The sequence below is a fragment of the Pseudochaenichthys georgianus genome, chromosome 1, assembly GCF_902827115.2.
Source record: "Pseudochaenichthys georgianus chromosome 1, fPseGeo1.2, whole genome shotgun sequence".
In the NCBI taxonomy this organism is placed as follows: Eukaryota; Metazoa; Chordata; class Actinopteri; order Perciformes; family Channichthyidae; genus Pseudochaenichthys; species Pseudochaenichthys georgianus.
The window spans coordinates 39064980-39136612 of record NC_047503.1 but is presented as its reverse complement, the minus strand read 5'-3'; the positions used below and the strand labels follow the sequence as shown (position 1 = coordinate 39136612).

The following is a 71633-nucleotide window of genomic DNA, read 5'->3' as shown; positions in this document are numbered from 1 at the left end:
GTGAAAATAAAGCCACCAAGCCCTTACAATATTCTGAGAAAAATGTGATAACCCCTGTGTGTGTGGCCTCATCTCTCTCCATCAGGCTTCATCTCGGGGAATGGTCCTCTGAGGAGGGAGGTTGATGTTGAAAAAAAGAGCCTCCATGAGGACAGTACCAGCCCTGATAACTAAGTGATAACGATTATAGTTAAAGAACAATTTCACTCACTTTATTCACAATGTTTCTGTTCTCAGAATATCAAAGGTACACATAGAAACTGATTCATTATCAGCCCTATTTACATTGGTCATTTCATTTTCAGAAGCAGAATAATCCACAGCGGGACAATACATTGCTACAGTAAAGGGGACAGCGCAGATAAAAAGGCAATGCAAAACGTATTTTTACACATAAATAAGAGGCAGGCACATGGTAATGAAATCAAATGACTTTACTTCCATGGTAGAAATAGCAGCATTATGTATACATATGTGTAGGCGAGGTAGCAGCCAGTAACAACAATAAACTACACAAAGTGTATTGCACATAATGTTATGATTTGGATAAAGTAGGAGTTATCTGCACAGCCCTGGTAAAGGTCAAATAGTTCTGCTTTGGGAGGATCATGTTGATGAGACACACATTGTGGCAGATGTGTATGTACTTTTTAACTGCATTTGAGGGTAATTGCAAAAAATATATATATTATTATGAGCTAAATGTAGCTGTGTGATGTAGCCACAAAAATAAGGCTTTAAAGGTTTTTATATTGATACCAGTATCTTTAAATCACCTTTGTTGTTGTTCAATTCATTTATATGTTCCCATTCCATGGCAAAACATGTAAGTATATAACTTAAACTGTATGAGATTTCAATAACACACATTAAACCAACTTGTTTTATACCACTAAGCATACAGTAAACACTCCATGTCCTTATTTGCTTAAAGGAACCTTTACTTTGACCTTACACCTTTTTCTTAGTTGCATTATGATTTCCAGGAGACAAAAGGAATAATTTGTTACAAATGTCCTCTTCATTTTCTTTGTGTCACTCAATGCACAATGATAATAAAGGAGAAATGATTTTAAAATGTCAAAGCAATTCCAAAGCGTGACAGTCGTGATTGTCAATGATTACCACATTGTTCTGTGCATAAACAAGTCTACAAGAGTGAGGGAAAAACAACCTGCTCACAGGATTAACTGTTCTGTTGTCCAGGGAAGATTGATGAGGGAGAATTGTAGTTACACTCTACTGTACTGCAGTATAAAATGTAGGTACTTGTACTTTACTTGAGTATGTTTACATTGTACTAATTTATACTTTTACTCCACTACATGTTGTACAGACGTTTATTTTTCAATTTTAGTAGTTTAGTGCAGATTTTGATTATTCATACAAAATATAAATCAACAAATACATTATTATATATAATTATAGGTTAAGCAACCCAGTAGTGTATAAAGGACAACATTACAGTGATGAACTAGGTGGGTGAATAAATAATCAATATTTATAACACCTACATATAATGGCGCTTTTCCACTGCAGGGCCTCGCTCGGCTTAGTAGGTATGGCTAGGCCTCGTTAGGCCTTGTTGGGCCAGGCTCACTTTATGCTGCGTTTCCATTATAGTTTAGTAGCTGGGGAAGTAACTATAGTAACGCAGTGTAGGCGGAGCCGTGACGTCATCTTCAATGCGAACCACAAAACCAACATCAGCCGTTAGCTGTCAGCACTCAGAGCTCACAGCTCCTCATATCTGTTCAGAAACTAGACAAAAGTTAAACAAGTACAAACCACAGACTGTCTGTGTCATGGCGAATACAGTCGCTGCTTTATTTATGTCTGTATAGGCCGTTGTTGTGAGTGTGGACGGTCGGAGCATATACTGCGTTAGCTTAGCCGATCTCCATTCAGAAAACACGCATTTTAAAAGGATTTTTCGCCTGCCGTCTGTCTGCAGACTTGTCAAAGCATTAATTCATGGTTTTTACTAACCGGTATCAGTATGTTGTTACTTCGGCATCATTTTGAAACGTGTATTACAATTAAATCACGGTCAAATATGTTGTTGTAGTTGTAGCCCCCTTGCCAGCGATTCTCTCTCTAGTTTAGCATACTCAGCCCGACTCAGCCTGGTTGTTGGCCCGGAAAGAACCTCGATATTATGGGGCCAGAAAAACTGTGAAATAGTACCCGCTAGCCGGAACTACGCCAAGTGGAAACGCAACCAAAAACAGGCCAGGCACGGCACGCTTAAACCGCGCTCCGCACTGTAGTGGAAATGCGCCAAAAGGGGCTAAAACGGGCCTTCCTGCATGAGTACTTTTACTTTAGTACTTAAAATATATTTAGATTCTAATACTCTTTTACTTATGTTCAATTTTGACTGCAGGACATTTACTCGTAACAGAGTATTTTTAGACTGCAGTATTTCTACTTTTACAATCGGAGTAATTCTTCCACCTCTGGTTATGAGGCAGAACTGAACACATTAACTTCAGTGTAGCTTTATTCCCGGTCATTAATTTTCCACAGTGGTTTAGCCCGGGAAAGGTTTTACAGTGTGAGCAAACAGTGGACCAGAGAGAAAGGCTTTCATGACGAATGGCGCCAGGCTAAGGGCCAGCTGCACAGCATGCAAAACACCACAATGGGACAACATTTGGTGTGCAAATCCACCAGTCCATTCAAATGGTGTGGCAGAGAAAAAGTTGTTACACAAACAAATCAATCAACCTGAGGGGAGGGGGAGAAATCAGAATGAAAAAATGAAAGAAGTTGCTCACATGGGCTCAAACATGGCACCTTTCAAAGTGTAATTTAACGATTAATTCAAACAACTTTGAGAGCATTAGAGAGCGTGGGGATTTCCCTGCTTGGTGTTAAGGAGGAGACTTCACAGAGGTGGTGGAACCTGTCCACTTCTGGATCTTTTCTCCTGCTTTAATCCCAGAGAGTCACACCCATCACGTTGCCATTGTGCAGCTCAAACCTCTCCATGCTTGACAGAGTCTGGGTCCTTGACTTGATCATTCTGCAAGCTCAGCTCAAATCACACTCAGGTATATGTACATGCACACTGTATATGTGTGCAGTCTTGCCACATGCCACACACATGCAATTTGAATTGTTGGCTTTTAGTATGTTGTGCATTTGTTTAATTGTTTACCTGCGGATTTTGGGCCACGACCGGGATCCAGGTGTTAAACAGGCTCTCTTTGTGTCTGACTGAGGAAGTTAAGACAAGTGTATTAGTTTCTGACAGTATCCAGAATAACTTGTCTATCAACAGTTAATCCAACTCGACAACACTCTGACATTTACAGATTAATGTGTGGGTTTCTTCCAAGTTTAAAGAAGACTCAATCCTGATTCAGAGATGCTAACAGAAGAAACTGTGCCATCTTCTCTGCACATCTTCGTGATATGCTGCCTCCTCCAGCTCTGGACCTTGTCTTTTTGTAGTTCTTTGTATCCTATTGTTGCCTTTAAAGGATAATTCAACGTGGGTGTCGTCTTTGTAGTTCAGCCCATAGCTTTTGGTATGCTAAATTGTACTAGAAATGTTACTTGTCAAATGTGGTAAAAGAGAAAGGTCCCTGCATTCTATTGCGGAGTGGCAAAACATGTGAGCATTCAGATGATCAGACATTAAATGAATTAGCCAGATTACAGAATATAAACTTCATTTGGAGGTAAAACCTAAAGTCAGCACACCAAACATTACACTTATAATGCCTCAATGCACAGGAACCCTGTGCGTGCACAACTACATTGAGTTTGTTTACAGTGGTTTACATTTGAAGAGCTTCACCTGTAAACTTTAGATGTTTATAAGAAATATTTTCCCCATTCATCTTCAGTTTTCTCCTCCAAATAAATGTGGATTAATTAGGGGTGTGATAGAAACCCTTCTGATCGTCTGACTCCTTTTCTTTTAGCAATGTTTCAGATGTCCTCAAATAAATTGGTGATTAAAATGTCATAATCACACAATGGTTGCCATATCTATAAAATGCATACAGAATAGATATCACTCTCTCATATATAACACGTTGATATTTAGGTGAATTGGCGAATATTGTCTGCCTCGATGTGTTTGCCGCTGAAACCATCTAAAATGAATGGGATTTGCTTATGGTTGGACAGATGGATTACTGACCAGGCGTTTATTTAATCTCTGTCAATACAACGTTTCCCACAGACACACCACTGTACTGCACCTTTCTATGACCTCCCTTCTTCTTTCCTACGTATTCTATTCATGAATTATCATTCTGTTTATTATGTCAGTTAATATAAACCCCCTGACAGCATAGATGGGGAACAGAGCATGACACCACCTGTGAAAGCTAAACAAAGCAAAAGGAAAGTATCTGCTTTGGCCCGACTTCCCCCTGCACCTGCACAGAGAAATCCAGGTGAGTAGGTTTCTGAGGAGGGAGATTATCAGCATTGTTCGACATAATTTCCTCTCCTCCCTCTCCCTGGCTTACTCACTCGCTCATAATGATTCCTCTGCAGTTGACCCACCTTTGACCTGAGTTCGGCTACCTCTGCCAAGCACAAACCCAGGGCACCTCAATACACAACCACAAAGACCATTTTACATGTACCTTGCCAAACACAGGGACAATACATCAACATCACGTAGGGTATCAATGTCAAACTGTTTGTAAAACAATGCCTCAGGGTGTCGTGTTAAATTTAGAATTGGGAGGGGTTACATTGCAATAACAATCTATTCCAGGTTTAATTACAGCAATTATACTGGTAGCAGGCCTTTATAAGATTCTGTCCACAAAGGGGAAGATATGTTGTGTTTGAGTGCCTGCACACAAGATGTGGCTTGCTGTGGCTTTCCCCCTTAAGTACAGATAATCCACATGTGTCAGTGATTGAGGAGGTACAAATCCCACTGTAACAGACACACAGGTGGCACTGCAAAGAAACAGCATACCAGTCTAGATTTCTCTTCCTCTCTCTCTGGCCAACTATCATGCAAGGATGAGTCAGAAGAGAAACCTCCCTCTGTACAACCTAGATACAGGAATGCGTGAGACCTTACACCTATAACACTGCCAACTCATCAGGATACTAAAAAGTGTCCTGCTCTGCACCACATCCTGTTTGAGTGATAATGACCATGTCTCTCCCTAAACTCGTGCTGCAGTCATTGCCAGCGCATGTGTCTTATCTTTCTTTCGAATGGAAACAAGCTTCAATTATCCTGCTGTAAATTATAACCACTAGACAATTCAACGCCGAACAAAACATTTATAACTAATGACCTATAATGAGTAATAAACATCCAGCAAAGGCATTAGAAATATTTGTACCTTCCAAGAACCGAGGCAGGATCTTATCATGCGCTGCCAACCACAACACATAATTAAGTACATAACAAATTAAATTCTCGAATACAACAAGGAGCACACGATGTGTGCGGTTTTGATAATTGTCTCTTTATCGTGGGAAATATCAGATATCTTTTATTTCAACAAGCCTCAAAAATTGAAATAAAACAACATTCTTTAGTTGAACTGATCTCAACTCGTATGCAGCTGGTGATAACAAGTCATAAACAGTCCTCGCTTGGCTGCAAAAGTGAACAAGAACGCTCACAGTGACATGAACGGAGGAAGCTGTGGCTCAGTGGTTAGTGTGCTGGATTTCAAATCAGAGGATAGCAAGTTCGAGTTCCACTGCATGTCGTTGTGTCCCTGAGACACTTCACCCCAAATTGCTCCTGTGGGGATTGTCCACAGTATTGAGTATGTAAGTCGCTTTGGATAAAAGCGTCTAACAAGTGAGATGTAATGTATCAAAGTCAAAGCCTGTGGGCCAAATCAGGATAATTTTGTATTACTATTAGATCTGGCCCGTCGGTATATTGCACGTACACCTTCAGGATCTCCTCAGCCCAGAGCCTGACCCCAAACATTGATGAACTTGCACCCAAGATGAGTATCTGGCTTGAACTAGCATCACAGAGCAGCAAACATGGATGTTTCCTCTTGCACTTTCTTTCTTGCAACAACAGGGCATGTTTGGTTTGTTCTTTGAGGGAAATAGTTTTTTTTGACGCTGCTGTTGGCCTGTGGAAAAATGTAATCATAAGAAATGACTCCGGAAAAGCTGCAGATAGAGCCATAAGAAATGAATGCAACTGATTATTTAATGTGTAATGTTGTTTTTATAGGCAATAATGTAAGCTTTGTTAGTTCCAGGTTTAATATGTGCAATAAGTTCATTTCAATACGTTTTGCAATAAACATTGAACCAGTCCGGCCCTCGACCAGTACCCATTTTTATATTTTGGCCCACTGTGTATTTGAGTTTGACACCCCTGCCCTAGAGAATAGATCATAACTACTAATGAAAGCCTGTTTGTGTCATCAGGTCAACATTTCAGAGAGTATTACCAAAAACCTGCAAAATTAATCACATATCCATGATCTATCTCAAATTTAGTACTTTTCAAGTGCTAATAAGCAAATGTTAGCATGTGAACATGATAAACTAATATGGTGAACATGGTAAACACTATACCTGCTAAACTTTAGCATTGTAAGCACGTTAGCATGCTGATATTAGCATGTTGCTCAAAGCAGAGCTCTCGCTCAATGCAGTCTCACAGAGGTGTTCATGTTTATGTTTTCTAATCATGTATTTCTATGTTACCTTTGCCAAGGAGTTGATCTTTTCGGTTTTGGCTGTTGCATGTTTGATTCTGTGTCTCGAAGTGCCCTTCTGGTTTTGCATCTTGTGTTTACATCTGTGCTTGTTGTCTGGGAGAATAAAGTTATGTTGAAGAAGTGTCAACAACGAGACACTTTGAAAACAGTGTACTTTACAGTTTCTTTTTTTAAGGAGCTATTTTATATTACTTACAACTACATACAGTTAATGATTCATTTGTTTAAATATCAATCCTATCACATTCAACAAAATCAAAAGGTACAACATCGTACAAAAACGAACATGCATTTCCATAGCCAAGTCCCTTTCCGCAAGTGCTCCATCTGCCAAGCTTAAAGAGACATGTCAAGAGTTTGACAGCTGAGAAAACACGACACTGTGCTCAAAGATTTCAGTGGAAGCTGTTTGAATACCTGTATCCTAGGAATCAGAGGATTTAAGCCGCGGTGAAAGCCTGTCAGCAGACACACACAAAAGCCTTTGTGTGCGTCACTGATAAATTGCCCGCGAAAGAAGCAGCGATTATGATAAAAAAATGAGATGGAAACTTAAAAATGAAATGTCCATTATTGCTGCAATAATCCAGATACAGATTTGGAAGGAAAAAAATGAAATGTAGGCCATATAATGAATCAAGTTAAAGGTGGGGTAGGTAAGTTTCAGAAACCGGCTCGAGTGCACTACAATTTGAAAGTACACAGCCGAAAAGAATGTTACATGTTAACCCCGTTCGCAGGTGTTTGTGTGCTTGGTAGCTTAGCTTGTTACTTATTAGCCAGCTGAGGACGTAACCCTTTATGCATACATATACATTTTAGTTTATGATTCAGCCTTGGGTAAGACTTTTATAGTCTATGGCTATGACGCCCATAATGCTAACCGGGAGCAAATGTTAATAGGGGACCCAATTATCCCAGTGGTGGCCCAGAGCTAACGGAGCCGCAGGGGGCTAGCTCCAGCCGGCGTCCCGGAGCTAGCCCACTGCGGCTCCGTTAGGTCCGGGCGGTGGAGTCCGTCTTTTCTCAACGTGTGAATGACAAGCATTAAGAATAACAAAATATAGCTAATTCTCTTGCAGATTGTCTCATTTGATTATGAATGTAACGTTTATATAGGGGAACTACACTGTTAGCAGTAACTTGGTATGCATGTATTTCCAGGGTTGCCAACTCTCACGCATCTGGCATGTGACACACGCTTTCACTCTCAATCTCACACTCTCACGCTGCCCAAACTATTCTCACGCCAAAAACAAGATGAACGGCGATCGTTTTTGGTTGGTTATTTACCATTTTGAGTTGACAGCTGCTCAAGCTGTCGATCCGCTCCCTCCCCGCCCCCACCACTCTTAACAACGTTAACAGACAGCAGAGCAGTGGGAGCCGGTTGGTCAAGCAGGTGTGTTGCGCAGATCTAAGATCCAGTAGAAATGATAAAAAAGTAAAAGTCTGCTGCTTATTGTTCTACTAGGCCAAAATAGAGTCAAAGAGAATATGAGAGTGAGAGTGTGTTAATTAATATATTTGGCAGTTTGGAGTAAGTCTGTAGATTTGTTTGTGTGTGTGTTTCATGTAGCCTATAGAGAACCGCAGTGACGCGTCGTAAAACCCGGAAGTAAGTTAGCATTTTTAGCACTTCCGGTTCCTTCGTCAAAAAAGCAATGCATTTTCTCCATAGGGTTTTGGAAAATAGCTCGAAATAAGGTCTGTGGTTGACACAAATTTAAGAGATAAATCACGTTTTGTTCTACGACAGTAGATACATCAGCAGTGACCCCACTGGTGATTTTTGAAGAGTTTACGTGTCTGCAAAACGATGGTTGTTACCGAGTGGCTGAATAGGACTACAGAAATTGTCGAGGCCGTTGTACGTCATTACGCCTACACACGTAAACACTCCCGCTAAGTTTGTTTTCCCCTGTGGTCTGCTTGAACGCAAGTACCTGCCTATCTTTAGTATCACTATCTGTATATCTATATCTGACCATTAGAATCTGTATTTTTGAAATTGTCGTTTATAACACCGTAATTTTACAAATTATAGAATAATTAATTACCAGTGTTTTCCAATTTTACTCGGCAGTTCGTTTCGTTAGCTAACGTCAGCTAAAGCTAGCGCTACTAGTTAGCTACGCAATGGTTTGTTGCTTTGCTCCGGGTTGCAGCCACAGGTCTTCGCATGAAAGGTGCTCGTTCTATCGTTTCCCGGCCAATGTTTTCCAAAGGAGAGTCTGGATTCATGCCATGAGGTAAGCTGACGTTACATTTTTGTCCATGTCACGGTGAAATGTAAATGATGGGTAGTGACTGTATCGCTGTTTTAGAGATGGCGCTTCTGAAAAGACCGCAACATAAGTAAAGATAATGAATACATCCTATTAAAACCTGTGTGGCTTATATGATAAGTCTAATTAGTACAAGCAGCATAACGTTTCACCATGGAACTAAAGATTGTAGTCAGGGAAATCAGTTTGACATATTGAACTAATAGCAAATCACCTCTGGCTGGCAGAGAACTCTCTGCTCCATAGCTTCTGTTGGACGTAAAATCACATGTACATTTTACATTTATATTCAATTTAATATTCCATCCCTAACATACTTTTGTATATATAATAACTTATATTTTGTTTTTCTTGTTATGCTGCTGCAACACAAATATTTCCCAAATTGGGATCAATACAGTAATATCTTATCTTAATTAATTAAGAAATATAACTATTATAATTAGTGTAGCAGCTGACAACTATTTTCAATATGGATTCATCTACCATTTATTTCTTTAGTTCAATTTTCATCTATAAAAATGTCAAAATAGTGAAAATGTTCACGAGACAAAGTGCAAGGTTATATCTTTAGATGTTTTGTTTTAGCCTATGTACTGTATGTCTTAATGCTCTTATATGTGACGGTGTGACTTCCATGAAACTAATATGTTATATCTTCCCAACAGACGAGCTGACAGGAAACACTCTAACAACCACAACATTGCAAAGGTGAGTAAATGTAAATTAAAAACGATTCACAATTTCTTAATTTCTTCTTCTTTCTTGCAGTGAGGTGAAGCTGATCTTGCACTTGGTGCCAGTAAGGATGCTCCTCACGCAGGCTGAATGTTTCTCCCTCCTTACTGACACAGAAGCCCTTGATTTGCAATGCTTCACTAATTGTCATTTCCCTGGCTCCGTAGGGACACTTTACCTCCAGCACAGTGGGAGACCCTACCAGACCATCTGGAGATGCCCCCAACACTCCTGATTGGGAGAGCCACAAACCTGACTCATGGACCTGCATCTGGGTTTCAGTGGTGAATGCCCTGACGCCCTCACATTCATTCATAGTCCCCCACTGTACAGACAAAACACCATCAAGGGCCTGTTGTTGCCCTAGCACCCTGGCACTAAGGGAAGCAGTCACACGCTTTGACCTCAGGACAGCTCCAAAGTTGCTGGCAGTCAACCTTCCTTTCCTGAACAAATGCCAGTTTGGGTTGGTTCGCTGACCAGTGTAGCCACCTGAATTGCGCTCTGTTGCTCCTCAGACAATGCCATGCTTGCCACAATTGCCTCAGGTCCCTGATGCCCAACAGATTTGAGAATTTCAGGAATAGTAAGTGTTTCCAAGCTGTAGTGTTCCTCTTCTGGCTCGGGGGAGAGAAGCCAAGACATTCCTGAGAACCTGCCCCCGAGTCTGTCCCTCAGCCAGTCACGATCTTCGGAGGTGGGCTCTCTTGTCAGCGGGTTGAATGAGTTATTGGTTGGAGGAAATAGCTCCTCCACTGAATGCGTACGTTTAGCTGCCTTTGGCTTCTTCCACTGACAGGGGGTGTCAGTGCAGCTGAAATTGTGGATGGCAAAGATGGCTAATGCAGCCATTCTCCACATGGGCATTCACATTTTGTGGAGAGAATTCCCTCTTCTCCTGTAGATACCTGTGGTGGTGGGATTGTTTTATTATTTAAAATATATTTACATTTGTAATGCCTTCCCAATTATCCCTTTAATTGTTTATAGCCTACTGTATGTTTATTTCATGGATATTTCTGTGTTTTCTGGTGTGTAATATTTGTAATCTTGGGGCCTCTTCTCTTTAACATCTTCATGCTACCACTGGCTCAGATAATGAAGAACAACAAAATAAGTTACCATAGCAGTGTTGTAGTCAAGTCACCAATTCACGAGTCCAAGTCACCCTCGAGTCACCACTCTTCGAGTCCGAGTCCAAGTCCGAGTCACCAAGGGAGAGTCGTAGTCGAGTCCGAGTCCAGGTCCGAGTCACCCAAGGAGTGTCCAAGTCGAGTCCGAGTCCGAGTCCGAGTCATCATTACCTGTGTTCGAGTCCGAGTCCAATTCCGAGTCACTTAAAAAGAGTCCAAGTCAAGTCCGAGTCACAAGTCTTCATGTATTAATCTTCGTGGATATATGTTTTGAAATGTAGCTGCTCCTCTACATTGCTGTTATCCTGTCTATTGAACTGCTGTGAAGCGAGTTTGGCTACAATTCTTGTAATAGGTGCTATACAAATATAAAGCTTATTTCTAATATTAATATTATTATTATATATAAATAAACTATATTTAAAATGAGTTACCTTTTAGAGAAGTGATTATATTTGTATGCCAATATTTTCCTATGGTAAAGTTTTCGTTTTGCACTTTTATTTTGATAGTAATAAGATTGGGACTCTTATTTTGAAGGAACTTTTACGGGTTAAATCAGTTTACCATAAAGATTTAGCCCCAGAAAGCACATGGCTACTTAGCATGCAAAATGATGTCATTATGCATGTTAAGTAGCCATGTGCTTTCGTGTTATGGCTGAATCTTTATTTATTGATTAGATCACGTTACTCTGATGATAGTGTTCAAGACAGCCTATATGTCTGAACTCGATCCTTCGAGTAATGTGTTACGGAGCCTTCTCTTCAATATTGTTTCCACATAACGAGCATTTTGCGCTGCTCTTTTCCAATGTGGAAGCAGAATGTGTGAAAGCATACAGCACGATGCGGGGTGTGTCTGTAGACATCTCTAGACTGGAACAGCGGGGCCCAGTACGTGAACTCGCCATACAGGATAGAGGACATCAGACTCCAGAGAAAATGTGCTCGAGTCCGAGTCCAAGTCGGAGCGTCAATGTACGAGTCGAGTCCGAGTCATCGTGGGGGGGGGGAATTCACGAGTCCGAGTCCGAGTCCAAGTCATCCTGTGCGAGAATTCACGAGTCCAAGTCCGAGTCGCGTCAATCAGTGCGCGAGTCCGAGTCAAGTCACGAGTACCGAAAATCGGCACTCAAGTTCGACTCGAGTCCGAGTCCAGGACTCGAGTACTCCATCTCTGTACCATAGCTATGCAGATGACACACACATTTACGTAACAATTTCACCAGGAGACTATGCTCCAATTCAAACACTGAGTAAGTGCATTGAACAAATCAATGACTGGATGTGTCAGAACTTTCTCCAATTAAACAAAGATAAAACTGAGGTTATGGTTTTTGGAGCCAAGGCAGAACGTATAAAAGTTAGCGCTGAGCTTCAGTCTGCAATGTTCAAAACAACAGATAAAGCCAGAAATCTAGGTGTAGTCATGGACTCTGACCTGAGTTTCAACAGTCACATTAAAACAGTTACTAAATAAGCTTACTATCACCTAAAGAACATATCTAGGATTAAAAGACTAATGTCACAGCAGGATCTGGAAAAACTTGTCCATGCTTTTATCTTCAGTAGACTGGACTACTGCAATGGTGTCTTCACAGGTCTCACTAAAACATCTATTAAAAAGCTGCAGCTGATTCAGAACGCTGCTGCTCCAGTCCTCACTAACACTAAGAAAGTGGATCACATCACTCCTGTTCTGAAGTCTTTACACTGGCTTCCTGTGTGTCAAATAATAGATTTCAAAATACTGCTGCTGGTTTATAAAGCACTGAATGGTTTAGGCCCAAAATACATTTCTGACCTCCTGCTAAATTATGAACCATCCAGATCTCTCAGGTCTTCAGGGACTGGTCAGCTTTCTGTCCCCAGAGTCAGAACTAAACATGGTAAAGCAGCGTTCAGTTATTATGCTCCAAATATCTGGAACAAACTCCCAGAAACCTGCAGGTCCGCTGCAACTCTTACTACTTTTAAATCCAGGCTGAAGACTTTTCTTTTTGCCGCTGCTTTTAATTGAACTATTCATATCTTAAACTGCACTGTAACTTTTATCCATGTATTTTTTCTTTTAATGTTTATTTTATTAGCTTTTCTTCTTAATGACTGGTTTTAAATGCCATTTCTTAATGTCTTTCATTTTTTGTAAAGCACTTTGAATTGCCATGTGTTGAAAAGTGCTATATAAATAAACTTGCCTTGCCTTATAAAGATTTCATGTGACACGTAAAATGGATTTGTTGATGGGAATTAATGTGAATAAATTAACTCTAGGTTAACGGTACTCTTGCTATAACTACTCACCGACACTCTATAAACCTTGCCCCTCATGCTAGCCCTGACAACACCGGTAAGCACACCTTCATCTAGGCTGCACTGTTTTACGTGTCCTGACTTGTAGTGGTTCTCTCCTCTATCTCCAATCTTCTTGTCATCTTTGTAAAACGATATCAGACTGGTAATTGACACAGCCATGACTTCTAGTTAAATTCAGTGTGGCTAAAAAGGAAAGCTTAGTTAAAATATGCAAGCACGCGGAAGTCAAAGTCAGCTTTATTGTAAAAAAATTCTACATGTGTTATACATCCAGAAATATCGTTTCCCACAGTGTGACATGTATACATAAAACAAAACAAAAAGGGCCTAGATAAACGTGGTATACATAAAACAAAACAAAAAGGACCTAGATAAACGGGGTATACAGTTTAAAATGTTAATATATTTAAAGTGTTCAAAGTGCAGTTTCAGTGCAAGTCAGTTGAAACGATCTTAAGTTGGCGTGACGTTGAAGTTGTGCGACCCTGCTGCTGTACTGGCTTGTAGTTCGTTTATAGCATAACGTTAGCATTTCGCTTTTGGCGACTAGATTTATGATTCAAAAATTATAAAAGTAGGGGAGACATGTGGATATTATCCGGCTGAACAAAACGTGATCTCTCTCTTAAATGTGTGTCAACCACAGACCTTATTTCGAGCTATTTTCCAAAATCCTATGGAGAAATTGCATTGCGTTTTTGACGAAGGAACCGGAAGAAGTTTACATCCGGGTTTTAGGACGCGTCACTGCGGTTCTCTATAGGCTAGGCCTCTCACGATAATTAATTTTGTTCATTTTCCCGGAAATTATTGCGATAAATGATAATATTGTCGGCACCGTTGTATGTGTCACCACTGACATAATGATAATATATAATAATAATTCAAGTACATCCTTTCAAACTGCTAGTCACATCCTCATGTAAATGGCAATGTATCAAGTTCATTTTTATTTATTGTAGGCTACGATAAGTCAATTAATTGCTTATCGCACAGGCACACAATAAAACAGTGGAAACAAACATGTGTTTGGCTTTCATTAGTGAATGAAACTGTGTACCCTTTATAGTCTGTGTCCAATATTGTGTATTTGTATATATTGTATATATATCCTATATCTATGCTAAGGTCCCGCTGCTGACACTATAGCAGTCATTTAGTGTGCATATGTGTAATTAAACCCATGATATCAACATCTCACTTCAGCCAGGTGCCCAAAGTTGGCAACCCTGGTATTTCATGTTAGCTTAGCTTCTTAGCCTGAGCTAGCTCTGTTTACTTCCAATTCGGAGGCAGCAGGTCCCGCCTCGGCACCGCCTCTTTGCCCTTATTTGGAGCAGGCGGGATTAGACTCTGACGTCACAGTCGAGCCGTTAGTGGCCGACTCCGCCTACTAAGGGCTTCACGGCAACTCTGCAGAATCCTATGGGTGACGTCACGGACACTACGTCCATTTATATATACAGTCTATATGAGCCTAGCATACAGACTGGAAAAAGCAGCTTGGATCAGTCAAAGTGTTACAAATTCCACTGACCAGCATCTCTAAATTAGATTTTACATATATATTTAAAAACAATTATTTTGTGTATATAATCAACAGGTTGTAGTTTTAAACTAAGCTAAACTAGCATACAATTGCTGTAGCTTTTTATTTTAATCATGTGATGAGAGTAGGGTCAATCTTCTCATTTCACAAAGAAAGCAAATTAGCATATTTCATTAATTAAAAACTGAAGTCCTTCTAAAAGCATTTGTAATGGAGTATAAAATAACCTGTTTTAAATTCAATTCCTTTGTAGACTGAATTGTGTGCCAATACTTGCCCACAAACAGAAGGTGCTGCAACAATTTAAGAGAGCAAAAGCTTTACTTCATGGGAAACACTTTGCCAAAGCCACAAGAGCTGTGTTTGGTAACAACACATCTCCTCCAACTCTTCCCACCTCCACCCTCCTGACTGCCTCGCTCTCAGACAGCAGACACGCAGAGAAATGAATCTGTGTTAATGAAGTAGAACAAAATAAGGAGGATAGTGCTCGATCTTATCTCGAATCCTGTTGTGCAACTGTGGTTCTTTTCAGGTGCAGGCACGGGTAAAATGTCCTGTGCAGCCGCCTCGGTCCTTTGCAGGCTGAGACTTCTATGAGGTGTTGACACATGGATCCTAATAGAGGCCAACTGACAAAGATGCACTGATACTTGCAACCAGGCGTGACTATAATTGTGAGTTCTGTTACAGTTGTTATAGTTGTCTCTATCAGCCAAGGGTGAGTCCTTCTGTGTGTGAGTCATACAAAGAAAACCTGATCCACAACTAAATATGAAGAGGGAGGTAAACGTGGATATTTTGATTATCTAATACATTAATAGATCCGATCTCTTAATCTATAATTAAAGTTTATTTAAGTTTACATTTTATTCTAGTTTTATGGTCTTGGTGAAGATATGTTTTGATTTGACAATAGCTATTTGGATTGTCATTTGTTGGATAGCGTATAACTCTGAGGTAGCAGTTCAAATTTATATAACATGTTTTTTTGTCTCTGATGGGTGTGGATTTCAGGAAATGTTTTTTGTTGCATTGTTTTCAAATTGTTTGGTTTGTCAGACATAATAGAGGTTTATTTATGTGGATCTTGCGGCTGAAAAAAAACCAAATGACTATGTTTCAAGCCTTAATGGTATCTTTTGGTATGAAGACCTATACAAATATTAAATTGTTACAGGGTTAGTGTTAGGGGTCAAGCGGTAAAATAAACACAGTTGTCTAGTGCTATACAGCGACTCAGTAGAAGAAGTTTTTGGGCTCTATTTGATAGCAGACCAAACAAGGATTAGATGACACAGAAGTCATACAATTTATCCTGATAATTCACATTTTGGTGTGAATTTAAGTAGAACTTTAATGACATAAAAGTAAGGTCGGAAACGTTTAGTCTTAAGGTCTGAACACGCCTAAAGCTAAATTGTTTATAGATGTTACGAAATGCCAAACTCAAAAGCCAAGGAGGGAGATTAAATAATTGTTTGGCAAATAGTTATTGGAAAGCACTTACAGCATTGCAATTAGTTTGGCACTCAAAAGTAGTACGCAAGTAGTGGGAAGGTTGACAAATAAGCTTCTTACCTTCTGACCTCCACACACCTTACCAATTAAAAAGAAAAATGGGTGTGAACGCCACATTGTCATATTTGATGCAGCAACAACAAGCAGCTGTTTAAAATATGTGGGCTCACTGAGGCCTTAAAGGACTTTCTCTTTCCACTTTTAGGGGATTGGCCATGGTTTTGCTGGTTATATAGTTATATAGAGCCAGTTAACTGTTTTCTAACTCAACTATCAGTCCATATATGATTCAATAGGTTATCAGTAACTCAAATGGCCATCCTGGGACCCTTTAATGGCCAGTTTTACAGTTCACACCTTAAACCTACAGTTTTCTTTTTTGTCATTTGATAGGTTTGAAAATATTGATTAGAGCCCCTTTTAAGTTAATATTATATTGTTTCAAAAATATATTTATATTCCGAATGATCCATAATATTCCTATTTTCAAGAAGGGTTTCCTCCTTTCAAGAAATGTGTATCATGTTATAAGAAAGTGCTTTTTTATTCAATTTGAATACGAGTCAAAAGCTGTTTGTCTGGGTGTGTATGTTTGTGTTTGTATGTGTGTTTGTATAAGTGTGTGCGTGTGTGAAGAAAGTGAGAGTTTCTTGTTTGCATTTGCAGCTGCAGGGGCTTGGTGAGGATGCAAAATCCTGACGGTTGACTTGCTCCAAACCCGGGCCAGTTTACATAACTGAAGCACTCCACTGCCCGGGGAGCCTGCCGTTAAATACGTGTGTGTGTGTGTGTGTGTGTGTGTGTGTGTGTGTGTGTGTGTGTGTGTGTGTGTGTGTGTGTGTGTGTGTGTGTGTGTGTGTGTGTGTGTGTGTGTGTGTGTGTGTGTGTGTGTGTGTGTGTGTGTGTGTGTGTGTGTGTGTGTGTGTGTGTGTGTGTGTGTGTGTGTGTGTGTGTGTGTGTGTGTGTGTGTGTGTGTGTGTGTGTGTGTGTGTGTGTGTGTGTGTATTTATTTAATTGATCTAGTTGGCACAATGAAAGGGGGCCTCGTGTAGGGACAAACCTCCAGTCAAATTATCACCTGGATCAGCAGCTGCCCTAAGCTTTAAGGACTTTTAACTTTCCTTTATTTAATTAATTAACTATATGGTAATTTTTTTGCTGAAAAAATGTATATCTGAACATGCAACATGAGAAGTTTCTAACGATCTTCCATCATACCATTTTATCATCTATTTTTCAACAATGCTGCCTCTAGTATAAGTCCTTAAGTGATCCCCCACATGTAAACATGCAGCCATGAAATGGTTAAATTCAAGTGTTCAAATTCAAATGTCAAATTTGCTTGTCTTTGTTTGTAGAGAGCCGTTTCCCTGGCACTGCCAGATATATACGTGAAGAGCTCTTCATTTGCCTTGGCTGCCGCCCTGCTCCTCTGCAGATGTCCCGACCTAAAGCCGTTGATTTGCGTCTCCTCGCTGTGCCGTGATGGGCAGGTGGAGGCCTCTCATGGCGGCATCAATGCATGGCTCCAGGGCCCTTGGCTGCAGAGGGCCCAACTACACTCAGTGATGCCAAACCAAAGAACACTTAACTGGAAGACTCAGTTTTCTGCATGCCGAGTCCAAGTGAAAGTTCATAGAGTGGACAAAATCAGGGGGGAAATAACTTTATACATTGTAGGTACTGTTGGGGAAATATTTTCCTAGGCCCATACCTTTGACCCAGTTTATCAGTTTGTACTGCCCTTCCTGAGCACAGCTGCCCTCTCAGTGTTCTGTCTCCCTGTTCCTGCCTCTTGGCGTCAGCTGATAGAGGTGTTATGGTTTTATCTTGTTATGCAGCATTATCTCAGAACTAGCTAAATACATGGGTCTGGGGTAGAGATCATACATGTGGTATACATCAATTGGTGGCATATCGAAATGCTTATTTCTAGAGCTCATAGTGTAGCTATTTGCTATTCTGAGAAATGTCCTGATGAATTCGTACAACTCGGAGCTACAATAGCTTTTCATTAGGGTGTGTTGTTCTTTTCTGTACCTCTGTTTGATTAAGGCTGCAATACAATTGTGTCTGTAAACAACACATTTAAACAGTATCACGTTAAAAAGTTGATACAACAAATGTGTTACCCTATTTACACCATTTATCATATAATCCATGGTTAATATATACAGTATGATTAAAGAACCTGAAAGATAAGCGGAAAAACAACTATTTAAAATAATTATAAGATTTGTATTCATTGTTAATATCTTGTTTGAAAAGAGTGAACGTTTCTTTGCTCTCTAAACGAGAACTTTCCCAACACACAACACAACACGAACCGTTTTGCATGAACTGAGAATTATGTAAGCCTCTGAAGCGCATGAACACGCCATAAAACATTCTTAAACAGAAATGTTGACACTAGAGTCACCTTTCAGCAGAATATATCATACATTTAATCCACCGGTACGAACGCAAAGATAAAAGGCTCATGAACAAATATTAACAGTAAATGCTGTGTGAGTACGAGATGGTGATGCATGAGCAAACTATGACAGCTATGAGCCAGTTAGCTCCACTAACAACGAGTGCCTGAGCAGTTACTCACCACTAATTGTTCATTGCCATAAAGCATAAGAAGCTGCCTTAAGGAAAGGGTGAGGTCCTCTGCATGTCCATCACGCCTGTCAAAGCTGAGGTGAAAACACTACACAACCAAACACATTATTACAGTCATTTTAATGCAATGTTACCAGTATTTACATGGTGTCTTAAAACAACACATGTTTAAAAGTGGTTACGGCCCGGACCAAATACATGCAATACAAGCACTACATTCAAATTGTAAGTGGCTACTGCCTGAGATCGCATGCTGTGTTTTTATTAAACGTGCCAACTGCTAGGACTGTCTTAGGGAAGACGGCATTTAGATGCGCAGCTCCTCTGTTTTGGAATAGTCTGCAATTGAAATGGAAACTGAGCAATCTGGTGCCACTAATGTTTTTAAAGCTCGGTTGGATGCTAGTCAATCGGAAGCTATTGGTACCTGCTCATGTGGATAGTTATGTAAATTGTAAACCCTGTAATGATGCTGTAAGATGTCCTATTTGTTGTTCTGTTTATGTTTTTATGTTTCATGTGAAACCTACTTGAGCAGGTCTCCCTTGAAAAAGAGATCAATTATCTCAATGTGATACACCTGGATAAATAAAGGTTTAAGATTAAATGAAAAAATTGTATCTTAAATATTGTTTGTTTATTTATTACTGGGTGAAGCGTTTAACACTCATATGTTGTACTGCCTGAAGGGTATCTGAACTTCTTTGGGGAAATAAAGATACAAGGTAACACCTATTTTAATTGTTTTATTTTCAAGCCAGCCTATCATAGTAATTATATTAAAGCTGCAGCTAACAATTGTTTCCTTGATTGTTTATATGAATATCTTAATCTTTGTTATCTCAAAAAGGTGATAAACGTCCAACATACATTTCAAGATTGTGACATCATCAAATTGCTTGTTATGTCCAAAACAAAATCCATGTGCGACACATTGCTTGGATTAGCAATCCTTATTAGTTTTGCTTGAAGAATGACATGGCTAATTGATTGATCTACTAATGTCATCACCATTATTCAATAGGATAATTAGGCTCTAAATTCTCACTATGACAATCAATCATATCCACTTTGATGCAGTACTGTGTACAATCTTACAAACAAAGAAACACACACAGACACACACTCACTCAAATAAAGAAATTGTTGAACAGTAAAAACATCTACAACCTTACATACCCGATCTACTGTAATCAGAGATACTAATCAACTTGTCAGCTATCAATCATTTGTGGTCTAATATATTTCAATATGTAAATCAAGCTCAAACAACAGACTGAGAAATATTCTTTGAACCAAAAAGTACATGCTGGGTTTAATTAAACGAAATAGCTACAACAATAATAAGGTGTTTATCCATCACAGACAAAACGTCATCAAAATATAAACTGTAAAACCTTAGCTATATTATAGTGGTTGTGTCTTAATGATAGATATAACATCAATCATTACACAATGCTGCGACTGCACCTTTCATTCGAATATCTTCCTCATTATAAGATAAGCAAATCCTTATAAATAATAATAACAATAATGAGATCAAGTAAATTAAGTCTGTAGTGGCTCAGTCAGTCGGGGCTTGGACTGTGAGCTGTAGGGTCGCCGGTTCAAGTCCCCGAACAGACCTAAATATGTAGTGTGGACTGCTACGTGGAGAGGTCAGGACATCCCCCTTCCCCCCCACTCCCATTGCTCCCCGGGCGCTGTACAATAGCTGCCCACTGCTCCTAGTACTAGACTCCTGGTACTAGGATGGGTTAAAAGCAGAGAACACATGTCACTGTGTGTGCTCTGCATGTGTGACCATTAAAGAGGGTTTCATCCCATCCATCCATCCATCCATCTTCTCCCGCTTATCCGTGGTCGGGTCGCGGGGGTAGCAGTTCCAGCAGAGAGCCCCAAACTTTCTTTTCCCTGGCGACATCAACCAGCTCTGACTGGGGGATCCCAAGGCGCTCCCAGGCCAGCGAAGAGATATAATCCCTCCACCTGGTCCTAGGTCTACCCCTTGGTCTCTTCCCAGCTGGACGTGCCTGGAACACCTCCCTAGGGAGGCGCCCAGGTGGCATCCTAACTAGGTGCCGAACCACCTCAACTGGCTTCTTTCGACGCGAAGGAGGAGCGGCTCAACTCCGAGTCCCTCCCTGATGACCGAACTTCTCACCTTATCTCTAAGGGAGACACCAGCCACCCGGCGGAGGAAACCCATCTCGGCCGCTTGTATCCGCGATCTCGTTCTTTCGGTCATGACCCATCCTTCATGACCATAGGTGAGGGTAGGAACGAAAATGGCCCGGTAGACAGAGAGCTTTGCCTTCCGGCTCAGCTCCCTTTTCGTCACAACGGTGCGGTAAAGCGACTGCAATACCGCTCCCGCTGCTCCGATTCTCCGGCCCATCTCACGCTCCATTGATCCCTCACTCGAGAACAAGACCCCGAGATACTTGAACTCCTTCACTTGGGGTAAGGACTCATTCCCTACTTGGAGTGGACAGTCCATCGGTTTCCTGCTGAGAACCATGGCCTCAGATTTGGAGGTGCTGATCCTCATCCCAGCCGCTTCACACTCGGTTGCGAACCGATCCAGTGAGTGCTGAAGGTCGCAGACCGATGAAGCCATCAGAACCACATCATCTGCAAAAAGCAGTGGTGCAATCCTTAGTCCACCGAACTGCAGACCCCCCCCCCCCACGACTACGCCTCGAAATCCGATCCATGTATATTACAAACAGGATTGGTGACAAAGCGCAGCCCTGGCGGAGGCCAACCCTCACCGGAAATGGGTCCGACTTACTGCCGAGGACCCGGACACAGCTCTCGCTTTGGGAGTACAGAGATTGGATGGCCCTGAGTAGAGACCCCCTCACCCCATACTCCCGCAGCACCTCCCACAGTAACTCCCTGGGAACCCGGTCATACGCCTTCTCCAAGTCTACAAAACACATGTAGACCGGATAAGCGTACTCCCAGGCCCCCTCCAGGATCCTTGCGAGAGTAAAAAGCTGATCCGTCGTTCCACGACCAGGACGGAATCCGCATTGTTCCTCCTCAATCTGAGGTTCGACAATCGGCCTGACCCTCCTTTCGAGTACCTTGGAGTAAACTTTCCCGGGGAGGCTGAGTAGTGTGATGCCTCTGTAATTGGCACACACCCTCTGATCCCCCTTTTTGAAAAGGGGGACCACCACCCCGGTCTGCCACTCCTTCGGTACCGTTTCCGACTTCCACGCAACGTTGATGAGACGTGTCAACCATGACAGTCCCTCAACACCCAGAGCCTTCAGCATTTCCGGGCGGATCTCATCCACCCCCGGGGCTTTGCCACTGTGGAGTTGTTTGACGACCTCAGTGACCTCCCCCCGGGAGATTGGCGTTGATCCCCCGTCATACTCCAGCTCTGCCTCTAACATAGAGGGCGGAGTTGTCGGGTTCAGGAGTTCCTCAAAGTGTTCCTTCCAACGTCCCAACACTCCATCAGTTGAGGTCAACAACGTCCCATCCTTACTGTACACAGCTTGGATGGTTCCCTGCTTCCCCCTCCTGAGGTGTCGGACAGTTTTCCAGAACAACTTTGGTGCCGCCCGAAAGTCCTTCTCCATGTCTTCTCCGAACTTCTCCCACACCCGCTGCTTTGCCTCGGCCACGGATGAGGCTGCTGCCCTTCGGGCCTGTCGGTACCTTGCAACTGCTTCGGGAGTCCCCCGGGATAACAAATCCCTGAAGGCCTCCTTCTTCAGTCGGACGGCTTCCCTGACCACCGGTGTCCACCAGGAGGTTCGAGGGTTACCGCCCCTTGAGGCACCTAGGACCTTGAGACCACAGCTCCCCACCGCGGCTTCGGCAATAGAGGCTTTGAACACCGACCACTCTGGTTCAATGTCCCCAACCTCCACAGGAATGCCCGAAAAGCTCCGCCGGAGGTGTGAGTTGAAGGCCTCCTGAACTTGGGCCTCCTCCAGACGTTCCCAGTTCACCCGAACTACACGTTTGGGCTTACCAGGTCTATCCAGAGGCTTCCCCCGCCACTCGACCCAACTCACCACCAGATGGTGATCAGTTGACAACTCCGCCCCTCTCTTTACCCGAGTGTCCAAAACATACGGCCTCAGGTCCGATGATACGATAACGAAATCGATCATGGACCTTCTGCCTAGGGTGCTCTGGTACCACGTACACTTATGAGCATCCTTATGTTCGAACATGGTGTTTGTTATGGCCAATCCATGACTAGCACAGAAGTCCAGTAACAAACCACCACTCCGGTTCAGATCAGGGGGGCCGTTCCTCCCAATCACGCCCCTCCAAGTGTCTCCATCATTGCCCACATGTGCGTTGAAGTCTCCCAGCAAGACTAAGGAGTCCCCTTCAGGAGCCCCATACAGGACTCTTTCCAGGGTCTCCAAGAAGGCCGAATACTCTGAACTGCTGTTGGGTGCATAAGCACACACAACAGTCAGAGTTTTCCCCCCCATAACCCGCAGGCGTAGGGAGGCGACCCTCTCGTCCACTGGGGTAAACTCCAACAACGAAGCACCTAACCGGGGACTTGTGAGTATCCCCACACCCGCCCGGCGCCTCACACCTTGAGCAACTCCGGAGAAGAATAGAGTCCAACCCCTATCCAGAAGTAAGGTTCCAGAGCCGACGCTGTGCGTAGAGGTGAGCCCAACCAGATCCAACTGGTACCGCTCCACCTCCCGCACAAGCTCCGGCTCCTTCCCCCCCAGAGAGGTGACGTCCCACGTCCCCAAAGCCAGCTTCTGTCGCCCGGGTCTGGTCCGTCGAGACCCTCCGCTTTCACTGCCACCCGTCTGGCAGCGCACCCGACCCCATCGATGTTTCCCGTAGGTGGTGGGCCCGCGCGACAGAGAAGCGGAGGTGTTGCCCACGTTGCCTTTTCGGGCTGGGCCCGGCCGGGCTCCGTGGCAAGCCCGGCCACCAGACGCTCGCCGACGAGTCCTCCTTCTGGGCCTGGCTCCAGAAGGGGACCCCGGGCTTCCTCCGGGCCGGGTATCCTCACTTCTTGTTTTTCTTTTCATGAGGTCTTTTGAACCAATCTTAGTCTGGCCCCTTGCCTGAGACCAATTTGCCATGGGAGACCCTACCAGGAACACAAGGTTCCAGACAACACAGCCCCCAGGTTCATCAGGGCACACAAACCTCTCTACCACGGTAAGGTGCTGGTTCTTCAGAGAGGCCATCATATCCACTTTGATGCAGTACTGTGTACAATCTTACAAACAAAGAAACACACACAGACACACACTCACTCAAATAAAGAAATTGTTGAACAGTAAAAACATCTACAACCTTACATACCCGATCTACTGTAATCAGAGATACTAATCAACTTGTCAGCTATCAATCATTTGTGGTCTAATATATTTCAATATGTAAATCAAGCTCAAACAACAGACTGAGAAATATTCTTTGAACCAAAAAGTACATGCTGGGTTTAATTAAACGAAATAGCTACAACAATAATAAGGTGTTTATCCATCACAGACAAAACGTCATCAAAATATAAACTGTAAAACCTTAGCTATATTATAGTGGTTGTGTCTTAATGATAGATATAACATCAATCATTACACAATGCTGCGACTGCACCTTTCATTCGAATATCTTCCTCATTATAAGATAAGCAAATCCTTATAAATAATAATAACAATAATGAGATCAAGTAAATTAAGTCTGTAGTGGCTCAGTCAGTCGGGGCTTGGACTGTGAGCTGTAGGGTCGCCGGTTCAAGTCCCCGAACAGACCTAAATATGTAGTGTGGACTGCTACGTGGAGAGGTCAGGACATCCCCCTTCCCCCCCACTCCCATTGCTCCCCGGGCGCTGTACAATAGCTGCCCACTGCTCCTAGTACTAGACTCCTGGTACTAGGATGGGTTAAAAGCAGAGAACACATGTCACTGTGTGTGCTCTGCATGTGTGACCATTAAAGAGGGTTTCATCCCTCCGATTCAAATTAACTGACAGATTGGAGAAACCTTTAAGATATTTGAAATGTATCTCCTATAGAGTGTAAATGACAATTGTCCTGTAACTTTAGCTGTTATTAATTCTACTTTTTGTATCAACTGTGAACACCTTTCTTGATTTTTTTTAGTAAGATGCACAATATTGGAATGGCACTCCTGTGTTTTGTTAATGACAACTTCAACAACAAAGTTTACTAACAGGCATGTGGACTCCCGTGTTAATATGGCGTTAACCCATCATGCACCACATTGTATAGCACGGTGCGGCAGGTAGAGCTGAGATAGGAGAGCCACGGGACGAGACCTTTCATCGCGCTGTTTGTCTGAACAAACCCTCGCTCCCGCCCTGACACATGCCCGCTCTGCTACCCCGGCCTGGTGATGAGCGGTGGGAGTGTGCTGCCGTGTTTGTTTAACAGATTAAGCTGGTGAACCCTACACTGTGGAGCCCCTGGACTTCATACCGCCAGAGCTGCTCAAACCTTCAGCATTGTCTCCATCACTGGTGCCTGTGAAATGTAATAGTGTTTAAAGTCGGTTTTCAAACAGAGCTTTCACAGATTAAACTATCTAAGAATGTGGTTGATCATTTTAATTGAATGAATATACCGCAAAAATAGACTCAAATAAAGAACAAACTTCTATGACACTGACTTTAAAACATGTCCAGCACATGTTATCACTCATTCCTTAGAGACATTCATAACCAAACCAATCTCATTGACCCATTCACATGCGGAGAGTTGGTTATTCCCGTCTCCAAGGTTGCGTCCAGGATTTATGATATATCTTTGCATGCTGAAATCAGAGGACGGCCTTTGTCTGGAAAACATTTACATCTCTTAACACAGCTGGCTCGTCCAACCACTGGCACAAAACAAACAAGGAAGCAGGATAGAAAAACAACACGAAGGTTAAATTACCACTAAATAGGTATTTTGGTGTTAAACATCAAAACAACATGGATCATTTTGACTTTTTAAAGTAAACTGAGGTCAGGTTTAAATAGTATTTGAATATCAAGAGGAAACATTGTTGGATTTTACTGTTCTGGTCTGTGATAATAAAAAATAGCTCTGCATAGATTAAGTCTGATAGTTAGATTAGATACATATAATAATAATAGAAGGGAAACACTGAAAATCCTGTGGGTATTTTTTTCATGAACAACCATTACAACTTTTAAAAACTATATTCTGATTAAGTAGATATCCTTTTGCTATTTCAGAACTTTCAAGATGTATTGCAGCTGTATTAAGGAAAGGTCAACATTTACTAGAAAGTATGCAGACTTGTCAAACGTGAACAATAGACCCTTATAGAGCTGAGGTATGTCAAGAGCATGTGATGCTTCAGGGGGTGTGGCCCCTCAGGTGGAGCGAATGTCTCTTCAGGTAACGCTGAGTGACTCATTCTCACACACACACCTTAAGCAACATGCATGGCACAACTCTTTAAGTGCACCTGACTACAAACTGTGGGAATGAGAACAGCAAGTATTCAAACACGAGCTCTTGGGGAAAAGTGTATGACTTGCACTTGAAGAGCTGCTGGATTTGGACCCAAAGACCGTGAGTTGTTGAGAAATGAGATCTTTCTAGCAGGATTGTGTGCAGGACTGTTTTTGAAGCCCAGGATTAAATCAGACAGAGGGAACTTCATCTGAACTGTGGAAGTACTAACACTGTGCAGCCTTTGCAGGAAGTTCACTTTAAAATCTGTCTTTTAAGGGACATATCTGAACTGTTCATGACAATGCCGGTGGTCAAAGTGGAGAAAGGCTCTCCAGCAGACACACAATCGTCTGCGTCCAACACTCAGCAGCAGACAGAGGATCAGCCCAGAGGTCGGAGGAGGAAGAGACCTCTGCAGCGAGGGAAGCCTCCTTACAGCTACATCGCACTCATTTCCATGGCCATAGCCAACTCCTCTGACCGCAAGCTGACTTTGGGGGGCATCTACAAATTCATCACAGAGCGCTTCCCCTTCTACAGAGACAATTCAAAGAAATGGCAGAACTCCATCCGCCATAACTTGACTCTCAATGATTGCTTTGTCAAGATCCCCCGAGAGCCCGGGCGGCCAGGGAAGGGCAACTACTGGGCCTTGGACCCCAACGCCGAGGACATGTTCGAAAGCGGCAGCTTCCTGAGGCGCAGGAAGAGGTTTAAGCGCTGTGACATGAACACTTATACCTCATATGTGCATGAGACACCCGTTTTCTCTCCTGTGCAGATTGCCAGATCAGCCTCATATTCCAACTCTGTCTACAACAACATGACAGTCAGTCCGACGTACGGGCAGCAGCTGCACTCTGCCTATTACCCCTCTGCATCTCCTCCTGGGTTTGGACCTGGCCAACACTGCACGTTCAGCATCAACCACCTCATAGGACACCAGAGTCCAGTCAGCATGCTCGCAGGTCAGGGGTCAGAGGTGATGCAGCAGTCCAGCCGCAGCTTCAGTCCAGAGTGTCTGCCAAATGCGTCTAGTCACTGCGGCCTGGGAGCAGCGGCTTTTCAGAGTCAAGCGTGCAGAGGGGCTGTATCATCACGCTCCTCTACCCACCCGGGGTTCACCTACTCCGGGCCAAACGGCCACCCACACCAACACACACACCAACACACACACCAGGCAGCGTATGCACAGGGCCACAGCCAGGGGTACGCAGCACCTGGACGCTCCTCAGCTCACGGGTCTGTGGAGGCCGTGGACCATTACGGCAGGGTGTCCCCCGTTCAGCTGGGCTCTTTCTCGCAGTACAACAGCGCTGCAGGGCCTATTGCTAACACTGGGGGTTACCTGAGACACCCAACATATCCAGGGAATATGGACAGGTTTGTGTCTGCTATCTGAGCCACTAAAACCCTCAGAGACTTGAGACACTATGCGCACAATCGTGATGGTTCCTCTCTTTGTTAATGACCTTTGTTAAGGGCAACATTGAGGGCTGATTAACCTCACCTTACAGAACTGTGATTTATTACATTAACCCAACACCCCCTTTTCCATTGATGATAATTTACTTTAAATTACTAGATGCTATAAATGTGGATTTAAATGTCAAGGCCTCTACGCAGCATGTGAGTGTAAAGTGTATCTAATGTCAAGTGTGGTTGAAAGCTTATTTTTATGTCATGAATTGAATGTGCAAGTTTAATATTTACATTAATTCCGAGACATGACAGACTCTGAAATTTCAGTATAAATTATTTTTGCTTCATGGTCATTGGCTTAGCAAATCAGCTTTAGTACATTTGCATGTATTTTGTTGCCAAATGAAAATGCATATTAGGTTGCCTTTTTGGAAATAAAAGAATGATATCGCACTTTGGCTCTTAAAGAATAACATATTTTAACTATTGATGTTTTATTGCTATTACAATTTCAGCAATTGGGCCAAAAAATCCAACCAGAATTATTCGTATAATACCTAAGGGGGTACTTAAGGCGTGTCACATATTGAATTCCTATTAGTTATATTTGTAATACATCAACTATGATATATTACAAAATAACATGGACAAACAGATCCAGACATTTGCCTCCAGGAACAAAAAAACACACTTGAACATGTTTTTCTTTCTGTGCTCGCGTGATTTCCTCACTGTTTCAGCTCAGCTGGTTTGAAGTGTTGTCTGGAGCCACAGTGTTTCCAGTCGGCGTGACCGGGCCCCAATTATCATGTCCAGACGTCAACGCTGCACTTAGACGGACAGACAGTTAATCTGCCACACAGATCCACTAATCAAGAAAATGAATTGACTTGTAACTCGATATTTCAGCCTGAAAAAGTTAAGTCGTTTTGAGGCCTTTATCTCAACATGAGAAACCTTCCTCACTCGAAGTCTGCATGTCTGACAAGACGGGACTCGCTAGGAAACGCTACATTATCTTGAAGATAGTTGATTTTCCTATCAGTAAAGAAGCTTCGTTTACAGGGAAGATGTTTTTTGATCCAATAAAGTATCCATAGTTAAAAGGGTCTTCATTTTTCTTGAGTGCCGCTGAATGTTTAAATCTTTGTGGATCAACTAAGAATAGTAGTAATCAGCAAGTGTCACATTTATCATTTCAAAAGAAAAATTGTTATCTTGAACTCAAGATACAGGTGACAGGGGATATCCGCAACAAAGCTTTATTTGATGAACACTCACTTCTGTTGTGGTCTAATGGTAGCCTAGAATAGCAGTAATTGGTTGATTTTCAGTTTGTCTAGCTAATATGTTTAGACAAATAATATATCCAAAAGAGGGGAACAGAGACTTTAACAAACTCTGGTCTAGCCAGCATTGGCAAACCACATTAACATCAACATATCAGCATGATAACATTTACTGTGGAAACAATCTGCAAACGTGTGCACCCTATCGATCCACATTTTAAATTAACATCACTTGTAAATGATAACACTAGGATTGCACCTTTGCAAACGGTTACTGATGTATTTAAATGTTTTGGGGGGCGGATTCAATATATATTTGAAGACAGATACTTTATGAACACTGGAGGCCGACATGACACATCTTCTGAATGAAGTTGTAAGTAAGTAAAACTTTATTTATATAGCACCCTTCTCAACACGGATGTACAAAGTGCTTTACAGTACAGTACACAGGACACAATTCACAGTACAACTATAAAATGTAGAGTAAAAGGCATACAACGGCAGCAGGTAATACATAGGATAAAACATACGACAAAACACCAATAATAAAAAAAAAATTTAAAAAAAAAAGAAGACAGCCACTAACTCACCTCCTCCGACGACCCAAAGGCCTGTCGGAAGAGGTGGGTCTTTAACCGCCCCTTAACAATCTCTATTGAGGCCGAGGTTTTTATTATTTGGGGGAGTTTGTTCCAAAGCCTTGGGGCCACCGCCTCAAAGGCACGGTCACCCTTAGTCTTTAGCCTGGTTCGGGGCACCCTTAGGAGGCCTTGCTCAGAGGACCTCAGGGCCCGGGTTGTGATGTGCGGGTGGATCAGGTCATTGATGTAGGCTGGGGCTTGGCCATGGACGGCTCTATATGTGAAGACCAGTACTTTGAATTGGGTTCTGAGATGGACAGGGAGCCAGTGCAGGGCAGAAAGGATCGGAGTGATGTGGCATGTTTTTTTTGGACCGAGTCAGTAATCTGGCTGCAGCGTTTTGGACCTGTTGTAACCGGTGTATTGATGTTCTGTTGAGGCAGGAGAACAGAGCATTACAGTAATCAAGCCGGGATGAAATAAAGGCATGGATAGCCATCTCCATTTCTGCGTTGGATAGAACCCCCCTGAGCTTGGCAATGTTCCTGAGATGGAAAAAACAGGTACGGGTCAGAAGCGTTATGTGTTTGTCTCGTAGCATTGACTGATCGAAGGTAACACCAAGGTTTTTTATGTTTGCCCTTATGTTACCACGGTTACCACTGAATGAACCCAGGTGGCTTGCTACCTTAGAGGCGATGTTATCAGCCGCCAAGATCAAGACTTCCGTTTTTGATGCATTAAGCTGTAGGAAGTTGCTTGACATCCACTCCTCAATTGCAGACAGACATGTGATGAGGGTGTTTACTTTTTCCATTTTGACAGGTTTGAAGGAGAAGTATATCTGGATATCATCTGCGTAACAGTGATACGAGACACCTTCAAATTGGCTAATTAAGCGGCTCAATGGCAGCATGTATGTTGTATCATTTATCGTTATTACGTTCAAGCCATCATCTATTACCTTTTACTCAATACTGGGTAACTGCTGCTAAAACAAAGCCAGGTGTACAGCATATAGTTATGAAGAGATGTGTCAAACTTATTGTCCAGCAAAACTGCTTTTAGCAAATAGTGCAAAACATGTTTTTTGAATGTTAACATGTGTTTGCCGCCATCACAAAGAAGGCAAACACTTTGAATTGTTGTTGCATTTAATCTTGAAATAAATAAAAAAAACATCACAACAAGGATAATCCCATTTTAATCATTTATTGGATAACATATATCATACTAAAAATATGAATAAACAGCCAGGACAAGCTTAAACAACATGGATATAAATACAATGGACACAGGTTAAAATAACAAACATGTCAGCCGATATATGAAATGAGCTTTTGGAGTTGTTCACAATTCTTCACGACCACCGGCAAAGACAGCAAAGTCTGTGTGGAGAAATTAAAACCCCTCTTTACTTCCAATACACAAACATAGAAACAGCATTTATTCATGTACAGAAAAAGACAAGCATTATGAAAAGCATCGCTCACCTCTCTGACTTTATTGATCATTTTGTTCAACATCTGGAGCTCATTTTCACTTTTCTGCTGGTTGGCCAGATGGATGAGTTGCTGCAAGCGACATTACAACATAAGGACATATAGATTTGATATTTGTCCCAGATAATAAATAACGCCACTTTTATGCAGTGACATTAGTCAATAGATACCACAGTAACAAGACGATACTTACATGTCTTTTTGCTCTCTCAAGGAGGTGAACTCTGCCCTCCTCCAATTTCTGAACACTCAACTTCAGTCTCTCCACCTTCAGATAAAAAAGGACCCATGTTAGAGAACCTGATGTGTTCGCACAACTATAGCTTAAAATTAAGGCTAATAAACTATTATGTTTCTGGCATTTCACAGAGCATAAGTGACAGGATCATACCTCTCTCAACAATTTGATTTTTTCTTCCATTAGTTGTGCCGGGTTAGCTGATTGGCTACCGGCTTTTCTCAACTCTACCCGCAGGTATTGAGCCTCCACCTGTGACTGCTGGAGAGAACAACGGAGCTCAACCACCTCCTTCTGCAGTCCCTGCGAACAATTAACAAATAAACCGTTAAATGTAATCAAGTGTATTCTGAGTTGGTTTTTAGCTAGTATTGTTTCCAGCTTTTGAGTGTGTGTCAGAATGTGGTTTTGGAGACACGTTGGTAACTGTAGCATGGAGTAGGCTACTTAAGAAATAATACAAAATGTATATGATAAAAACAAGTGTTTGTATTTCCATTTTAAGACTTTTGTCACTGCAATAGCATTGCAAGTGTGCAAGGGGCAGTCATGACACTTTACAGATATGGGGTTGAATTCAAATGATAAAATCAAGGTCCAAGGAAAGGGTGCCATTGTCCCTCCTGGCTGGTGGGATCCCTTTTACCCCCTTTTTGATTTTAACTACGAATCTGCGCACATAAAAATAATGACATCCATCGCACCAGCTGAAGCTAATACCAGCATTTCTTTCACAGGTAGTCAATATACATATACAGTATGGATGATGTGCCTTACTTTGCTCTCAGTCTTGTGTTTATTTAGAATGTCCTGGGTCTCTTGAACTTCTGACATCAACTTAGTCACAGTTTTCTCATCCTGTGAAAAGAGAAACATGTTTAGGAAAATTACAGGGCAGAGCTCTTTCGTATCCCGTTTTCAAAGTTAAAGTCCAGTAGTACTTACCAGAGCTTTCTGCTGCAGCGCCTGATTTCCTCTCTCAAACAGGCTGTTCAGACGGCTGAGCTGGAGCTTCAGCGCAGACGCCTCGGCTTCATGTCTGTTGCTTGCAGCCTGCTGCTCCACCTGCAGGCCAGAGCTGGAACAATGCATCAGATAATGTTGAAGAAGAAGAATGACATGCATGAACCCTATTGGCTTTTACCTAAATAAATTATAAAAACGGCACCAATATGTTCAATATGAAAGACAACTTGGCAACTCCACCAATTCATATCTAAAGGAAAGTAAATCCAGAAACCTTCATATTTATTAACACAATTAGCATTACCTCTTCTCTGTGTGGGGTTGACCATATCAATGCCAAACCTCTGACAAAGTTACAAAATGTTAAGGAAGTGCAGACCTTTAACAAAACAAGACAAATTGTCTTTCACATTTGGTTAGTTGAGAAATTGATTGCAATCAGTCAGATAGTTGCAGCAGAACACACTCTCTACATGACACAGATCTACTTATGGAACAATGTGTTCATTAATCAAACAATCAAAACTACTGAAAAGTGATTTTCTATAGATTGATAATCCACAAAAAAGTCAAAAAAATAAAGATCAGGGAACTTGTGTTTGGTATTTCTCCCTTAATAACAGAGCAGTTAATTGAGGAATCTGAAACATATGTACGATGCACTGAACAAGTGTTAGTTGCAGGCCGAAATGTACTGGTCATGATGTAAGCCTCATATGAAAAGGCCATCTTGATCTCCCCACCACATAGACACGGTACGTACTTTTGCCATCTCTGGGGGCTAGTTTAATTTGATTTAATGATGATATAAATCAGAAACAGGTTCCTTGATGTTGTGGTGCATACATAAAAGTAAAACAAAAATTAAAAACACATAGAGAACTAGTTTAAGAAAACTATAATAACATAAAAAAAAATATAGCAGTATTTGCATAGAAATGGAATAAAATATGTCCAGTAATAAATAAAAAAAACAGATATTGTGAGAGCTTGCAAAGAATATAATAGCACTCACATGGTGTGATGCAGCTCCTCCAGCTGAGCGTCTTTGCGCTGTTGCAGCAGCTTCGTGTTGCTGATCAGCTCTGTGACGGTGCTGCCCAGATCAACCAGCAGCTCTGCCACGCTGCTCTGATCCTCCTCGGGGTCGAACTCTGCTGCGTTACTTTTCTTTCTAGGCGTGACGGCTGCAATGCGGGTGAAGGCGCTCGTCTCACTAAACAAAGTTTCACACGGTGGGTCGGCCATGTCTGAGGGGACGGGAGAGAAAGTGAACTACGAGTTAGATTTCCGATTGCCTCGAATAATAAGATGCCATTTCTCATGCATGAAGCGAATCGATATAGAAAATATTAATTACTTTTGTTCATAACTACGATTTGTCCTCATGTTTTGGTAGTCTTTGATTTCTGGGATTCATCGATGTTTTCTTTGTAAGCACTCTTAACAAGAAGCGTCTTGTTTTAACAGTCATGAGTGTCTCTGGGTGTCAGTCTGTTCGGGGACACTTGTTTGCAACTTCTTCTTCTTCTTTTTTTTATAAATACACTTGCATTGAACTACATTTATTTAAATTGGTGCTCATGCCAGATAGACGCACAGTGACTTCTTTTAACCCAGGTTGGGTAGAGCATTATAATGCGTGGTTGGATAATGCACCTTGACACGCTCAGATTGACCACCAGCATTGGTTAAACCAGCTTTACTGTTTCAGTTGGAAAGCTGCTATTTGTGTTCAGGCTTTTAAAAAACACACACAAGCTTCTTTAATGAGAAAATATAATATTTTTCATTCTTAAAAATAACCAAGCCTTTCTTGTGGAGTCATGAACTAAATTAGAATTGACTCAAAGACCCAGTAAGCTACAGTACCTGATCCAGGAAGTGTCTCTGTTGTGAGTGCAACCATGACGCTGTCAACGAACGAGCTGGAGGGGTGACGGCGCTCCACTTGTTGAGACTCATTCTGCGGTTTCTGAAAAACAATACAAGTATACATCAAAATATTGTTTTTCCCCACAGTCATGAAATCGGTTTGATTGGAGCTGATTTTAGCATTTTCCCTTATCATGATGTTTGACTTGACACATGAGTAACATAACTTAAACACAATTAGTAGTGCAATCTTGAGTCCACTAGAAATATAGTTATAGCCTGACGTGTATCTATTTATTTAAAGGTCACCTATCATTTTATTTTTAGGCAATAGCATAGGTCTCGGATATATAAAAAACATGGCTATGAAGTGTTTTGCTCAAAATACCAAACAGATCACCCATTCTAGCCATGCCTCATATCCCTCTATTTCACTTCCTGTTTCAAAAGTGCTGATTTTGGGTATAAAGCTTTACAAAAATAAAAAGATTGATAACAAATAAAAAAGGAGGGGGCTGAGCTCATGCGGGACCGGCAGCTACTGTCTAAACTAAATACTGCCGTGATGAAATGCCATATCATGGATTATCAAGGATTATTTCTGAAACAGTCTGGAGCTCAAAGGCTTTCTCTCTCGCCGGTTATACCACAAGGTGAGTTCCTTTTTATTTCCTGCTTCTTCACACACATGAATCAGAATACCTTTATTAGTATGAAGGTAGATAAGGTGCAAAATGCGAGAGCGTGTAAAACCTGATGTGAGCACTTGCAGAAAAAAAATCTGAGCTTGTGTGCATACATTTACACTTAAAATATCCACGTAACTGTGAATCAAATGTACACTTGTATAAAATATCCACGTAACTGTGAATCAAATGTACACTTGTATAAAATATCCACGTAACTGTGAATCAAATGTACACTTGTATAAAATATCCACTTAACTGTGAATCAAATGTACACTTGTATAAAATATCCACGTAACTGTGAACCAAATTTGAAGTCACAGAAGAAAAAAAAAAGTTGTGTAGCTTGTAGAAAAAAAATGAACTTAGTGATGAAATGTTCACTTGCAGAAAAATACATATTTTTCAAATGTATTTTCCATTACAACTGCAACTTTATTTATTACAACCTCTCAAATCAGTCATTACAACTTGACGAATCTGCTCTGTGGCAGTATAACTTGACGAATCTGCAGTCTTGACTTTTGCTACACTTCTTGCGATAAATGTGTCGCAAAAGTAATTTTCACCTGTAGATGTGGGGGGAGGGAGGGGGGTTAGAGCGAAGGGGCGGAGCTATCAGAAGGACGAGGCTCGGGTCAGTCACACAGTCACAGCCACAGTCAGGTGGAAGCGGATGACTGCGGGGCTAACGGTCCGTGTCGCTACCAGTCCGCTGACATGGCGCGTCAAACAACGGTAAGTTACTTGACCAGTATTACTTTGAATATTATTATTGTGATTGAGGATTAAATCCGCTTTGAAGACCACCGTTTTATATTGTGCAGTTTAGCGGCTTCATTTGAACACAAACCCCCTGTTGGTCAAAGTGTGTAAAACAGGCAGACATCTCAACAGTGTGCTGTATCTCATACCGAGTTCCCAATGAGTAAAGCCTTAGAATAACTCTAAACAACGAACATTAAATCATATTTTCACGTTAACAATATTGTTTTTATTCCAGTTGAATGATTGTGATTGAAAAGCCTAAGGAGGCTGGTAAACATTGCAAAGAGGGATTTGTGTTCCTTACTAATATTCGTAAACTTAACCATGTTGTAGCCGGAGAAAGGCTAAACCATATCAAAGAATACATTTATTAACTACATTATCTCATTTAGCTGTAGCTTTTATAAACAACAAAAAATACATATTGACGAGTCGTTGAACCAGGGACCCTGCGGTCATGAGTCAACTGCTTTCCAGCTGAGCCACAGCACACACGCTGAATCTCCCTGAAAACACTGCACCATATTTATTCATGTTTTTATTCCTACATTTATTGATGCTTGTGTATCTATTTATACTTATGACATGTTCCGACCTCTATATAAGTGAGGGTCTGAGCTCTTTTAATTCCATCGTGTCACCGGGCCCGGGTACATGAGGGGTAATATAGTTCTTATTATACGTCCATGGGTATTATGAGTGCTGTGGTTCAACGGTTCAACCGATCTGAATCGCTTCCTGAAGCAGTCACGTGGTATCGACAGGCAGCGAGGATGTCACTACCCGATCCGTACCCCTGCCCGATCTGTACTGCGCATGTGCGAGATGGTCCGCCATATTGGAGAACTCCGGACGGCAACCCAAGAAGGACACTTGACACAGTGGCTTTTGGCAAAGCTGAAAAATAAAACTCGAGAGAGATGAGTTGTTGTTATTACAACGTGACTTCACTATTATTTAACAACAATTTTTATGGGGTTATTTTATTTGGGGTTAAGTACATTGTCAGAGTAAGTGAGAAATGAATTTAACCTCTGTTCGACAGCTATCATACTGAATAAATATTTACTGTGAATGTATGCAAAAATATATGGCATATGGCTGTCTAACAGAAGTTAAATCCATTTCTCACTTATTCTGAACATGTACTTAACCCCAAATAAAGTAACACCATAAAAATTGTTGTTAAATAATAGTGAAGTCATGTTGTAATAACAATAACTCATTTCTCTCGAGTTTTATTTTTCAGCTTTGCCAAAAGCCACTGTGTCAAGTGTCCTTCCTGGGTTGCCGTCCGGAGTTCTCCAATATGGCGGACCATCTCGCACATGCGCAGTACAGATCGGGCAGGGGTACGGATCGGGTAGTGACAGAGTCTTCGTTTGTCATCGATGACATCACTGGCCCAAAACGATACAAGCCTCGATACAAGCTTCACGAAAACTAAAGCTTCGGGGATTACTCGACACATGCTCCGAAACCTCGGCGCAATACGTAACATCACTATTATTATTGTGATTGAGGATTAAATCCGTTTTGAAGACCACCGTTTTATATCGTGCAGGCAAAATAACGTCAGTTAGCCAGCTAACGCTAGCTTTGTTGAATTTATGCTAGCTAAACAAGTAATGGTTGTAGTCTACAGCAGTAATTAATATATAGCCTACTGCTTTGGCACTAACGGTTGATAAGCGTTTATGAAAATAAAACCAATTGAACTGTACTGAAATAATGACAAGTTTTAGAATTGTCTTGGGCTCCTGCTGTGTTTTTAAAGCCTTTGTAAATTATACATGCTATTTAGCTAACGTCGAAGTAGTGTATGCGAAATCAACCTCACAATAAGATGCGTGTATATTACAATTATTAATGTCATATTTCAAGATGATTACTTAGATATTACAATATGGTTGGTTGAGCTGGAGTTCATTATTGAGCTTACACGTTAACGTCAGTCATATCTGAAGAACAAACCCAAACCTTGTTGTTTTTATTAATTGCATTACCAAATTGATATCAAATAAACAGTAAGCATTGGTAACACAATTTCTAAAGTTACAGTAAAATAAAAAGGACCCTGACTCGGACAATACACAATCCAACATGTTCAACAGAAGAGAATCAGTTATATTGTTTGTACACATGGTACTTTACATATATATCTGTTTGTTTAAGGTGTCCAGGTGATGCAGACAGGCTGGACCAGAGAGTGAGAGACAGAACGTGGTGCTGTTGCTTTTTGTTTCTTCTTCTTTTGTTAGTACCAGCCAATGGGAAAGACTTACATTAAAAACATAGGAAGTGATACCCACATGTGAGTCGTGGTTGAAAGGGACAGAGAGGAGAATATCATTGTTTGAATCTGCATCCATCCTTCTTTGCTATGTTGTTGAAAGCATTGCTTGTAAGTATGTTTGGCTTTTGTACATATTCTTAAGAGGATATCAACGATTATTTTGAGGTTTCAATGTTTAAGTAGATTGCTATTCATTGATGTATGGTTAGCACATGTTTTGTAGTGTGTATTACACAGCACTTTTGTATGTAAACATTTTATATGTATATTTTGTGATGTTTGTGACATCATTAACCGTTATATATATTTCTGCATCACAGCTAAGTGTCTAAATTCAATGTATATTGTGTTTCTTTCAGTTTTACTCTGTTGACTTGTGGATGTAAACATCTTATTAAAGAAGATAAACGCTTGCCACTTGTCGAGGAGTTATGTCTGCATATCTGTACTCATAACGACAGTGAGGGCATAACAGTAAAAAAGCAGATTCGTCTACATCATCAAAATATCAGGTGGATACACACGTCAGTCTTCCCTAAGAAACTAAACATGTCTCAGCCAGGGGATAATGAATCAGTCCACACTCACGCATCAAAATCATCAAAGGGCTCCAGTAAGTCATCTGCCAGCTTGGCTGCGGTCAATGCACGGGCTAGAGCGGAGGCAGCACGAGCCAGAGCGGCCTATGCTCAAAAAGAAATTGAATTGAGAGTAAAACAAGCAGAACTCAGAGTGGAAGAAACACGTCTGGAGGCTACATTGGAAGCACTTCATCAGGAACGAGATGCAGAGACAGCTCTCGCTGAAGCTAATGTGTACGAGGCTGCGGCAAGCGAAATAGAAGAAGACTGCATAAGCGTTCGCTTCCCACAGACATTTCACCCATTAGAACGCACATGACCAATTTCTCCAAAATGAGAAATCAACTCAACATGCAGCCCTGAAGCCTAACGAGGCTCCAGCGGACTCCACATTCAACCAACTCAAGCAGGAAGTTGAAATGCCTGACCCGAGATCTCCATACACGTTGCTGCCTTGCAAGAACAACGCAAACGACAGAGCATCTCAGCTACCTAAGAGCATTGCAGTGCATGAACAACCACAATAGTCAAGTCCTCTGATTCACCCACAAGAAACCTCAAGTATTTCTGACCTTCCCAGATTTCTAGTGAGTTGCTCACTGGAGGTCTTACAAGGTTTAGCGACAAGCCAGGTGACTACTGGGCATGGAAATCCTCATTTGAAAATGCCATCCAAGGTCAACATCTAACAGCTAGTGAAGAGCTTGACTTGTTGACTAAGTGGTTAGGCGACAAATCCTCACAACATGCAAAACGCCTCAGAGCAGTGCATATTAACTACCCTTCCCTCGGTCTGGAGTGTGTGGGAGAGACATCAAGAGTGTTATGGATCTCCTGAGGCCTTAGAAAAGGCTATGTTTGATAGGCTAGAACAGTTCCCCAGAATTACCAACAAGGAGCCTCATCTGCTACGGGACCTTGGTGACCTACTGTTAGAGATTGACTCTGCTAAGAGCGAAGGACACATACCAGGATTGCTGTACCTCGAGTCGACACAGCACGTGGAATCCATCCCATAGTGGATAAACTTTCATTTGGCCTGCAAGAGAAATGGATGACGCACAGAACCAGATGCAAACGCGATTATTCTGTGTCATTCCCTCCATTTTCGGTCTTTGCCACCTTCATTAAAGATGAGGCCAAAATGAGAAATGACCCCAGTTTCATGTCTATGGTTCCACCCACCTTCATGACCTTCAAAGCAGACCAGCATCTGGAAAAACACGACAAAACAAAAATGCCTATCACAGTCCACAGAACAGAAGTGGTTAGCTCCGAACAAACGCCAAGTGCTGAAAAAACCATTACAGACCCAAGCAAAGAGTGTCCCATCCACAAAAAACCTCATCCACCAAAATGCAGGTTATTCCGGGAGAAGTCTCTGGAAGAACGTAAGGCTTATCTGAGACAAAATCAGATATGTTTCCAATGCTGTGCTTCTTCCAGCCATCAAGCAAGGAACTGTAAGATAGAAATCCACTGTTCAGAATGTGAAAGTAACTCACATATCAGTGCTCTCCACGCTGGTCCTGCACCATGGGCGACACACAGGTTTGAAGGACCTGCCTTTGATCACGGCGGGGAGCAAGGCTCAGCTTCACCCATTGCCACCTCTACATGCACACAGGTGTGTGGAAATAAGATCGGTGGACACTCATGTGCCAAGATTTGCCTCGTTGATGTCTATCCAAAGGATTACTATGACAAGCGACTCAGAGCTTATGCTATCTTGGACGATCAGAGCAACAGGTCTCTGGCTAGATCTTCCTTCTTCGATATCGACAAAAACTCTTCTCCATACACTCTTAAGACGTGTGCAGGTGTTTCAAAGGTGACTGGGAGAAGAGCGAGTAATTTCATAGTGGAATCAGCAGATGGCCAATCCAGTCTGGCTTTGCCCACGCTTATCGAATGTGACATGCTTCCAGACAATCTAAATGAAATACCAACTCCTGAAGCCGCTCACTATCATCCACATCAAGGACGTTGCTATAGAGATCCCAGCACTCGATCCCAAGGCTGATATTCTGTTGCTACTTGGAAGAGATGTCATTCAGACCCACAAGGTGCTCGAGCACAGAAGTTAGCTCTGGGGTGGGTTATCGTTGGTGATGTCTGTCTTGGCGGGGCTCACAACCCCAGACATGTAAATGTTCTCAAGACAAACATCTTGGAAAATGGAAGACCAAGCTACATCCTTCCATGTCAAAACAGCATGCAGGTAAAGGAAAGTTTTGATTGCCAAGACCGCGACAGGATGGACTCTAAGGCAGACACCATGGGAGATACAGTCTTTCAGTCTACTAGCGCAGACGAGAAACCTGCCTACTCCATAGAAGAAAGAACCTTCCTGCAGATAATGGAGAAGGAAGTCTACCAAGACGACTCAAGCGGCTGGGTGGCTCCATTGCCCTTCCGCTCTCCAAGACGTCTCCCCAACAACAAACAGCAAGCAAGTCAACGTCTCACCTCAGTTCGTCGCACGCGGAAGAAGCGACCTGAAACAAGACAACACTTTGTGGACTTTATGGAAAATATATTTGTCAGCGGTCATGCAGAACCGGCACCCCCACTCAAAGACATGAGGAATGCTAGTATCTTCCCTTCTTTGGGGTTTATCACCCTCATAACAAATCAGGGTGGTCTTCGACTCGAGCGCTCAACACCATGGAGTGTCTTTAAATGATGTCCTTCTCACAGGTCCCAATCTCAACAACAGCCTGCTGGGTGTCCTTATGCGGTTCCGTGAAGAGCGAGTGGCAGTAACTACTGACATCAAGCAGATGTTCTATTGCTTCTTGGTACGAGAAGATCACAGGAACTTCTTACGCTTCCTTTGGCACCGGAACAACGACTTGGAGCAACCCATAGTGGAGTACCGCATGAGAGTGCACGTCTTCGGGAACAGTCCATCACCTGCCGTGGCAAACTACGTGCTCAGAAAGCCATCCAAAGACCAAGAAGGAAGTGACTTTCAATCGAAACACCTAGTTGAGCGTCACTTCTATGTTGACGATGGTCTCATCTCATTTCCATCGGGAAATGAGGCCGTTGCAGCTCTCAAGGCGGCCCAAGAAACGCTAGCTGCATCCAACTTAAAGCTGCACAAGATAGTTTCTAACAGCATCGAAGTGATGAAAGCCTTTCCAAAAGAGGATCTTGCAAAAGGCTTAAAATACCTTGATCTTGGAGCAGACTTTCCACCCATGTTATGAAGTCTAGGAATAAGCTGGGACGTTACCACTGACGAGTTCACCTTCCAAGTGTCCAGGGCAGAGAAACCTTACACTCGCAGAGGGGTGTTATCGACCATAAATAGCCTCTACGACCCGTTTGGTTTTGCAGCTCCAGTCAGCATTAAAGGTAGAGCCCTGCTAAGAGAGCTTACAACGGAGGCCTGCGAGTGGGACGAACCCCTTCCTGAAAAGAAACTTAAAGACTGGTGTGAGTGGAAAAACTATCAAAGATCTGGAACAAGTCCGCATTCCAAGGACATACACTGCCATCCCCAGTTCAACACACAGGGAGCTTTGCATTTTCTGCGACATCTCCACACAAGCCATAGCAGCTGTAGCCTACATTAAAGTAACAGATGCAGAAGGCAAAAGTAAACTTGGATTTCTGTTCGGCAAGGCTAAGCTTGCGCCGCAACCAGAGGTGACAATCCCCAGACTCAAACTTTGTGGGGCTGTTTTGGCGGTGGAAATTGCAGACATGCTTTCAGAGGAGATGGATGTCCAGTTTCATTCTCTGCGGTTCTTCACCGACAGTAAAGTTGCAATGAATTCAGAAGATTCTATGTCTACGTAAGCAACCGTGTGCAGAGAATCAGAAAATCATCCCTACCAGAACAATGGAGCTATGTTCCCACAGACGCAAACCCGGCCGACATTGGTTCCAGGTCTATTCCCGCAAACGCCTCGATGTCCAGCATGTGGCTAAAGGGTCCAGACTTTCTGTTGAAGCCAAAACAGAAGGAGGGAGATACCGAACCATCCTTTGACCTGGTGAACCCAGAGTCTGACCCTGACATCCGTCCTCCCGTGACGTCTTGTGCCACTCGGGTTGTGGAGTCTCCCTTGGATCTGAGTCGTTTCAAATCATTCTCAACCTGGAGATCGCTTGTGAGAACTATAGCAAGGCTGATCCACATAGCCAGGTCTTTCAAGCAAGAAAGAAATAAGAGCACATGTCAGGGTTGGCACATATGCTCTCTGCCCAGAAGATCTCGCCAGGGCCAAGGAAATAATCATACGCAGTCTTCAATGCAAGGCCTTCCCCGAAGTGTTTGCATGCATACAAGCAGGAAAAGAGACCCCCAAACAGAGCCATCTCACAAGGTTGTCTCCTTACCTGGACGATGCAGGTTGCCCCAGTCGGCGGTCGTTTGTCAAAAGCTGATATTGTAAGTGACGAGAGAAACCCACTCATCATTCCTCATGGTCAACACCTGACTACTCTACTTATCAGACACTACCACCAACAAGTCCAGCATCAAGGGCGCCACTTCACAGAGGGTGCGGTGAGGTCAGCTGGCCTATGGGTTATTGGCGGAAAGCGGAGTATAAGTTCCATAATTCACAGCTGTGTGACCTGTCGCAAGCTTCGATGGAAAACCGAAACACAGAAGATGGCTGACCTTCCCACGGAGCACCTAAGCACCAGCCCACCATTCTCCTCCTTTTCGGGCCTTGGACAGTAACTGCTCGACGTACTCGTGGAGGCTGCGCCAACAGTAAACGGTGGGCAGTCATTTTTAGCTGTATGAGTGTCAGAGCCATACACATTGAAGTGATCGAGTCAATGGAGTCTTCCAGTTTCATCAATGCGTTGCGGCGATTCATCTCCATCCGCGGCCCAGAAAAGCAGTTGAGGTCTGACTGTGGGACCAACTTCCTGGGCGCATGTAAAGAGCTTGATATCGACTCAAGACACTGCAAGACTTCTTGAGTGACAAAGGATGCATATGGGTGTTTAACCCACCTCACGCTTCACACGTAGGTGGTAGCTGGGAGCGCATGATCGGCGTGACAAGACGTATACTCGACTCAATGCTTATGGGCATTTCATCCCGGCAGCTGACCCATGAAGCGCTATCCACTTTCTTGGCAGAGGTGACAGCCATTGTGAACACAAGACCACTCATCCCAGTGTCCACCGACCCAAGCTTTCCTATCATCTTAACATCAGCTACCCTCCTAACACAGAAGGTTGGCATTCCATCAATACCTCCAGGTGACTTCAAAGACAGTGACCTCTACAAACGCCAGTGGAAGCAGGTGCAACATCTCACATACGCTTTCTGGCATCGTTGACAAAACTAATACCTCTCTACCCTACAAGGCTGAAGGAAATGGCAATCGGAGAGACCTAACCTGCAAGAAGGGGACCTCGTGCTGCTGAAGGACAGTCAGGTCCATCGGAATCAATGGCCAATGGGCAATGGGCATGGTGGTCAAAACCTTCCCCAGCCACGACGGAAAGGTCAGGAAGATAGAAGTCAAGTTTGCCTCTGGAGGAACATGCAAGGTTTTCTTGAGGCCCATAATGGACACTGTCCTCCTCCTTCCAAATACTAATGATAAGAACAATCAAAAGAAAATGTAATTGTGACATCTCATAGATGTCAAGCGGGGAGTGTGCTGTCTAAGACGCTGTCTTACTCCAGCCAGCAGGTGGTGCTGTTGCTTTTTGTTAATTCTTCTTTTGTTAGTACCAGCCAATGGGAAAGACTTACATTAAAAACACAGGAAGTGATACCCACATGTGAGTCGTGGTTGAAAGGGACAGAGAGGAGACATATCCATTGTTTGAATCTGCATCCATCCTTCTTTGCTATGTTGTTGAAAGCATTGCTTGTAAGTATTTTTGGCTTTCGTACGTATTCTTAAGAGGATATCAACGATTATTTTGAGGTTTCAATGTGTATGTAGATTGCTATTCATTGATGTTTGATGTATGGTTAGCACATGATTTGTAGTGTGTATACACAGCACTTTTGCATGTAAACATTTGATATGCATATTTTGTGATGTTTGTGATGTAATTAACCATTGTATATATATTTCTGCATCACAGCTAAGTGTCTAATTTCAATGTATATTGTGTTTCTTTCAGTTTTACTCTGTTGACTTGTGGATGTAAACATCTTATTATCGAGGAGTTATCTATCTGCATATCTGTACTCATAACGACAGTGAGGGCAGAACAACCCCCGTTTTTAGAGATTTGGGTACGGAGGAAAAGAGAGAGGGTTTTATTTTCTGACGCTGCGTGAGTTCCCTGACACACCGGGGACATCAAAAAGTGCATTCTGTATGATAGGTCCCTTCTAATATTAGAATGGATTCACATGGAAGTATGGAAAATGCAGAAAATCTGCTTCAGGTTGTGTTTAGCCTTTCGTATGCATTACCTGGTCATTGAGAGCAGTATGTATTTCATTGGTCAGTCCCCTCAGTGTGTGATGCAGCAAAGTTATTTCAGTAACTGCGTCTGCCAATTTCCGTCTAAGCTCCAGCTGAGTGGCACCGGCTCTGGACTTTGTGGTAGTCAGCTCCTCGTGCAAGCTCCTCTTCTCAAGCCTGCATCACACATACAGATAACATATCATGCACTATACAAAGAAAATGTTATACAACTTTAAAAGAGTTTGTAGAAAGATTTTCTGAATGTTAAACATTTCTGTATGCTCATAGTTGGACTGAAGACTTGTTTACCCACACTGGGAAGATTTTGTATTTTAATCAAATGTACTATCAAGCCATTATTTCCTTTGCTTCTACCTTCATTTTCAAAGAATGAATTATAATGTCAGTTCTTATGAAGAAGCTAATGATAAGATACAACTCAATACACTGTATAAAGTATATCATATTTGTTAAAGAACTAGTAAAAAGGAACAATAATCAAAGTTATTTTATATTTGCTAGTACTTTAGGTTTAGTGTCTATGCCCTGTTCTAAAGATGATTTATTGGAGTATCTCATTTCACGTGTCTCCATTATGTTTTATCACTGTAGCTGCATTTGAAACTGTTTGAATTCAATAGGATTAAGATAATGACATGGGTGTTTTTAACTTAAACTTACAGAAGTTGAGTAAGCTCTCCATTCAGGTCCTCACACTGGATATTCCTCTGCCGCAGAGCCTGCAGGTTGGCACTCAGCAACCGTTCACTTTCAGCCATCTGCTCCCTCGTCAGCTCATTCTCCATATGTAAGAACTGAAACACACACAGGCAACAGGAAATGATCAAACTGAAATTGCATACCATGATGACTAGGGATGGGTACCGAGCCCCGGTATTAAACGGGCCCCGGGGCTGAATTATTAAAGACCGTGGTACCGCTAAGCTCGGACGTTATCGGTCTTTTTATCGGTACTGGAGACATCTAAAAAATATGTCATGTTTTATTGCTACACAAACATTATATTGCAGTTTTAGTGTCGCCAACTCCGTTTCTAATATGCAAAAAGACTGCAAAATGTGTCAATGATTATTTTTAGTATTTTCGATCTCTCTCGCCCGCCTGCTTGGGAGGGGGGCGTAAACATCTTGCAAAAGTACACCACATTCAGACGGAGGAATGCACCGGGTTCGACTGTCTTTCTAGTAGCTCTGTAGCCCCATCCACGAGTAACGTTTCCACGTCAGGTGTTATGTATGCTAGCAGCAAAACACGGAGTTAACTACATTATACAAACATGGGTTAATGATTAGAGGTAACGGAGTTATTTATTTTGTTAAAGTTTCAGCTATTCTGTTTACAGTTCTGTCATCACATTATTTAATACGATTTGTTAAAACACTGTTGTTTCTTTTGATGTGAAATATGTGTTTCATTTAAATAAAGAACTGATAAGAGTACCGTTAAAAGACCGGACCAATAAGCGGTATCGATAAAAGTAGTAGTACCGTTAAAACCTTAACGATACCCATCCCTAATGATGACGCACTTTACTGTGCAGACTGGGTGAATAAAATGAATGTACCAAATGTAATTATTTAATTTGTAAAGCTTTTATTGAGAATTTCCAAGTAAGCTGTCTGTCTTCATATTTTATGATCGGTGATCTATAGTGCCGTTAAATGTCTGCACTCCCGCTAAGTTAATACAGGTGTGTGTGCCTACCTTTGTGTGCAGCAATCAGGAGAGCAAACACATTATGGACACAAAGAAAATGACGGTAATTAGACCTAAACGGCTAAAAGATGACTAACTGTGAACGTAATGTCTTTAGCTTTGAAGCTTCAAGCTAAATTACTTATTTGCCCTAATAATAGACTTATTTATATTTTGTTGAGCTACAGACTTCTCAGAGAATTAAAGCAAGAAAGATAAATACAAGTAATGCAAGTGTAAGTATTTAAATCTGAAAAACGAACCTCGTTCATCTCCCGCACACCACTGAGCTGTGTGCAAACAACCTGGAGCTTCTGGATCTGCACGCTCTGGGACTGAGAGAGGACCTGCAGCTGGCTGAGCTGCTTCTCACTCTGAGCCAGAACCTGAGATAACTCACACACCTGCTGCTCCGACTGACCCAGAGACGCCTCCAACCTGAACACAAGACACAACACAGGCAGTGAGCATTAGTTGGAAGACGTTTTTTTTAAGATGTGGCAGGGAAATTCATTTTGTCCTTGGAGAACAAAGTTACTTCACTCTTCTTTCTCAATTGAAACAGGCTAGAAAAATATATTTGCCTATTTGTATGCTGCATATGAATATGGGCAAGTTGTCCGTAGCAGAAAGTTCCCTTATTATGAAAAGAGAGTATATGAAAACTGAAAAGAATGTGGACACTTTAACATATCATTAAGTTAAAAGAGGCATCCAAAAAGCCAGTGAGAAGATTTTGTCTGAGGTTTGCAAAGAGATAAACTGAACAATCCTATAATTGTAAAATGTTATCCAGCCATTAACCTATTTCAACCTGAAAGTTATTTTGTCATCCCTGAGTAGAAAAATAATAATTGTCACCACTTGCCCGTTTGCTCTGTCCTTGGCTTGCTGGATGTCTCTCCACGACTGCTGCAACCTGAAACAACAACAACAACATGTTTTAGCACTGAGCTGTCCTTCAGCGATTCTTACTTTTTCACATTCACCCTTGATGACGTTTTTTGATTAGCATTTCCAGATTACTATTTCGGCGATTAGCTAAAATATAAATTATATTTGATGCAACTTTAGTTACATTTCCATGACTTTTGAAAAATATTGTTTTCCATAACTTTTCCAGGGCCTGGAATTTGCATTTTGAATTTCCATGACTTTCCCAGGTTTTTAATGACCGTAAGAACCCTGGGAATCTTACTTTGTACTCTCTGAAGCAAGGGCCTGCTCCAGGAAGGTGTAGGAGGCCAAAGTGGAGGAAACTGTGGCCGACAGCTCCGTCACCTGCCTCTCCAGCAGACCCCTCTCATCCTCTCTTTCTGTTAGCTTCTGACGCAACACACCCATTTCTGAAATTGAAGAGAAAGAAAAGTCAAAAATGTCAAAGGCTGGTATGGAACAAGCCACATGGACTATTTGAACAAGTGTAAATGACCATAGCTTGTCTTTACCTGAGGTCAGAATCGTCACCTGCAGATTTAAATCGCCAATCTGTTCTCCGGCAGTTTGTAGATTCATGTTTGCTTGCAGTAATTCGTCTTCAATCTGTTGAGAACAATTTCATGAAACATTTAAAAATAATGATCTCCTTGATTCACAGAAATCATAAGACATAGTGCTTTTAAGACAAGTAGAAAAGAGTTGCAGGAAAGTAAGAGTCCTGTTGTTCATTATTATGACGTCTTACCTGCTCTCGCTCTTCAACAGCCTGCTCTCTGGCAGAGAAGTGTTCGTCCCTCTCCATCAAAGCAGCAGCTGCCTTCTCATTCAGCATCAGAAGCATCGGAGCAGATTTCTGCACAAGGCCTCTGACTGTAGAGAGCTGTGAAAAATATGACCACGGAAAAGTATCAGTATTATGAGCATTAATGCAGTTTCTAAACTATAATCACATTTCAGGAATCAAACTCCAATTGAAACAAACGTAAGTAAAAGTAAGCTGCATTTTCATTGACTTTTTTTACAGCAAGATATTGTGAACTTTGGTAAAAGCAACATTCTGTGTGATGGTATTGTTACATCAACAGTTCCCATTTGAGTCTCCTTTTAAAAAGACATATTAAACGTACTTCTTGCATCAAACTGGAATGTTCCTCCATGGTTGTGGACAAAACGTCAGACACAGAATTGAGCATTTCATTGTCGGCCTTGTTTAATGCAACCTGCAATAGTAGAGAAAAAAGAATGAAGAGGAATAAAATAACATTCGGATGAAAAGATTGTAATAAAGCTTTTTGTTTCTGCCCGCTCCGTGTACCTGTTCTGGATAAGTCTGGTTTAGGGCAGCTGACAGTTCTTGCTGAGACCCCACCACCCTCTTCAGCTCGGAGATTTCTGAGGAACAGTGAGACCTCAGCTGCTCCATCACACTGAAGGCCTGGAAACAAACAACCAGAGACACGGTTAATGCGCCTGGAATACAGAGTGCTACGAAATAAATATCACTGCCAATAAAGATGTTGAAAATGTGCTTTGGAAGTTTAAGAGATGGTAAAACTCCTGATTCATAATGTGTAAAGCTTCAAGAGGCCTGTAATCTGTTTTTATTATATTCAGTTTCATGTTTCAGTTTTCTACAGACTTAATATCAGAACAGAAATGACTTCTTATCTTGTCTTTTCAAAACAAAAGCCTAATGTAGCCCTGGTTTATTGTGGACTTTATCAATACACAAATAAAATAAAATCCTCATGCTTCAGAAGAGCCACATGAATGAGTATTAGAAAACCTATCATGGTATTAGAGACCGAACATGCTTTAAACTAGTTAACCCTCGGAGACCCACATAAGACATTTCCGTTTTTGTATATTTTTTTGTTTTGCCTTATAAATTGTAATTTCTTTACAGTATAATAAAGTTTTACACATCCCAGAAATCAGCACAACCTCAGCTAATAATATATGTCACTCATTAGAGACTTATATACAATATTTGCCCATAAACATTTTATTTATTTATTTTAAAAACGGAGCTTGATTTTTTTACTTATTTCATTAAAAGGACTCAACACAGACAATTGCGCACATTTATTATCATTGTATCAGAACTGATTAGAAGATTCTAACGTCTTCCGTTCATTAGTTATGCCCATTCTTTTGGGAAGTGTCCATGGGCGTTTGTTTTGCCGGGAATTGTAATTTTTTTTGTCAAGACTACACATGATATATATATCATGGCAGTTCCTTTCCACAATCACACATGGCATGCCATCAGCTTCGTCTGAATTTTCATCAACATCGTCCCCTTGAAGAATCAGCTCCAAAGCCTCAGCTGTAGTAAATTTCCTTGCCATACCTCAGTCTACTTTCAAAACACTAAAATAACCGATTTCAACTTTTATTTTGTTTTCGCGCGTGGAATTATATCGGCTCTCGTTTCAGAACACAAAACACCGGAACTGACTCTGAATCCGATTGGCTGTGACGGCATCCACTCAGAGTGTCCGATTCAGAAACGTGACTATTACACTCTTTACGTCACAAACAAAGATGATGGGTGAGAATAGACCTATAAAACATACAAAACGATAGGCAATGCGCCAGAATCAAGGTGAGACTATCCGCATCTTTTAAAACTTTACGCACATCCGTTTCACCGAAATAAGTAAACGCCTCTCAATGAAAAACGTAATAGAGTTGTTCAGTGCCGTTGCTGTAGTTTAAGGGGAAAAACACGGCATGTCTCAAACAGCTGAGAAGTTATGACCCTTTGAACACAACGTGATATTTGGGATCTACGGCCCCGTGGCTCTCAGAGGGTTAAGTCACATAAATAATACAGATGTTTGTCACTTACCGCCTCCTTGGCTGTGATGGCCTCCTCCATCTGTGCCCTCGTGTCATCTCTTTGGTGAAGAGCATCTTTGACCTTCTGCATCATTTTTTGCTGCGTCGTCTTTGTTTTCTCAAAGAGAGACTTCATCTGACCGTACTAAACAACACAAGGAAGATTCACATCAACGAAGGCATACCCAATTGATTTGACACAGAATGAGGGAAGAGGCGTTTACATACATGTGAAACAAGGCTCTGGTGGTCATCTCTGACGACGTCTCCCATCTTCTTCATGCTCGAGAGAGCGGCATCCGTGTCACCACTCAAAGAAGTCTGTTGGGACAAATGCACACATCAATGTTATTAAAGAGCAAAATCAGGTGTGTCAATGCATTATTTAACCATGTAAGAGCATTTTTACATGACATGACATGTTACTTGTTAGACGCTTTTATCCAAAGCGACTTACATACTCAATACTGTGGACAATCCCCGCAGGAGCAATTTGGGGTCAAGTGTCTTGCCCAGGGACACAACGACATGCTGACTGCAGTGGGGTTTGAACCTGTGACCCCCTGATCCCAACACCTACGGACAACCCACTGCACCACACGCCTTTCATCTATAAAGTTATTACAATTGTGCTAGACAGTGATTGTTTATGTCTCACCATGGTGACCCGCATGTCCTGCATACACTGGGTGAGGTCCTGTAGAGAACTCACGTCCAACTCCAACTCACCAATCCTGTTCAGAGCCACCAAATATAGGTCTCTTAACATTGTTGTCTGTATGGAACATAAAACAAAAAGTAAGTCATAACCAAGGTTGAGGATGAACTAAAAGAAACTTCAGATGTCGTCATAGTCAAATATTTCATGCTACAAAAAGTACAACTTCAAAAAGCTATAAATATCTCCTTTTGTTCCTTACCTGACTCAGTTCAGTGTGGTCCGTCTGCACTTGTTTCTCCCTGAGGTCTGAAGGGCCTGCAGAAGAACACCCATTTGCTCTGGCTGCATCCAACTGCTGCACAAGAGCCTCCACCATGATCATGCTTGACCTTAACCTCTGCTCCAGCTCTTGTCGTGAGAGACCCTCAAGGCTGCCTGGGTGGAGGCTGAGAGCATATCAACAGGGGGAGAGTGAGAGGCAGACACAGAAAAACACATAACTATGAATTATCCGTGTTATGATCAATAATCATTGGCAACTTATCCAGATCCCGTCAAGACTTACTTCCACAGGATAGGGTCAGTCAGAGTGCAGGAATCAGCCACAGTGAAGATCCTCTTCCTCTCAAATTGGCCAGATGTATTGACGCTGTGGTCTAACCATTTAACAGGAGTGGTGCCCACACAGACACCGTGGGATTCTGCAGGAGTAGCTTTTGCAGATGGGACTGTGACAGCATCAGCAGGAGTAGAGACAGCAGCAAGACACATCTTCCCTGATGCTAAGAAAAGGAACTCTGCCATCTGCCGAAGCTGCTGCTGAAGGGGACCCTCTGGAATCAGGGGGAATTCCACAGCTGGCATCTCTACTTCAGACTGAGGCACAGCAGAAGGCTTTGCATCCATTTCCTTAACTGGTTCAGGGACTGGTTTTGGCTGGGGCTTGCAACCAAGCACTGTAGAGTTAAACAGAGGACACGGCATGGGGCTCTCCATTCGCTCTGTCCAAAACCCAGCAGGGTCGACGTTTAATGGAGCAACCAAGCTCTTTTCACACTCAAGGGCTGGATCCTCAGCCAACAATTGGTCCAAAGCAGGAACCTTGAGGGCCTTCAATACAGCCAGAGAGGCTCTCCTTACAACAGGACTGAGCATCCCAAACTGAAAAGGCAATGTTCCTGACTCAAACCGCACTCTGAACCTTTCAGGTATGTCTTTTAGCTGAGGTTTTTCTGGTTCAGTTCCAGATGAACCGAGAGCACTGTCTTTTTCTTCACTGTCTATGGGTGTAGGTCTCTCTGCAGAAGCCTCAGGATGGCTGCAATCAGAAGACTGATTTTCATGCAGCATTGAAGGCAACACACTGTCCTCAGTATGCACAATAGCCTCTTGACTCCCAGTCTGACCACCAGGTACCACCAAACTAACCTGTTTTACTTCATCGACATCATCAAGGCTGAAAGGTAACGGTCCCCTGAATGAGTTATTTTCAATATCATAGTATGGGTGATCTAAATGATCACTACTGTTTTTGGCATCTTCTTCATAAGTTACCATGTTTGGATTCATGCCATAATTGTATGACTCACTGCCGGTAGCTGTTTGGTTAACTGGAAGAGGAATAGTCTCTTCTGCCAGTTTGGTGCCATCACAAATGTCAACCATACCTCCAGTGCAGTTAAATGATTTGAAGGTTACATCATTCTGTCCATCAGCAGGACCGTTTGTTATTTCAGAGAAAGTGGTGCTGACAGGAACGCAGTTTTCTGTGCTAAAGTAGAAATGATCGGCATGTTCTACTGGACACAGCTCGCCACACTTAGAGAGATCTGGTGAATTCACACTGTCATCTTGCAAAGGTTCCCCTGGCTGGTCATTGGGCAGAGGAATGGTCGCATCTTGTAGTCTGGTGACATCAGCCACTTCCACCTCACCACCATCACAGACAAAGGATTTCCAAGTTACATCATTCTTTCCATAGCAGTCACCCTGAAAAGCTCGGACATCTTGTGTAGCACATCCATCATCCAAGTCTCCAGAGGTTAGACTAGCGTTGGAAATTTCACAGGGACACGATGCTTCATTGTCAACCAAGGAAGCATCTATAACCTCAGGATTGTAATAGGCGTGTTCGATGTGGTCACTGCATGACTGAACCGCTATACTGTCAGAGAGGATGGTATCTTCCGTTTCATGAATGGTTGTCATAGCCTGATCCTTGGGCAGAAAAATACTATCTTCTGCACACACAAAGGAGCTTGCAAGCTCAACCTCACCACCAAGACAGATGAAAGATTTAAATGTTACATCTCCAAGACCACAAGCTGACACAGTAGTTGTTAAATCAGTAGTGGGAGCATTGATGCAAATCCCTTTTGTGGATGGAGAAGATTGCAAGTGGGGCTCTGGATCACAGAGAGGGCCATCACCCTGTTGATCAGAATGGATGGAAAGTAAGAAAAAAGTCACAGCAAAAAAATAGGAGCATTTACAAATATAAGTATAACCCCACCTTAGTCAGTTTCACAACATCAGTCAGAGGTTTTGATTTGAGTCTGGAGGATGGAGTTGACAGATGCAGCATTTCATTCTGCAGACTTCTCATAGGGGTACGCTCTCCACATCTGCTTGAAGACTAAAATGTATGCCATAGGCACAGTAGATACAATGTAGAATCAGAATCGGTTTTATTACCAAGTAAGTTTACACATACGAGAAATTTGCTTTGGTATATATGGTGCATTCAAAAACACAGACTATATACTGAATCTAAAGTGGTGGAGAAGAACTGTGCAACATGTGCAGGATTTAAAAATGTTATGATGTGATTTTACTGATGTGCATTAATGTAATGCGTAATGTTTTTCTGGGGTGGATAAAAGTTATGGCAATTAAAATATTAAGTCCCAGGCTCCTCCAACAATGCAACATTATATACTGTATAGAATGCATCAAACAATAACAAAATAAAAGGTCAACGGAAGTCAAACTGAGTACTGTATTAGTTATAGCTTGTTCAGACATTTTAATAACAAACACTGCCGATCAACAAAACTCTTACCGAGCCTTCCCCACTGGAACTCTTCCTGGATGACATTGCACCGGAATACTTATTTATAACTGCAAATGAAGACAAATGATTGTATATTAAACTTGCTTTAAAACAATGGTTTAAACAGTTTGGTGGACAAAGTCAGTTTCTAACATTAACAATAGCTAAGAAGCTAACGTTACTGACAATACGTGTCGAGCACAGACAGTTGGCCAGAAGTATCTTTATGTTTAGGAGTACAATTATACGCAATAATAACACCTTGCCAACATAATATTAACTTAACTTGAATGTATGAAGTAACGCTAAATTATCTCACAATATGTTGCTAAGAAGAATTTAAACAAGGGCGTAACGCTCGCTAACATAAGCAACGTCAACTCAAGTTAGTTAGCACACACCTCAAAGCGTTAACTAACGAACATTTTTAAACCAATCAAACTATGGACTATGACATGTAAAATCAAGTTTAACCACATTACCTTTCAACTTTTACCAACAAAACGTTGTAAAAGCTACGGTAAATAAACATTTAGCGTCGATCAGCCATCAACCGCGTTTCGTTCAAAACACAAATGTCAGCGCTGCTATTGGTTCATTTTTCTTCTTCGGTGGTTTTCTGACACACTGCGCAGGCGTAACGCGTACTATAGCACACTACCGCCCCCAGCTGGGAGTCACTACATTAGACACATTTAAATTGACATCTTTCCCCTTCGTTGCCAGGAAACGCTTTCCTTAGTTTTTTTTACAATTGTATTCTTTAATATAAAAATAACTCTGACCATTGCGTATGTTTAAATTTACTCCTAACATATTACAAAAAGGAATAATGTATATATTAGTTATAATCATATAATCATTTTATTACTTTTTTGAAAATGTTGCCCCTTATTTAAGCAAAAATACTAAACAAGTTAAGTAAGTAACTAAGTCAAGTATATTCGACAGGTGCATGTGTTTACATCTTCCACAAGCCTTGACTGAAAATACAAATGTAATCATTTTCTAAATCATGAAGACACATGAGAGAAGTGGGCAGGCCTTCAATACTTGATAAGAAGAAAGAAAAATAATCAATACAATTCATGTCATTTGTAGATCATCGCTGTATCTTCCTTCTAGAAATAGAAAGAATGAACAAGGACAACAAATAAAAAGGCAATTCTGTTTCAAAAATATTTTATTTAATCAACTTATTTATAACTGAATGTTTCCCAGCTTTTCATCTGTCATTAAAAGGTCTCCACTTACCACTTACACATTTGTCAGTCGAGAAATTACCGGAAATGTCTAAGTAAGCGCTGGTTTTTTAGTCTATCGAGCCACAAAGCTTTCATCAAATTATTTCTCACACTGAGACAACATTTTGCTCAACAGGTCGGACCTGCAGCACCTCAGCAAAGCCTTGTCCGAACCAGCAGGTGATGTCAGCTGAGTCCAGGATGAAGTAGAAGAGCCTGTCCCTGCAGCGCGTCCTCCTGTGGATGGACCGCGGGTCTGCAGAAAGCACACCTCTGATGGCAGCAACAGCCTCCTCTGTACTGCGGAGAAACCTGAACCTGGGTCTGTCACTTTCAGAGGGTCCTGTGTGGCATGAAGGTGGACTCTGTTATTCTACACATATTAATTCATTTATTATTATCAATTATAATGCATACAAGCTGAACATACAGGAACGTATACATGTTACTGTGCATACTTGGTGGTTTTTCATAACAGCACCATCTTGTGGACAAAACAAAAAATCATCTTTCTCTGGTTTATTGATTTATCCTTCCTGTATTTTAAAATGTAAATACAGTTATTTACTTATGTATTTACGAAATATGTCTCATTTACAGTATTTGCACATAGTGTTTTTCAGACATTTTCAGTACCTTGGTTGGTGATTGGCTAATGGTTACACAAGCCAAAAAAATCGTTATGACATCTTAAAGTGGCCAAAATCTGATCAGCTCATTTTCAGACAGGTTTTAAATGGATCAGGACAAAAAGAGAGTGAATCTTTTTTCCTGAAACTTTCAGAATCTCTTTACACAGAGGGGACACATGTTGATGTATAAAAGACGTGAAAATGTGGATTTTGCATAATAGGTGACCTTTAATGGATGATTATTAATAAGAGAGGTTTCTTCATTAGGCTTTTCGGCCCTCCTAACTTCTACTTAGATTTTACATTGTCTTTTAGATTTCAAGATTCAAAGATGTATTGCCATGTTATATGCACAACTACTGTGTAGTTATGCAATAAATGAAACACTTAGGTCACAGGTTCCTCGACAGTACAATTACAAGACAAATATTTGTATTTAGGTATATATGTGCAAATAAGCTAAACAGGTCATGCTTACAGAACGTTTAGCTTACCTGACAGGTGTGTGGGAAGGAAGTCTGCTAGCTCTTTCTGAGCCTGAGGAGTGAAGCGCACCTGCAGACTGCTGACAGGGGGCTCTCTGATCCAGCCAGCAATGGTAATGTCGGCCTTCTCTCCATAGCAGGGGTAGTCCACATTACACTCTGGTGCTTTCGTTTTGGGAGAGTGGGAAACTTGATCCTCACTTGCACAACTCAGCTGGAGTTCCCCTTGGGTCACATCAGCCCTGACCTCATCTAGCATTTGGTGGATGTTTTTGTGAAGGGGCAACTGAGCACTTACTGACTTAGAGGAATCTCGGACGGGAATACCAGCTTCAGGTTTGTCTTTGGAGAGGAGACTTACCAAGGCTTCGTTGTCATTTTTGTCACTTTCTAGGTCTGATTGAGCATCTGTTTTTTGGTCTGTGATTGGATCACAATGCTCTTTGTCCAGCCTTGAGTGGGGGGAGTCGTAGTCTGGGATGTAAGGTTTGATGTCCAGGACTGGGGTGCCAGCAATCATGTCAATGTCTGATAGATGTACCGTATCCCCTAGAAAATAAAAGTGGGAATGCATTAGTTTCTATAAAGCTATATGTTTATGTGGCTTAATTGAACTGCAAGCAGGAAAAAAATATATTATGCTATACATGAATTAAGAGTTTAAAATCATCACAACTCATAAACACACAACGGGCAAGCAGTTCGCAATAGAAGAAACATGTTTTCATTAATTACACTTACCGTCAATTTTATCAAGTCGAGCTAGAGTTAGGCCTAAGGCATTTGGTCGGTGCGGACTGCGTGTCGAGTACACACCAACTCTCTGACCGTTCAGTCTGGGAGGCTTCACTTTGGCTTTGTAATTCAAGTGCCCATTTTTGTGAAAGAGAAAGATGATCCTGTATAGAACATATGGGGGAAAAAACATGAGAAAAACAGTGGATACATAAAGTCTGTATGTATGGCAGAGGCAGTTGTGTTGAAATGGGCAGAAGTTCATTTGAAAAAGTGAAAAATGCACTGATCATCAAACACTCTCAAACAACATTTCCGGGGGGCAATACAGTGACTATGAATAGTACCTAATACAACCTAATACAACCCACTTGAAAATATCGAAACTCTCTTTCAGTGATAACACACAGTAAACACAATGTAAGACACCTACCAGACATGGGAGTATTGCTCCAGGCCCACCAGAGCGTGCTCAGGGTTATTGAAGATACTCTGCTGGATGCGCAGTTCGGCCCTTGAGGGGCCACAGATGGTGGGCTGTCTGGGTGTACCATTCTTCACAGCGAAACAGGAACTGATGTAACCAATGGGGACAGTCTGGATGTTTCCTGGAGGGTTACACAGATAACAGCATTTTATTACATAGATGCTTCTTTCTTTTTCTGTACTTTTAATTTAGAACATTGTAACAACTACATCCATTTTGTACTCTGCCACTCGCTTTGTTTTTTATGTGTGGATGTGTTTCTACTGTCATGTTATATAACTATGAATGTTTTTCTCCATGCATATATGCAGTATATGCAATTCAGCAAGAGGCAACTTTCCGTGAACTTTTTTAATATTTTTGGCTGTGTCCATTTTATATATTGATATGTTTTAAATTGGACATTTATTGATATTTTATATTTGCACTTCAGTGGCCAAATTACAAATCAACTATTCCACAAAAAATGTAGGCAATAAGTAAGGAAAGCTTATTTATATGACAGGTTTTAAAATATCCATTACATGTTAATAATTATATTTTAAGATCATTATCACATTATTATTATTTGTATAATGAATATTCTTCTTCATATTATTAGTAGTAGTAGTAGTAGAAGAAGTATTTGTTATACTATAAATCAGCACATATGGCACAATACTTACTTTAGGATAAATAAATGTTATATTATATTTATTTTATGATGCAGTAATGAGGTGTCGCAATACAGAAACACACTGCAGATGTTTCTTCTGAATAATTAGAGCTGTTTTTATTTACCATTGTAGATATATGCTGGTACTGTACTGCTGGTTATTACCATAGACTGTATATATAAAGGTCATTACCTTGCTCTAATGCCTGTGGCGCAGCTAAAGGCGGTGGAGGTGCCTGCTCTTTATCAGGTTCACGGAGGCCAATATTTGCCACAGCAGCCCGAATGGATGTCATGTGTTTCCGATGAGCTCTACCTGCACCGTCCAATATCTGCCTGTTAAAGAAGAATAATAAGCAAATAATAAAAACGTAATTTTAAAAATAGATAAAACATAATGTATTTAAAGGAAACGCAGCGGTGTAAATGAATATGTCTAATGAAGTTGACAGACAAAAAATAATCAACACAATGAAATATATAGTTACAGCTGTCATAAAGTTAATGGTACAGTCCTATCTTCACATACCTCAAGTTCTTTATCTCTTTTCTCATCACTGTTATTTGCTGGTTCAGTTTTTCAACGTGCTCGCCGCAGCAGTCACACCGAGGACTCATCTTTTTTGATATAATGGATGAAAAAAAACACAGTAATGATTATGTTAGCTTCAAGCTAGCTGCCTGACATATACGCTGAAGAAACACGTGGTCGTTCTCAATGCGGAAGCACGATAATGACTTCCTGTTGGCCAACCAGCAGTGTTTCAGGTACAACTAATCCGAACAGCTCAACAATATTTGTGTCGTTTTGTTGCATCCTGAATAATGTGCACTGTAATGTATTAATGTTACACATTGTTACATATCACTGTTGAAGAAGTCATGGATAATATGCCCTAGTTTAGCAGGCACTGCATGTTTTATATCAGCAGAGGGCAGCCAGGAGTTATGACACAGTCACCATTTCTATCTTTTTCAGCAGCTTTATTTAGGAATCAGAAAAAGGAACCAACCATAGACTGTATTTATAAAGCCAAGCCAAAAAAGTACAGTATTGTAGAGTAGCCTATTGTCCATGAGAATTGTATTTCCTTAAACTACATTTAAGAGGTAAATATTGTGCTTTGTGCATTTATAAATAATTCCACATTACCTTCTGAAATGAATGCTTCTTATCAGCTAATGCATCACCTATATATATTTGTAATAATATTATACTGGCCATTCTGTAGCATGATAAGCACCTGAGATGTTATTGCTAATCATTTCTATTTTGAATGCAGGACTTCTGGATGTAATGGAGTGTTATCACATTTTGGCTTTGGTATTTTGAAGGAAGTTAAGAATCCAAATACTTCTTTATATATGTTAAGTTAACTAACAGTTTTACGAACAGACAGAGGAAATTAAAGCCAGTTGTTGAACAGGACTGAACACACAAGGCGCAGATGGAATATATAAATATATTTTGTATACTTTGTAAGCAATGATTACATATTATAGTGTTGCCATTTATCACTTTGAGTATTACTTATAAGTGAAATTTGGCAATAGTTTCTCTATCCAAGTAAAACAAATATGACACTAGATATTGCAAAAGAAGATTGATCCTATGAAAACTAACCTAAATGAATGATCATAAGAACCTGTAGACAATCACCAGCAAATATATGGTCTTAACACCATTTATAGGTTAGTTGGATGAGGGATAAAAATGTATGAGAAATCTAATTTAGTATAGGTTATTAAGATATCACATAATAACTAAAAAAGATTTTTTTTAAATGACCAGTCAGATGTAGTAAGCAGTGTATTTTATTTGCTGGGAAACAACTTTTACAAAATTCTATCAAATAAATCTGTAACTACAAATTATACCAAAACCTTTTTTTAAAAGCAGGTGTTCTTTACTAAATGCAAAAATACAAAATAGAATTCACGAGCTTCGCAGCAGAAACCAGAATAAATATGCTCGATGTGTTTGTTCTATTTAACCAACAGGATGCACACTAACCAAAACAATACTCAAATACAATCTATGACCAAAAAAGGATAATAGTCTGGGCAGGCGCAGTATCTGAAAAGTGTGTTTTAGAAAATTAAAAGGCATTTCCTGGAAAATATTTTTGTGGAGGAGGTGTCGAGGACCAGGTGGGAATTGAGAACATTTTGTTTTGTTCAGGGACGTTGATCGATGGGGGCTCAATCAGATCTAAAAAACAACAGGATACAGAAAATATTAAGACAAAGCAATACATTTAGTTTTTCACACCTTTCATTCTCATTGCAGTGTCAGTTTCTTCTTTATTACCTTCCTCAGCTGTTTGGTCTTGAGATGGAGAGATGTCTGCATCCTCATCTGGGTCCAAGTCCTCAACATGGACCGGGCCAATGGCCTTCCTGCATTGTGACTCTATGAAGAGGGTCTCCACCTGAGGAGGGGCTGCAGGGGGGGCAGGGATTGGTCTCATATCAGGGATTTTAAAGGAAGCTGGAGCAGGAGGTGAAGGTGAAAAAAGATCAGGAGTTGGGATAAGTGGGGTCGGAGGAATCAGAGAAGGAGCAAAGACAGGATTTTGGATGTCTCCAAATACTGGTAGAGGAGCAGGGGGAGCAAGGGCAGATGAAGGTTGTGATTCCACAGCTAGAAGAGATCCTTGAGCTTGAACTGGGATGTCCTCCGCAGGTTCAGGCACCACTACTACAGCAGGATCTTCCTGAGGCCCTGCCGCCGCCTCCTCCTGAATAACGGGTATCTCCGACGTGAGCTCACTCTTCTTGGGCCTCCCTCTCCTCTTTGTGCCACTCTCAGCACTGGGTCTTTTCATCTGGCTCTCCACCCTTTCAGAGTACAACAGTTGTAATTGACCTGAACAACAGCAGACATTGATACAGCTCTTTGTGATACAAAGTCCTTGACCTGGAACTGGGATGTCAATAGAAACACATGATCAACCTTTGGTTTCCTTTTGCCCCATATTCAATATAAAGCAGTGGAGTGATAACGCAGCTGCAGCACTGATAACGATTTAACCGCGTTTGTGGAGTAGAGTGTTTTATCAAGCAAATGTTGTTAGTAAAGCCTTACTAAACATTAGTAACTGATACTACAACTACATTTTTTACACTTCATTACATGTAAACAAATATTTGCTAATATACTGATATGTCTGCAAAGCTTGATGTTTACTCCAAGTAAACTTAGCTGTTACTGTATATACATTGCATTGCACAACATTGGCTGTGCCTTTTATACATTTACCTTAAAACCCACTGGTTAGTCTCCTTCTCTTCTGCTTCAGCTTTTCTTTTCCTCAGAAGATCCTTGTCACGTAACCGGCGACGGATCCCACCTATAAAACAAAGAAACCATGCAAGAAAGTATGAAATCAAAAACAAACTGAGAAATGTTTGTATGCATACTTCGGTGACTGATGGTATACATAAAGGATTGGTTTATAGACAGCTAAACACTGGCAACTCTATGACTGAACCATTTCCACACAAGGGTTAAAAATACAGAAAGATTCCACAAGTATCACTTTTCTTGTGGCAGCATTTTAGCTGTTGATTAAAGTATCTGTCTGAGTCAACTAAAAAGACACCACACAGTTTGAAAATGAAGAACTGGCTTAATTAACTTTGCAGTGTGAAAAGACTTAAGAACTTTTAAAAGAGTGGTCATTATTAAAAGTTACCTTGTTCCTCATTCTGATTTTTATTTTCTGACTCTTCTTTCTTTTGTTGAAATGTCTCCTCCATTCTGAGTCCTGCTATGAATTAACCCAACTCATTGAAGGAGGTCAAGCACAGAAATAAGACCGGATAACTTCTGACTGTTTTTTATTCCCACCCCTAAATGAATTATCTGGTTAACCATTACCAAAGTGCTGCGAGAGTTCTTGCAGCTTTGGTCTTATCATATTTCTAAAGCTGGAGGAGTTGGCACAGCAGCATAGACAGAGAGAAAGAAAATGACCAGGTCATGTTGTGTGAGGGAATTTAGGGATATGCATCTGAAAGATGGTAAATACATATACAATTTGGGTTAAGTAGTCTTAATAAAACTAGTAAACAGAAAAGACAGAAAAAAATGACTCATCTGTTTACATGCATGGCTCTGTGCAAGCCAGCAGATAAAAGAAAAGCGGAAATGTTTTGTTTTTTTGTAATGCTAAAACATTGACTGAATTCATATAGAAAAATATTCAATGTTTAAACAGCCTAATGTTGTTTCTGCACACAAAAACGATTCAACAGTTAACTTAAGTGAAATAACTGAAACCCCATCAATAAACAAAGCTGTTGTGTTCGAGGTAAATAGGTATTGGGCTTTTACAGCAACATATTATTAAGTACTCTAGGTAAAATATGTGTTGAAAAGCCATCAGATAGTCTGAGACCAGGCAAGAAATCCTGTCTTTAGCCAGAGCACTGGCTTATCTCACAGATGGAGAGCTGCTCGGTTGGGGTGTGTTCTCAATCTTCTCACAGCACATTGAGCCCTGATGTGTGTGTTTGAGACACTCTGAGAAAGAAGCAGTCCAGCAGAGTAAATAACACTCAACTGCCAATTGCCTCCAGCACTGTAGGGGAAATGCTGTCTGTTAAATTCAAGGAGCTTCTTGCTATTCACACACATTCTATAGTAAGAGGACTGTATGTCAATCTCAATTTCCTGCTTAGTATAGATGGACATTTGGCAGCAGACAAGTCGCAATGGGAAATGTGGTAATTCGCTTTTTATTTTTTAACTCACCTTGCAAGGCCATACAATGCCAGGTATTATAACCTCGGGGACACCCTGACTGGGACGAACACACTGTCCCAACATCAATCAGGAGCTAAAAAACACACTACCTTGAACATTTAGCAGCACAATCATTACAAATTGTGACTTCCAGCTGACCAAAGACCAGATAACCTCTCAGCTGATAAGGAGTAAAGACTTCAAAGTAAGTATGAACATTTTATTGAAATAACAGATTAGTATCAGCATTGGGCTACTGGAACAGCCAAAGGCAAAAAAAAGCTGTCACTCACATACAAATCCCTACTATTGCAAAATGTATCTATTATTTGAGGAAGGTCAAAGCAGCTATGGTGCCATCTTCTGGTGTATATATTCAACTACCTAACACACATTTTAAAGTCGTATGTATAATTTGCACTAGGCCGAAGACTATTTCCATCATTTGCCCTGAACAGTGGACCTACAGCTTTAAAACCCAAACCGTATTTCTTTTTTGTTTAATATTTACAACCAACACTAAAAATGTATTCATAATAATGTATTCATAATCTCACCGAAGTACAGAATATAGTTGTATATTCATTTTTTTAATTTCTGAAAATCAACTACTCAGTCCAAAGTCAGTAGACTTTTACTTGAGGGCTCTGGTGTCTCAGGAAGTAAGGGGGGTGGGGTTGTAGGGGCGCTCTCCATGTGCATATACAATGCTCTCTTTACTGCAAACCAAACACACCCCTCCTCTCAGAGTGTCGAAACGGTTAAAGGAATCTGGAATTTCTGAACAAAAAGTACAACACAATTTATCCATTAGGCACTTTATTGGTAAAAATGGTTACAAAGAGATTACACATTCATAAACAATTGCAATTGTGAATTTGCCAGGCAACAGGTTTTAGTAAAAATAAAATATATGTTCGCCTTATTTACACATCCAGTGTGAAGCAACGACAATATAAAGATACATATAAATAACGTGGACATGTTTTAAGGTTTGCAAACTTGCACTGAAGTTGATAAACAAATTTGAACATTTGACCTACTTTGTCGATGTGTATTTGGTAAATGCTGCTACGCGTATACTATATACAATTTGTAGGCAATTCTTTGTTTAGCAAACGTGAATTTAAAGACAAAGAACTCGTGTCTTCTCCAAACGTAGTACAGTACTTTCCTTGCAGAAATAAATTGCACCATAGCACTGTTTCGGGGCAGCGTCATGTTTTGTGACTGCAATGCCTTCATAGAGGCGATGGGCGTTTCTGGACGCAGATGGCGCTGTTGAGCATATATTTTTGTTTCAGTCCCGTTTCCCTCCATGGTTTCTCCTCTCTCCGACTAACTTAGCGTTTGGCTCAGTTCATTATACAGTCCTATATTCTCCCTCCATTAGGGCATCTCTGCCTTTGGACTGAAGATCCCACCAAAACCCAAGAGAGAAAAGTTTCACTTTCATAGGGCACGATGGACATGAAAAAGAGGATCCACTTGGAGCTAAGAAACAGGACACCGTCTGATGTGAGTCGTGCTTTTTTAAAACCAACCCTTAGTTTTCTGGCTAGCCTTTTGCTAGCAGCTTGCTACTTTTTTGCTTTGCGAGTGACCTGTGTGGCTAACGTAATGGTGACCACATGGGATTTAGGTTGTGTTTCTTGTTCATAATAGGGCGGAAAACACTCAAGCTTAATCTTTTAAACAGTTCAGGATTGGGCGTATAGGGGCAACGAGAGGAGAAAAGCTAAATTGAATCGTTACTTTGAATCGGCGATTCCTCAGCTTGCTGACATTATTGCAGTGGTTTAACCGTTTCGCAGCCTCCTTGGTGCACACACGATTAAGCTCGACCCCCCCTTTGTACCACTATTAGTAAACTTATTTGTACGCTGATATATATTACGAAATATGCTTCCTGCGCCGCGTTTAGCATTCACAGAGCGGTATATTTTACTCAGACCTTGGAAGCCATGTTTGCTGCTAGCATAACGGCTAAAAATGGGGCGCTTTGTATCACAAATGATCGGTACAACTCCACTATCGTGCTAAAACATCGGTTGTTGTTACATGTGAACGGGCAGATCACGCGTTGTATGCCTTTACATTTCTGTATAGTACGTTAATAGCAAATGGCCAGCAGATTCAGCCGCGACAACAAAAAACAGTCACTTGATTCACGAGTCATCCACACCATGACCATTTAACGTTAAGCCAGTGTTACTATAACAACAGTTGTTCTATCAAAACTGTAACAAATAGCCAACTGTATCCGTTATTGTAAATCGTTAAAAGCCACGTTTAAGCCGATTCGTCATTTTTTTTTTTTAAAGGTGTGAGTGTGCAGCCGTTTTCTCAACACAATAGCTTGCATAGTTTTATAACAGCTACTTTCATATCACTGCATATACTAATATACATATTGCTAACTTCTTTAATAGAATATGTGAGCAGGAACCCTAACTTAGTATTTGTGTTCCCGCCACATTACCACCATTCGCTCCACTGGTCAAAGACAACAAAGATAAAGAAATCTGTAATCTTAAAACGTCAGAAACACAATGATTTGCCCAGTATTTACTGTTACTATAAACTGGATGTTGTTTTAAACTACACTGATCGATCGGCTTCACACACCGAGCCACCCTGCTTGAATGACACGGAGATCCGGTGCACCGCGCTTGATGCGTGGGCAGCCACAAACTCGACGTTTCCCCCCGACTCATGCATGAAATAAAACTAATATACCATCGAAAAATAACCTGGATAACGTTTAAGAAACTATAATTACTCTTTCCAAACAGCATTTTTAGTGCCATTGAAAGTGTTCAGAGAACTGCATACTGTATCTCAGGAATCGCCATGTTGTCATTCTGTCGTCTTTGAAGCTCTGTGAGAAAGGAACTGTCTCCATCTTTGTTTTTACTAAATGTCCGTTCTCAATATATTTCCTTCGACATGAAAACGACGGTTTACCACGTTACAAACTGCCCATTACGGTCGTTCGTTCGACGTCAAGGAATATTCCACTTCCCAAATGAAAGATGGTTTATCGTAGAAAAAGAATCTTTACTAAGGGTGTATTCGCAATCCTTTCCGCTGCTGTTGGGTTGGCTAATGGCGGGCAGACAGAATAGCTGCTCCTCTACCGCACGGCAGCGTTTAAAAGGGGCAATGGTTAGCTTGTAGCGAGCTAGCTTACTAAAAAATCATTGCATTTGTCATTAGTGACTGCTACAACAGGCCATGAGAAGCTACTGCCCTACTGTTCCCAATGAAAATTATTATGTTATCTGTCTCTCTCGGGTAAATCAAGCACACAAGTGCTTTTAGATGGAGACACAGGTTGTGTTTCGCTGTTTTTAATTGGGAAATACTGATCTTTGACGTTTGACAACAACTTTTTTTTTTGCAACGTATTGTTCAACACTGAATTGCGCAACCATTGTTAGTATTAACTGACTCAAACAAACTCCGCATTTACACTTGTTTTTCAGTATTTTACAGCAGATACATTTGAATTACTTTGTTCAAAGCATGGGCCACTTTGATAAACAACACCACCCCCGATTAAAAAACGTTATGTTGTTTTCAAGCTTGTTGTCTCTGTGATTTTGTTTACACAAAGTAGGCTACCTTATTTTAATTCATCATTTTAACTTTGTTTAATATTTGTATAAAATATTTTTCAGTTGTTTAAGTATGACTTCTTAGTATAGTTTCACTAAATGCATAAAACAGCGTAGGTGACATTTTAAATGTGATATACTTTTCTACTTTTCAGGTACGAGAACTTGTCCTTGATAATTGTCGATCAGTTGAAGGAAAGATCGAAGGCCTCACAGCTGAGTTTGTCAACCTGGAGTTCCTCAGTTTGATAAATGTTGGCCTAATGTCCGTCTCCAACCTGCCTAAACTAGGAAAACTCAAAAAGGTAAAAATTACAATCATCCTCCCTATATGTAAAAGTTGAATTATGATAAAAGTTCAGCTCGAATAACATTTCCTTCTACCGTGTTTCAGCTGGAGTTGAGCGACAACAGAATCAGCGGCGGCCTTGATGTTTTAGCAGAGAAACTTCCCAACCTTACACATCTAAACCTGAGTGGCAACAAATTGAAAGACATCAGCACATTGGAACCATTGGTATGTTTCCTATATGTTGGAAGCCACACTCAGTCATAAAACATATCCATCTGCATGCCTACAGAATGTGTATACTCTTAGGTTTGGGAAGACATTGCACTGTTTGTTTTCTCCTCTACTATTAATGACAATTTACTAAATTGCAGACATACCTTTGTACCAAACCATGTCATGTACACAGCCTTACTAGCATTAATATAATTGCAGGTAAATAGCTGTTATTACTCAACCAACAGGATAAAAAAACCAAAAGAAACATTATAATTTCTGCTTTCAGTCCAGTTTTCAGAATATTTTGATCGAAATATTTAGTCTATATTTTGTTATTTTCTTTTATATGTTGGTCCTGACCCTTACACAAGTAATGATAGATCGTCCATCAATACACTTGTATTTAATACCCAATTATACTAATTTGAAATATGATTCTTGAGTTGATATTCATATAAGAAAAAACATGTTTGTAGACAGTGATGATACAAATCTTTAAAATCAAGGTAGGGCTAGACATTGTATCGAATTTATATCGTGAAATTAGTCTAGATACTATCTTAGGTGTTGGACATAATGTTGCATCATCTCCCTGGTTTTAGAGGATGGGTTTAAAGTAAAGTGATGTTATTTTCTGAAGTTATCAAACTCTTCTAGCCTTAATATTTTGTAAACACTAGAATACTGTGCAATATCTACATGTAGTTATTAAAAGGAATATCAACCCTATATAATTGGTATTGCTAAACATAGACTAGTTTTACTTTTTTCACAACACCATGTACCTCTAGTACCCTGAACTCAGGACCGGACACACAGCAGTTACTCATCACAGTACTTATCTGCATTTGATCAACAGAAAAAGCTGGATAACCTGAAGAGTTTGGACCTGTTCAACTGTGAAGTGACAAACCTGAACGACTATAGAGAGAGTGTGTTCAAGCTGCTGCCACAGCTCACCTACCTGGATGGGTATGATCTGGAGGACAGGGAAGCCTCCGACTCTGACGGAGAGGTGGACGGAGAAGGCGTAGACGATGTTGATGACTCTGAAGGTAAGAAGTTCTTCCAATATTTCAGATATGTCTATGGTCATCCTGCTGTAATGATATCCGTAGGTCCACGACAGCTGGAAAGATATGAATAAGAAATGTATATACAGTTCAACCTCAACATGGCTGCCTGCAAGTCTCCCACAGATCTTTAAAAAGTCTTACAGGTCATGAAATACATTAATCTAAAAATGAAGCCTTAATTTGTGATAAAATGTCTTCAAATAATCTTTCATCTGTCCTCTAAACACATTTTTGGTAAGATCTATTAAAAAATATATATATATTTACCAAATTCCTTTTGCATTAATGTCGAGCAGATCTGTAGTGGAAAAAATGCATGAATAATTGTTCTTACATTTCTGAGTGGCATTCAAAGTATTTAATCTAACTTGCCTGAAGCTGTAGTATGCGCCTGTCTGGAACTTGGTTTAGATTTTAATTGCAACACAAAATAATTACCCGTGTCTCTCAGTTGAACTATTGGACTTTGATTAGAGCATTATTCCACTTTGTTATCGACTGATTGTTGTTGCTTTTGTATTGCAGAGGGAGAGGAAGATGAGGACGGAGAGGAGGAGGACTTTGATGAGGAAGAGGACGAGGAGGAAGATGAGGAGGAGGTAGAAGGAGAAGAGGATGATGATGATGAGGTCAGCGCAGATGATGAGGTAATAAAAAAAAAACATTGAGCCAGGATTATTTGGTGGAAAGATATAAGCATTTGGATGCATCTTCGATTTTAACTCGTACAATTTTGTTTATAGGTGGGAACCTTTGGTCAAGTGGGAAAAGTGGATGATGATGAAGATGACGACGATGATGATGACGATGATGATGAAGACGGTATGTACCATTTACTTAATTTGAGCGTTCCCCCACATCACATTTAGAAAATGTATTTAACCCCATAGCACCTTTTTAAACATGTTTCAACACAGTAGTAAACTATTACTATTAGTACAAGAGAATTGGTGTGAACACTTGACTATTACAATTAGAATGCAAAATAATTAAACAATTTAGCAGTGCCTTTTAGTGTATTGTGTTATTAAAGTAAACAAAGGGCAACAGTCAAATGAACTTAAACTGGCACTGTTCAGTTTTAAAAATCAAATGCGTTTTTCTATTAACAGGAAGGCAGAGGAAGCCTTTTATAGACATTGTACTTCAGATTGTGTTTGTAATTAAGCTGCAAACTTAAATTGAATAAATGTTTGCATAGTATAATTAGTATGTTGGTGTCATGTTGAACTGGATAATGACAAATCAATTGATATCGGGGATAATATGACACCTGCTGGCGGTTCTGGTTACTGATGGAGCTTTATGCAGGAGAGGGTACAGGGCCCTATCAAGGGGCTTCTATAGGGGTGACTTACTGACCACTCATCATACAACTCAAATAAGACCGTATACATTGATTCATTATTAATACGGTATTAGAAAGCTATTGGTAGAAGAAATAAAGCTTGTGAGCAAAAACATTGCAGGAGGAGGGAAGGGCCAGTAAATCCTGAAAAATGTCATTACTGAAGATACATGTGTTATTTTCAGCTCCTAATCGTGCAACATTACATCAGGTAGAGACAGCAAAACATGATAGTGACCATTCTTCAACACTGACCCCTCTCCATAACGTCCCACTAGAGGATGTCTTTGATAAAGCTGAACAACTAAAGTTGTTTGTAGGAGTTAACACTTGATTTTAAGATATGTAACACATTAAGACTTGCGTATATGTAGATAGTGAAAACATGAATCCGGCACTTGGACTTTAAAGGGATAAAATGTGTCGAATATGCAAAAGGAATATTAGTTCACTGTTGTGCTAGTTGTATGGTCTTGCCATCCAATGACATCACATGACACAGGTTTCCCTCTGTCCCCAGAAGCAGAAGTCGTAGCCGTGAAAGGTGAGAAGAGAAAGCGAGACCCAGAGGATGAGGACGACGATGACGACGATGATGATGAAGACGACGATTAAGAGCTAAACTGAAAACGAGAGCCTACCGAGTGACCCTCCCTCCCCACAAACCCGAAACTCGCACCGCCTTTGTAATCCACGTCTGACCCCCAGCTCCGACCTCTTTTTACGGGGCAAGACTGTACCGGACGGGTGGGCCGAGTGGAGCTGCCGCCCCCTTTTTTCTCCCCCTCCTCCCCCACATGGAGCTGAGAGCCACCCAACACCCTCCACCTCACCCCCAAACGGCCCGAGGTTCTCAGGCAGCCCAGCACTCAGCATTCCACAATTTCACTGTTGCTCCCTCTATGTGTATTCCCGTGTGAGGACTTTGGGACTGGTATCTAGTTTTGGGTCTGTGCTTTTAATATTTTGTTGGATGAATAATTTTTTGTTTGTTGGGTTTTATTATTTCTAAATTGTTTTTGTCTTTTATTGTTTTATTTTATTTTTCTGTCCCTTATTTTTCCCAATAAAATTATTGCTATAGCTGTGCAACCAGCGGGCCATGATTTTTAGTGTGGCCGCCTGTTGCACAAATCAAGGTTGTAGCTACATTTTTACTTTCTGTATGACAAAAAACAACTTTGTAAATAAAATGTTAACATTTTGTGCTTTCTCTCTTCCTGCCATGATTTCCCCAAAATGAGCGTTAAGTGATGGCGGCCATAAATATTCTTATTATGTTCTCTGCACCAAGGGGACTCTACCCAACAGTACACAGAAAAGGGCTTTAAAGACCAGTTGAGATTTTAATATTTCATTGACAAAAGAATAATCGGCAACTATTTTGATACCCGTTTGAAGGTTTTTTTCATGAAAATATGGCACATGCCGTTTTCTGCTTTCAAAATATCCTACCTTATACTAAATCAAATATATTTTTGGTTTTGAACGCACAGAACAAGATATTTAAAGACATCAGTTGGATCTTGAGAAATACAGATGGACATTTTTTACTATGTTCTGTATTTAAATTGACTCAACAATTGATTAATCTAGGAATTAGCGGACAGTTTAAAGTTGATCCCTATACAATTCCTCAATGCCCATTTGTATGTGGAAAGAGCTTAGCTACAATTATTACTTTCCTCCACTTGCCATAAGGGACCCTTTTCTCGTAAGTCCATGTAAGATAGGGACAAAATGTAGTCTTCAATTGTGGGTAAAATGTTTTCTAATGTTCACCTCTGTTTGAAACTCCAGAGGCCTTGGCAGGCTTTTCATATAACAAAAATATGGTATCAGTTTTCTTTGTTAATCAATCAATGAACTCTTTTCTTGTGACTAATTGGAGCCTGCTGACCCCCAGGTTAGAGTGTAGTTTACAGCAACCAATAACATGACTGGTGAATGTCATTTTAAGAAAGAAAAGTTTTCC

General features: G+C 41.1%; 5 protein-coding genes across 5 annotated transcripts; 2 read left to right on the top strand and 3 right to left on the bottom strand.

Annotated features, from left to right (window-relative positions):
• Nucleotides 1-26584: 26584 nt before the first annotated feature.
• foxe1 (forkhead box E1) lies at nucleotides 26585-27691 on the top strand. Its single transcript, XM_034095009.2, has one exon. The coding sequence runs from the start codon at nucleotides 26585-26587 to the stop codon at nucleotides 27689-27691; it is 1107 nt and encodes a 368-aa protein (XP_033950900.1).
• Nucleotides 27692-30780: 3089 nt separating this feature from the next.
• On the bottom strand, nucleotides 30781-54686 carry spag5 (sperm associated antigen 5). The gene is made up of 25 exons (XM_034086806.1): nucleotides 54601-54686; nucleotides 54128-54186; nucleotides 53579-53701; nucleotides 51632-53496; nucleotides 51326-51512; nucleotides 51064-51180; nucleotides 50634-50726; nucleotides 50416-50550; nucleotides 48877-48996; nucleotides 48689-48781; nucleotides 48307-48441; nucleotides 48071-48164; nucleotides 47821-47968; nucleotides 47491-47541; nucleotides 46886-47060; nucleotides 45588-45721; nucleotides 44912-45080; nucleotides 34163-34265; nucleotides 33306-33540; nucleotides 32270-32402; nucleotides 32102-32182; nucleotides 31478-31627; nucleotides 31280-31354; nucleotides 31078-31158; nucleotides 30781-30972 (listed from the first exon to the last, which is right to left on the bottom strand). The coding sequence occupies exons 2-25, from the start codon at nucleotides 54161-54163 to the stop codon at nucleotides 30901-30903; spliced, it is 4605 nt and encodes a 1534-aa protein (XP_033942697.1). The 5' UTR covers nucleotides 54164-54186; nucleotides 54601-54686; the 3' UTR covers nucleotides 30781-30900.
• Nucleotides 54687-55283: 597 nt separating this feature from the next.
• trmo (tRNA methyltransferase O) lies at nucleotides 55284-59933 on the bottom strand. Its single transcript, XM_034086778.2, has 6 exons — nucleotides 58886-59933; nucleotides 58550-58692; nucleotides 57648-57822; nucleotides 57221-57378; nucleotides 56489-57028; nucleotides 55284-55705 (listed from the first exon to the last, which is right to left on the bottom strand). The coding sequence occupies exons 1-6, from the start codon at nucleotides 58972-58974 to the stop codon at nucleotides 55470-55472; spliced, it is 1341 nt and encodes a 446-aa protein (XP_033942669.1). The 5' UTR covers nucleotides 58975-59933; the 3' UTR covers nucleotides 55284-55469.
• Nucleotides 59934-60155: 222 nt separating this feature from the next.
• On the bottom strand, nucleotides 60156-62190 carry hemgn (hemogen). Its single transcript, XM_034086792.2, has 4 exons — nucleotides 62055-62190; nucleotides 61619-61709; nucleotides 60668-61197; nucleotides 60156-60568 (listed from the first exon to the last, which is right to left on the bottom strand). The coding sequence occupies exons 1-4, from the start codon at nucleotides 62116-62118 to the stop codon at nucleotides 60456-60458; spliced, it is 798 nt and encodes a 265-aa protein (XP_033942683.1). The 5' UTR covers nucleotides 62119-62190; the 3' UTR covers nucleotides 60156-60455.
• Nucleotides 62191-64009: 1819 nt separating this feature from the next.
• Nucleotides 64010-70380, top strand: anp32b (acidic (leucine-rich) nuclear phosphoprotein 32 family, member B). The gene is made up of 7 exons (XM_034086756.2): nucleotides 64010-64624; nucleotides 66882-67031; nucleotides 67121-67243; nucleotides 68094-68289; nucleotides 68836-68957; nucleotides 69054-69132; nucleotides 70179-70380. The coding sequence occupies exons 1-7, from the start codon at nucleotides 64571-64573 to the stop codon at nucleotides 70271-70273; spliced, it is 819 nt and encodes a 272-aa protein (XP_033942647.1). The 5' UTR covers nucleotides 64010-64570; the 3' UTR covers nucleotides 70274-70380.
• The last annotated feature ends 1253 nt before the right edge of the window (nucleotides 70381-71633 follow it).

Bases quoted from the DNA above. Each gene is read 5' to 3' on its own strand.
- foxe1 (XM_034095009.2), top strand. From the start codon at position 26,585: ATGACAATGCCGGTGGTCAAAGTGGAGAAAGGCTCTCCAGCAGACACA.
- spag5 (XM_034086806.1), bottom strand. From the start codon at position 54,163: ATGTCATCCAGGAAGAGTTCCAGTGGGGAAGGCTCG. The intron at 48,997-50,415 runs GTAAGTGACAAA...GTTTGTTTCCAG, and splicing joins CCATCACAGCCAAGGAGGCG to GCCTTCAGTGTGATGGAGCA. The intron at 32,183-32,269 runs GTAAGTACTACT...CTCTTTTCACAG, and splicing joins CGCTGCAGCAGAAAGCTCTG to GATGAGAAAACTGTGACTAA.
- trmo (XM_034086778.2), bottom strand. From the start codon at position 58,974: ATGAGTCCTCGGTGTGACTGCTGCGGCGAGCACGTTGAAAAACTGAAC. The intron at 57,823-58,549 runs GTAATGACCTTT...GTAACCCTCCAG, and splicing joins GCCACAGGCATTAGAGCAAG to GAAACATCCAGACTGTCCCC. The intron at 57,029-57,220 runs GTAAGTGTAATT...TTTATTTTCTAG, and splicing joins TCGACTTGATAAAATTGACG to GGGATACGGTACATCTATCA.
- hemgn (XM_034086792.2), bottom strand. From the start codon at position 62,118: ATGGAGGAGACATTTCAACAAAAGAAAGAAGAGTCAGAAAATAAAAAT. The intron at 61,710-62,054 runs GTAACTTTTAAT...TTTGTTTTATAG, and splicing joins AAATCAGAATGAGGAACAAG to GTGGGATCCGTCGCCGGTTA. The intron at 61,198-61,618 runs GTAAATGTATAA...GTACTCTGAAAG, and splicing joins ACTAACCAGTGGGTTTTAAG to GGTGGAGAGCCAGATGAAAA.
- anp32b (XM_034086756.2), top strand. From the start codon at position 64,571: ATGGACATGAAAAAGAGGATCCACTTGGAGCTAAGAAACAGGACACCG. The intron at 68,958-69,053 runs GTAATAAAAAAA...TTTTGTTTATAG, and splicing joins AGGTCAGCGCAGATGATGAG to GTGGGAACCTTTGGTCAAGT. The intron at 69,133-70,178 runs GTATGTACCATT...CTCTGTCCCCAG, and splicing joins TGACGATGATGATGAAGACG to AAGCAGAAGTCGTAGCCGTG.